The sequence below is a fragment of the Macrobrachium rosenbergii genome, chromosome 12, assembly GCF_040412425.1.
Source record: "Macrobrachium rosenbergii isolate ZJJX-2024 chromosome 12, ASM4041242v1, whole genome shotgun sequence".
NCBI lineage: Eukaryota > Metazoa > Arthropoda > Malacostraca > Decapoda > Palaemonidae > Macrobrachium > Macrobrachium rosenbergii.
The window spans coordinates 41,838,175-41,910,263 of NC_089752.1; positions in this window are offsets into that span (position 1 = coordinate 41,838,175).

Genomic DNA, 72,089 nt, shown 5'->3' on the forward strand with positions numbered 1-72,089 from the left:
GGAAAAGTTCATTAATAAATTTGATGGCAAAGGGAATAAATGCATGTGGCCGTCTAGACCTAGAACCACAATGAAATAACTGACATAGGATTCAGTGTAGAGAACGTATGGTACAGCCAAGGTCCACATATATTAATCTTTGGTTTAACATGAAATTCGTCGCGATCTTTGAAGTTTCAATAATGAAGCTTAAGTATGTGTTAGGGTATGCAGACAAGTGAACGATTAGTAACGACGGCGAAACCGGATAAGTCTGGCAAAGTACGGATTCAGGCTGAAAGAGTGGGATAAATGATGTGGTCGAGAATGGTGTGGCTGATGTGTGCAGTGTTAAAGAAGAGACTCTTTAGAGACTGCTGGAAAAAACAAACCCTTAGCAAGATGACTGACTACTATCTGTAAACTGGTATTATGGTAGCTATAAGACACAGGAAATATGATATTGATAGTTTTAACAAGAATAAAATAGGTCAAATCATGCTGAAACTTTTTCGCAAGATAATGATAAAATCACTTATAGTTAACAACCTGTTTAAAAAAAACTAACTCCACAATCAACTAAAAAATATCATGAAATGGTGGAAGGGAATGCAATTAAGGTATGATTAAAAGTAAATGGAAACCATTAAAGTGAACGGAGCAAGGAACCCTACCACCGCTATTGTTATTATTTGTGAACGTCATATAACGAAAGTTCATAATCACCTTCATATATATGTGACCAGATATTTTCGATTCTTTAAAATCTTTTTCAGCAAGAGTAAAATCACCATTCATACTTATTTAAAAAAATACATTTACGAATAAGCCAGAAAAAAAAACTCTGAATAAAAATCAAAGCTCAGACAGACTAGAAGTTGCTACATTTAACTGCCACCTACGATCTCAAAACTTTTAACAATATCATCGTATAACAACGCGCCCATAGTACAAGTCTGAAGTATTTCAGACAAACTATTTCATATAATTACACGCTGATCATTCTTTATTTGTCACATTGAATTTCTCACACTGTCACTCTCACCACGGGTGAACTTGACAATTGCACCAGCAACTTTCAGACCAGGAAGCACAAGGCAGCATCTGCTTAAATGCTTTGCTGAGTTAATTAATAGACTGACAGAAGTTTCCTTAGATGGAAATGCCATACGATTGCAGCTAGCTGCTCCTACATTCAAAAGGAGGAGAGAAAAGCGATGGTCAAGTTGTTTACCCATCACTGTTTCAATCTTCTCCCAAATCTCAGAGAGAGAGAGAGAGAGAGAGAGAGAGAGAGAGAGAGTTAAGTATACCTTAGTTTAACCAGACCACTGAGCTGATTAACAGCTCTCCTAGGGCTGGCCCGAAGGATTAGACTTATTTTACGTGGCTAAGAACCAACTGGTTACCTAGCAACGGGACCTACAGCTTATTATGGGTTCCGAACCATATTATACCGAGAAATGAATTTCTATCACCAGAAACAAATTCCTCTAATTCTTCATTGGCCGGGCTTAGCAGAGTGCTATCCGAGAACTCTACCGACCCGTCCAACGAGGAACTTGAGAGAGAGAGAGAGAGAGAGAGAGAGAGAGAGAGAGAGAGAGAGAGAGAGAGAGAGAGAGAGAGAGAGAGAGAGAATAATGTAGACTCGAACTCCGCAACCCTGAGTAAAACAACTAGACCTGAAAAACCCACTCTGCATGTGTTAAAACCTTTTGAATCCGTGCATCAAGAAGTGCAACAAAACATAAGCGATACGGAATAAACAACAAACCGATAGACAAAACCCAATTCCTGCATTGTGGAAAAAGGTCCATCCAATCACGTGATGTGCTGTCAATAACAAGGGCTTCCTCCCTCATTTTTCAATCCATCGGCTCCAGTGGCGTCATGTGAAAGAACAAAATCCTGGATGGGTCAAGGTATTTGTGACAACTATTTTTAACTTCAAAAACCATTTCTCTTATATAACAGTCACTTTCGTACAGGTTCATTTTTCGATGGATTTAAAAGAATACCAGCCTCTAGTACCGTTTCAGCAATTTGTATATTTTTCCAATCCTATCGCAAAGCTAATACTTAACTGCTTCTGCCTTTCGAGTTAGCATATTTCATTTTCGATTCCAAATGAACAACTTTCAGTCGCTGATCTTCTCATAAATTTTGAGCTAAACGTCCAGAGAACAAAGCCGCCATGAAAACAATACCAAACTATTACGAATAACGACCGTAAATAACAAAGGATAACTTTTTGTTTGAGTAGTAGTATTAAAGTAGTTTAACCAGACCATTGAGCTGACTTTCAGCTCTTATAGGGCTGGCCAGAAGGATTAGGATAAAATACTACATAGGCTCACGTTCTCATGCTGTAACACATACACACAATAAATACATTTACTCATGCTTCCACACTAAAAAGGTAAATTAAAATTCATAATAAGTTAAGTAATATTTTTAAAAAATGTAAATTTAAATTCGACAAATGCTGTTTTCGGGCTTTTAAAATTCTATTTATTTTTATATTATATCTATCAAACCACAGTTCCTCATGAACAACAAAATCGGAACGACTGAAAATGTAAAAGATTCTGATAAAATTTCATTTATTGATTTATTCCCAAAAGTTGACAGTCGCTGTTGGTCATACTTTGGACACTTGCATAACATGTCTGATCGTTATTATCACCCTGCACTCTGAGCACTCGGGAGCCGGGCCACGTGGGCTGCTCATTAAGTGCCCATGTGTCCAGACGAGTATGGCCTATTCTGAGACATGTTAGAATTACTTGTGCGTGTCTCTCTCTCTGATATAATGAACTCCATTTTTTAACATTAGGTTTTATTTGTTTCAATTTATTACTTTCAGGTTCTTCATCCCACATATATTGCCATTTATTTATGATACCCATTTTTATGTGTGTTACATAATCAGTAACAGGGATATCCACATTTGATCTTGTCATGTGGGTTGCTTCTTTGGCTCCTTTGTCTGCATCTTCATTTCCTTTGGTCTCTACATGGACAGGGATCCAACATATTTCTACATTTTTTACATTATTATATAAGTTATGGAGATATAATTTAATTTGTTGTACTATATTATTTTTTTTATTTGTAATTCTGAATAGCTTCTATAGCACTTCTCGAGTCACTAAAAATCACAAAATTATTGAATGATGTTTCTTTAATTATTATTTTTATAGATGATGCAATTCCATACAATTCTGCTGTAAATACCGAAGCATTATTAGGAAGAGAAAACTGATAAGTTTAGTCTAGGGGCACTGCAGCATATCCCACTCCGTGTTCTGATTTAGATCCATCTGCATATATTCCATAATGTGGACCTTTTCGGCTTATGTGCTCTATTGTATGTTGTCTATGGTGTTATGGTATATATGACTTACTTTTTGATAAATACTTGAGGTGTGTGGAAATTCTCATTTTATTCATTGTCCAGGGAGGAGGTGATTTTACTATTAAAGGGACTTGTATATTTATATTCAGCGACTTAAACAATCTTCTAGCTCTAATTGGGAAAGGTGGTGGATGGTTATTTATAAATACATCTCTTAATTTAAATAATTTTTTTGTTGGAGAACCACTTGCCAGAATTCTTAGAGCACTTTTCATTGTTACTAAGAGAGGTAATTTGATTTTGGTGATGATCTAAAGACTCCTGAGCATATTCTAAGGCAGGGGTTCCCAAACTGGGGGCCATGGAGGGTCTAACAACTGTATGCACTACATTCAGCTTGCTGGAACAGGGTTAAACTTTTCAGTCTCGGGGCTGGGTCGAGTGCATGCCAGACCGGTAGTGCATTGTAGGTACACAGCTACCAGATTTATCTTTATTATGCCAATTTATTTGTTTTATTTTTTTGTCTGTTTGGCATCAGAAATTTCGACTAATATGACAAGCCGTATCTGGCATAATTTTGGTATATTTCAATATTATCTTATAATACGATTTTAGAAGGCTTATAAATGTGGGGGTCATGACAGGTTTGGTACTGCTGTAAGGGGTCATGTGCTAAAAAAGTTTGGGAAACACTGTTCTAAGGCCTTCATTGTGAACAGGGTCTAACATTTTCAGCGCTGCGTCCGATGCTGAGCCATATACTTCGCTTCCATAATCAATGATGGACAGAACCGTTGCTTTATGCAGTACAGTAAAGGTGTGTCTATCGGCTCCCCAAGTAGTGTTCGATAGTTTTCTAATTAGATTTAATGCTCTTTTACATTTTGGTTTTACATGTTATGTGGGCTTTCCAGTTTAAGTGAGTATCGAATACTAATCCCAAAAATTTTGCTGTTTGGCCAACTGGTATACTGTGGTTTCTGATTTTTAAGTCTATTGCTTCCCCTTTTTTTCCACTTTATTTTTATAAAAAACATGATTGATTGAGTTTTATCTATCGAAAATTTAAAGCCTACAGATGAGGTCCATTCATCTATTTTTACTATGCTTTTATTAATGATTGGTTCTGCATGTTTTATTTGAGATGCTGAATAATATATGGCAAAATCATCCATATACAGGTTACTTTTAATATGAATAGGTATTACTGATATCATTAATTGCTAAAGTAAACAGTGTGCCACTAAGGACGCTTCCCTGTGGAACACCATTTTCAAGAGGAAACTTTCTAGACAGAACATCATCAATTCTCACCTGAAAACTGCGATTTGTCAAAAATTTTTGTATAAACCTAGGTAAATGTCCACGGATGTTGTTGTTTTGTAAAGTTTTTAATGTAACATGCCTCCATGTAGTATCGTATGCTTTTTCAATGTCAAAAAAGACAGCTACAGTAATTTGTTTTCATTCAAAACCTCTACGTATATGGTCTTCTAAGTTACAGAATCTAATGTAGATCTGCTACGCTGTGACCCAAACTGAGAGGGAGTCAAAATTTTATTTTCTCGAATGTGTCATGTTAGTCGAGCATTTATCATTTTCTCAAACAGTTTGAATAGGCAGCTTGTTAAAGAAATTGGTCTGTAATTATTTACATTACTGGGATCCTTTCCAGGTTTGGGGATAGGAATGATTATAGCTTTATGCCATTCATCTGGAAATAAATTTCGAAGCCATAAATGATTATAAAACTCTAATAAGTATGACTTTGCCAAAGGTGCTAAGTGGCAGATCATCTCAAAACAAATATTGTCACCTCCAGGAGCAGATTTATTGCTGTTCGAGAGAGCATATTCCAAATCTGACATATTAAATTTTCCATTATTATATATATTTTCTATTGTTTCAAAATTTATTGCTATTAATTCTATCTTATTTTTCTTTGTGCAGAAGTGATCATCTAAATTTTTATCACTACTTACATTTGCTAAATTTTCTCCCATTATATTACCTATTTCTTTTGGATCAAGTGTTCTTTTCACATCTTTTAATATGGCATGTCTAGGTGGTTTAACATGGGCACCATCTATTTTCCCGAATTTTTCCCATATTTTTGGTATGGGAGTATTATTAGAGAGATCTGATACGTATTTCCTCCACGAAATGATTCTTCCTTGAATGACTTCTTTTTTAAATTTTGCAGATATTTTGTTGTATAGAGGTTTTAGTGTATCAATTCTAGTAATAATATAGTCATTTTTTGTAAAGTTCCTTCTCATATCGGTAATGTTTTATTTATTTTACTGAACTTTTTACTCAAATTATCTAATCGCCTCCCAATTTGAGTGTTTTATATTCATTAATTCTGTTAACTTATCGGACCACCATGGAACTTTCTGTTTTGTTGGATGGGGTTTTGACTTTGGTATAGCTTTATCAGCAGCATTTTTAATGAAATCAACAAGAAATTTATTAGTTACATTATGGTCTTTTAAATATTCAAATGGTGGGATATTTCTGGTGTGCATTTCATATCACTACCAATCTGCTTTATAAATGTTATTGTGAGGAACGTTTTGCAGGATTATTTTGTAATAAGGAAATTAATATTGGGAAATGATCACTGGTGTGCAAGTCATCAACTGTATTCCAACCTAATCTGTCAACTATACTTGTTGTACATAAAGTTAAGCCTACTGAGGAAAATGTTCCATGTGCTTTTGAAAAATTTGATAATTTCGTCATCATTTATGCAGCACATGTCGTTTGAATCCATGAACTCTTCTATTTTCCTACCTCTTCTGTTTGAGTTTGTACAATTACAGTCCCATATTGAGTTGTGAACATTAAAATCACCTACTATTAATGTAGGTTCCTTGGTATTGCTAAGTAAATCTTTAAGTTTATGAATGTAGTAATTTTTATTAGGTTGGTTGTATAAATTATAAATTATGTAATTATCCTTTTTTATTCGTATTTAATACTTGATATTTGCAAGTCAGTAAAATCTACTGGTACTCTGTCATAACATACTTTGTTATGTACATATATAGCAGTACCTAAATTTCCTTCTTCTTCTCTAGATGTAGATACTAATGTATATTTACCTATTGTTGATACTGTTTTGTTGACATGTTGTAAACATAGTATCATTGGTTCATATTCCCTTATTAATCGTTGTATTTCTCCCAAATGTAATCTGGTCTGAAGACCATTTACGTTCCATTGTACTTCATAAGAATAATTGAAAGTATAACGTTAGTGTGTTCAAATCCGTTATTTTCTTTTTGTCAGGATCATCAATTTGCTATCCGTTTCTAAACATCCCGGGATTATGTACAATCATTTATTTGTTTTTCTTTATAAGACAAATGGGTGTTACCCAATGCACAAACAAACAAAGCCACTCCAACATCTTCTAAAAAGTATAACAGACGCCTGTATCTTCTAAAACTGTCGGCCTTCTTAAACTTTTTGGTTTGTTCGCTTTCTACGGAAAAGGGAGCTGGGGCCTTGGCATGATTTTATGGATGTGTCTACTCTAGTATGTCAGGTTTTTCAGCCGATCTTGGCTGGCCTAGTTCTCGCCAAATCAAAGTCCTTCAAAAGAAGGCATCGTTTAGTTTCCATTTGAAAATGGGAAAAATCACATTAAACGAAGAAGTAAGTATAATATAATTATTGAAAGTATAATGTTAGTGTTTCAATTTATTTTCTTTTTATCATCAATTTGCATTTTTCTAAATACTATTTACAATATTTATTTGTTTTTCTTTATAAGACATTATGTTTCCAATGCACATACAGCCCTTTTCATGAGTGTCTAAACTAGTAGTTTCTTTATTTCTGTATCTTGTAAAATTTCGTCTAGTTTTGATAAACTTGTTGTTATGCTTTTCTTTTGTTGCACAGTTCAAGAAACATTCATTACATCCACATGTGTTTTCATGTGTCGTTTCTTCGTTTACTCTTGCTGCACCTATTATTGGTGATGGAGCAATCTCTTCTCCCATCACATAATCATTCTTGTCAATGGTTTGTTCCTCTACCTTTGGTGTTCTGGGTATCTGTTTCCATTGGTTTTATTATTACTTTAGGAGACAAAGGAATATTCTTATCATTTTTTTGGTTTAGGTTCTTTCTTCAGGCCTCCTGCCTTTATTTTGATGGATATATCTCTAATAATACTTGGTTTTTTGTTGTTCTTGGGTGGAGTTCTCTCTAAAAGCCTCTTTTCTTTATCTTCTAATTCATCATAACTATCTTCTAATATGTCTGCGGTGCTTGTATTATCGTCTAGTATTTCTGTTTCTCTTAATATCTCAAATGAATTTGAACAAGTGTTTGTATATTTTTCTTGGCTCTTTGCTATATTAGTTTCTTCTTGCAAAGTGGTTATTTTTCTTTGAGACTGATCCATCAGGGTTTTGTTACTCTTATCTATTTCCATTTTGTTTCATTGCTTGATCTTGTTACTTTGTTGAAAACATTCGTTTCCTAAGCAGGATCATGCAATCCTCTAACTTTTTCAATTGGTAATTTGGCCTCTTTATCAGCATTACTGTCCTTTCCTGACACTAATTTTATTCTGTATGTTTTTAATACATACACTCTTTAGATCTTGCATGGTGATTTTGTCTACAGTTAACGTAGTTTTCTGTTCACGACCTTTTTTTTTTTTTTTTGTGGTTGTTTATCAATCCACAATATGATCTATAGATGTCTGAATGAATTTTTCTTTGTATGTCCATAAATAATACAATTTTGGAACTGTTGGTTTTGGAAAATTCAGTCTCAGTTCTCTGCTCTGGCCCATGGTTTTAATTTTCAAGGGTAATCATGGCCTTCAAACTTTTATCTTTGCTATTCTCACTGTTTTTCCATTACTCCGTCTAAGCTATTTGTATATTTCGCAGTCTTGTACTTTTGTTGTACCTTTTTTAAGGGATTCCAGCAATATATTTTTTTCTATTTTCTTCATCATTATTTCCAGGTACCCTGTTGTTCATATTGTCATGTTTTTTTTTACATGTACCTTTATATTGTCAATATTTTTATAGTTAAGCAGTTTTCTGATAGATTTTTTGTTGTGGTTTCTTTCAACCAGCATCTTTTATTTGTCTGAATGACATTTCAGTAGCTGAATGTCGATTCAACAGAAAACCTTTCTAATTTCAATGCCGATATTTTCTTCTCTGTTCCTAAGGTCAGGAATCGTGACCAACTCCCACTTCCAAAGAGGGAGTCGAAATGAGTCAAGGTTGGGTCAAGATATTTGTTTTTTTTGGGGGGGTTTGCTTTTTATTGGAGCATAGGACTCCAGTGTAATTACATCAGTATTTTTTTCTGATTTTTTCCAGGAGAGGTTGTCAGAGGAGGTTCCAGCGGTTGTCAACTGTGCCGAGTCGCTACCATTAAAGGGCCCACGGGTACTTAAATCTTTAACAGCACTTAGCATAAAGATTGAGGTAAAGAAAAATAAATTAAATAAACCTGAAAACCTTAAAAAGATATCATCAGCCTTTCATGAGGTTTATTCTTCCACCAATGGCACAAGTGTGAACTGACTCCCAGATGTCCACTCCCTACCCTACCCTACAGGGGATTGCACAACACGACCAGAGTGGCCCAAGTGTAAGCCAAACTCATTTGCTAGGACTGACAATATTACTGGAATACAATCATCCCCTCCCTAATCATGTTATGGGTAAGCCGGATAGAATGCCGAGTCCTATCCCCAGAACCAGACCCCCCTGGAATCCGTGGTCCAGCCCTAAAGAATAGTTCCGCCTGATATCTCTCAGGTCTGAACATTATCGGCCAGTTGATGGTCTTACCAAAGTTCCCACTATTTAGCTTCAGATATAAACCCAATGCCAGTTATGATATCTTTTCCTATTGATCAGGAGCAATAAATTTTAGCAAAAGCGGAAAATTCCGCCAAAAATTAATTCAAAAGAATACAGAATGGTACATGGGACTCTTGGGCTCAAACCCGGGAACAGATTCCTGAGGTTCAAGAGCCCCCTCACCACATCAAGGTGCTCCCAAATCGAGGGGGAATAGCATACCTTCAGTGAGGCGTGCAACTTTGTGTTCTATTTAGCCGAGGCAAAAGAAAGCATTAAAGGAACGAACGAGAGAGAGAGAGAGAGAGAGAGAGAGAGAGAGAGAGAGAGAGAGAGAGAGAGAGAGAGAGAGCGATGGTACTAGATGTCCTGTACACTATTCAACGTCACAGCCTACAACAGTAAACCGAAAATTTATATCGTAAGCAGTATTATTAGTATTATTTTCGTTATTATACAAAATGAGCTAAAGTTCTTTTGCAGTAGACCGGAATACCATCAACTTTCAAAGCGAGCTTATACTGAATAGAACGCTCATGTATGAAAAAAGAGGGAATGTATTATATAACTTCAGCCATTATTTAACTCCCAATCAATATATACAATCAATGCCTCTTTTTCCGCAATATGTTGTCTTCTCAGAAAATCTATTTATATTATTCTTACTGCTGACGTGCCTACTGGATTTTTTCTAGTGCTCCTTACTTTTAGAACAATACAAAATCATCCCATCCAAAAGGTAAATGGCTGATTAAAATGCATTTAGTTCGCAATCATATAACAACTGCTTCGCTTCCTTCTTCTTACTGCCGACATTCACAGCATACTTATACAACGGTCACCACCACATTTATGCTTTGACTGGTGAATTGTGGACGGACCCCTTTTTCCGCTTCACACCAAATACCATTCCCTTGTCTTGTACTCTCGTTTTCTGGATATCAAGGATCTCTGACATGCTATCTACTCGGTAGGCCTTCGTCTGCATCTCCTCCGTCCTGAGAATGTCGATTTTATTTGCTCTTTTCATCAACCTGCCGTCCTTCCTTTCCAGAATGACCAAACTACCTCAGAACTATCTGGTCCATCCTTTTGCCTGAGCTTACCTGTTCACCTTTTCATCTAAATATCTCCACATTTCTCAGTCACCCTTTCAGTTCCTTTAAAACCACACACAGCATGTATCAATTATATACATTCACATACATTAACATCTTACTTCTATAAATAATAACTGCTTAACGATCCCTTTATACATCACCAACACCTTGGCTTCCACAGACACTCCAATTCTCTTCCTAATCTTTCTCTGCTTCAGCTATTATGTGACTTATCTTTCCCGCCATTCTACCATCATCTGTCATATTGAAATCCCTTATCTGACCTTTCGCATCTTTCAGCTCATAAGAGAAATAGACAGCCATACAAACACGCCCCACCCCCTCACACCCACTCTCATATAAAATCAGTCACTCTCCTCCACAAATTCTCACATAATGCTCTTCGGCTGTTCCCCCTTCTGTTATTTCTTACCTCATCCAGCAAAATCCATTCATAGACATTCCAAGGTATATTAGGTAGTATTAACTCCCTATATTTCTTACGGTTTTCTATCCCTTTATGTCTACGCAATGAAACATCCCCCTCACACATTACTTCGGAACCTTTTCCCCATCAAATTCCAAAATTTTTTGTTTATCTTTTATTTAACAATGTTCAATGTACAATATACTAGTCTCCAACTGCAATGTTACATGAAATTTCCTGTAACAATGTTCCTCAGTACATCACTTTATAGTGACGATTTTCACTACTTCTACTACCTACTGGATGCTTCCACCTTCAATCATTTGTTGCCAGTCTTTGAAAGTATTCCCATATTCACGATTACTGTCGAAGGAGCTTGAAAAAAAATTAATCATTTCTCTGATTTGGCATGATCTAGCGATCTGTTAAAATTATCAAAACCCAAAGGGGGTTGCTGCTGTTTCACATACTCTTGATTATGAAGTGTTCAACAGATTCTGTTGGTTTATAGGAAATAGCCAGATCATTATAGAGCGCAGCTTTCAAGAGAAAAGATTGCAGGGAATGTCGCAATATCCATGGAGAGAAAAAGATGCCTATGAAACACCTGAGCATCAGTAATTAAGGTTTTCCTCTTTTCCTTTTAGGTTTTCCTTCATCACTTAGTTCCAAGCTTGGAAAAATCAGCAGCGTTTCCAAAGCAATCATATCTCTCAGAACACTGTAATGACTTCCTCATAAGTCAAAGAGAGATGTGTTTCTCAATAACTAGCACAGTAGCATCACATATTAACCACCTTAGTCTTAGGAAAGTATTAACATTTTTCCCTTATTAAGTTCAAAGGGGAAGTTAGACAATTAGTTTCGAATTTGCAATTTTTCAATCCTCCAAGAGAGATATTCCCTTTTCATACCCCAGTGTTGTACAGAAGTGTTATAATGTAATCCTCTTATTCATTAATGAACGCAACATTTAGAACACTCGTAAAAAAAACACCACAATGATCTAACGAGCACATTCGGTTACTCACCGATAAAAAGTTAAATTCTTCAACATATGAACCAGCAGATGTAAATTACAGTTAATTAAGACATTAATTATTACTGCGTACCATTTCATCGGAATAATCCAGAACGACATTTTCCTAAAGGAATTGAAAGAAATCCGGAAGACTAAATAAATTAATACGCAAACACAGAATAATTGGCGTAAATATTTCTACAACAATTAGAAACACACCCTCGAAATACTCTACGAGAAAAATGATTATCAAGTGAATACATGAATAATCTTTGGCCCAGTTATACATCAAAATATACGAATAAAAAGGATTCCATTAACAATAAGGAGACGTCAATTACATGTATTACAGGAAACGCATTTAAATTGTAATCTGACTGAGCCTGAATAGTTTGGAGAGAAAGCCTTCAGTTAAGGAATCTAACCAAAACAAATGGAAAAATCGAGCGCGTATTGTTAATAGACGTGCCTATTGTTCTCTAATTGCACACTCTGCATATCCCTATTCATTCTGTCGCATGTTAGAAGTACCATACCCCTTCTTGTATTTCAGTACTTTATTTTACATACTTATTTTTTCCGTAATTTTCCATGCACGTTCTGGGAAGAGATGTGAGGATGGAAATGCAAAAGAGGAAAAAAGGAGGACATAGAAGCAAAGGTCAATGGATTGAGGAAGATGACATTAAAATGAGAGGTGCCGCAGAGGCACGAGGAGGAGGAAAATGGTCAAATATATCGACTCCACCAAAGAGCTGAGAATCCAAAGAGAAACACGATAACGCGACTACACACCTTGAACTCGGGAGAGGCACAAAGACAAAGAAAAGCCTCTTATCGGAAATTTATAATTCGAAAAGCGGAGATTACGGGGAAATTAGCGGCCACCAGAATCACACTCGTATGTAGGATGGTGAGAGGGAGAGAGAGAGAGAGAGAGAGAGAGAGAGAGAGAGAGAGAGAGAGAGAGAGAGAGAGAGAGATAAGAAGCAAATACAGGTAGTTGGGCATTTCCAATTGAAAGTCGCTCGGGCTAATTGGTTCCTGTTTCGTAAAAGCCATCCCAAAACAAAACACTCAATTTCACAAAGGAAAGCAAATTACTGACTAAAGCTTTTGACGTCGACGGAGATCAACAATACCGAATGAAAGTAGAATATGTCTCCCATCGAGACTTTCTCATTCGACCTTTTCATTTGTTTACTAAATTATCTCTTTTCTTTACGCGTCAAACTTACACTGCATCAGAACTTACACAAGTCAACATATAAAAAACTATGATCTAATAGGCTGATGAGGATTTTTACTCTTCCAAAAGTCAAGTTCAGCCTACAAAATCATTATAACCCAGTCAATAGGGAGATATCATCTATACTGCGTCCTCGAAATGCACTAGACAACAACAACAACAACAATAAAGGTACAAGAAAAACATTAAGTTGAACAGCTCCATTTTTTATAGACTGGAACTCTAGTGCACAAGAAACTGCATAGATCAAAGGAGGTCTTATGCAGTCTTTATAATCTACGTAACTTTGCATGTGTTTACCCATGGTGGAAGAACAGGTGGAGTCACGCACAGCTCGAGACGAGTCAGTGACGACAAACGGAACCCAGAACTACTCACGGTCAAATAGTACTGCAATGCATTTCTAGCCATAGGGCACTATTGCATTGCTTTATAGTTCAACTAGTTCATTATTAGGTAGTTATAATATGATAAAATGATATTTCCCTTTACAGAAGAAAATATATTATCCTATAGCCTACTGTAAATGACATACGACCAAGATAAAGTAATATATTACTTGAGTAAGAATAAGAAGAGAGAGAGAGAGAGAGAGAGAATTCTGTCGTGAGTTTTACTTAACCTAATAAAGACCTAGGCCTATATCGATATATAATTTTATATATGCCTACTGAAAATTCACTTTAGCTAGATATATCTGCCTGAAGGGCACCCCTAAAAGGGCTCCTATTATTGTCTACAAAACAAAAAAAAAGTTTTCTTTAGCAGCCAAGTTCATGGAGGCCTTTTAAGCAAGCTCTTCAGGAGGAGGAATCTAGCTTAAGTAATTTATTGACAAAAATACACAGAGAGAAGAGAGAGAGAGAGAGAGAGAGAGAGAATTAAAAAAATCTAGGTTAGACCTTTATATGCTGAAAGCCTAGGTATTTTAGTTTATAGCAATGGGCCTAATAGCAACAAAGAGTTAACAAACAATATGAGAGACTTCATAATAGGCTTAAGCAAAATCTCTTTCATGAATATTATATCAATCATCAAGCAAAAGTGTTGCATAGATATAGGCTAATAAAATGAAATAATTATACAAAAAGAAGGCATACAAAGATCTGAATTGTAAACTTTATAAACATGCCTTATAAATAGATTAATCAAAATTTTTGTATTCAAAATCAGCTGGTAATACACCAAACCACTTTCATTTGAGAAACATTGAATTGGGTCTCTCTCTCTCTCTCTCTCTCTCTCTCTCTCTCTCTCTCTCTCTCTCTCTCTCTCTCTCTCTCTCAATTTCAATTTCAAAATAGCATAAGCCAGCTAAAATACTCTTCTGCTGATATAGCAAATAAACAATATTCACCTGGAGTTACATCCTTAGTATACATGTGTTGAGTAGGCACAGCAGTATCTTTCAATTTGCGTGCATTTTTAGGATGATAATCTAAAAGTATATGTCTAAGGCTTTCTCCAAAATCACCGGGGATAAAATGAATGGAGCATATTCTTGCATTCTTCACGTTGAAATCATCTTTCCTTTTGCACAGATTAATCCAAGTTTTGCAAAGAGATGGATCCTTTGGAAATCTGTAAAATGAAATGGCTTTTTCTTGGCGATGGCGATCATGATTATTGCAACCAAACACAGCACATAACACCATCTTTGTTGTCTTATCAACTGACTGAAATGCTAAAGACTGGCGAATTCCCTCCAAAACAGTATGAGTTAATGAACCTCTTGCCACTTACTCAGCTGGGTTCCAAGTGACGTCACTGCGCCGGAAAACGCAAAACTCGTTCTCTCACGAAATCACCTTACTCTTCTTCCACCTTGTGTTTACCATTTATAACAGTTCAACGAATATATTATACGTATTCAAATCAAAATTAATTTCATTCACACCAGCAGCAGCAAAATACAGCTTTTAGCTCTTAAACATCTCACAGCCTTACACCCAATCAGAAATTATCATTCTAAAATACTAATAATTCTTTTATGCACAAATCAACTAGAATATTTCAGTTTATCTTTATACTTTTGTATGACTCAATATTCATCTTCATCTCTCTTTATTAGTCGACCAACCATAGATTCATTTTTTTTTTACCTAATTTTCATCAACTTCCCAATTGGCACACTTTTATGACAATCAGAATCTAATTTAATCTAATATTTATTTAAAGTGTCATTGCATCTTTGATATTTCTATGGATATTATTATCAAACCTTCCATAAGTTACACTTCACTGTTAATCATCATGGCTTTTTTATAGGAAACTAGCTAACCAACCTGGTGCTGCTCGGGAAAACTCTGAATTACAACCAATAAACTCTCTCTCTCTCTCTCTCTCTCTCTCTCTCTCTCTCTCTCTCTCTCTCTCCCTCCCAACACCCACTCTACCCTCTCTCACTTCCTCTCCCTCTCACTTTCTCCCTCTCTCTCTCTCTCTTATCTCACTTTCTCCCTTTCCTGTTAAGATAGTTGCTTCAATTACATTGCCCAGCATTTTTGACATTTTATATTTCACCCCTCCTCACCCCAACTTCCTACTGGGGCTGAACTTGGACTTAAAGGGCACTGGAAGTGTCACTATTCATCTCAGCGAGCTCGAAAACTATGGACTAGATACTAATATCTGTCGTTTTCGGTTATTTTTGCGTCACTCCCTTCCCACCCTTCTCATGCTCCCTTCCTATCGGGGCTGAACTTGGACTTAAAGGGCATTGGGAGTGCCACTGTTCATCTCAGCGAGCTCGAAAACTATGGGTTAGACACTAATAGCTGTTGTTTTCAGTTATTTTTACATGTCACCCACTTCTCACACCCAGGCAGTGTTCTTTTCGAGATAGTAAATCATATGTATACCAAGTTTGGTTGAAATGGCTCAATGCGTTTCAGAGTGTATGTGAAACATACACACACACACACACATACATACATACATCCATTTTTATGCATATAGATAATAATGCCACTGGGTTCTCTAATATTCCAAGCTTTATGCTTTTAAATTAAAGAAAATAATATAATAACACTAAATTACTTTGTGATATTCTAAAGCAAAATTAAATTGGTTGTCCGAAACAAACGAATCTCAAAAAGAATCGCAAACGCACAAAAAGAAAAACATAACTGGCAACGGCTATGGAAGCAAGTTACTTCCATGCATACTAAATCTACATGCGACTATCGACTGACAATGGCATACTCGGTTGCAGTCGGCAGTTAAAATAATTCGTTAAAATGCAAATCAAGGGAACATAATCGAATTTTTCTACCGAAGGCAGAAGGAAAATGTTCCAGTTTTGCCGTTAATGAAATCCTATGGTGTATCCCAACAAAATGTCGAATATCCTCAGTAGACGGTACAGCATCTTATTACTCAGTCAGTAAAAACTCAATTTTCGACCTATTCCCTTCGTCTGATAGACTTGAAATTTTGCCTGGTTACTCAATCCCGGTGACAATACAACCTTACATGATCAATAGGTCAGCAGTGACCTCTAGTGACCCTACAGCAACCTCTCCCAGTATCTCAGGATTTTTAAGAAACTCTTCGGATCTTTCATACCTTCTTTGACTCGGATTTTTCAAACCTTCTTGGCTCGAGAGGAGATTATAGAATATCACGTTCGGTTTCGTTAGCAACACTCATAAATCGGTTGCAATTTCTGTCAAGACTAAAAAGTATAAAACAAAAAAATATTTTCCTAAAACACGCTTTTATCAAAATGCACACTAAAAAGTAAAACGTTTTTTTTTTTTTTGACACCAGGTTTTTCATACAATTAATCATGCCTACAAAAATAAAAGTGTGGGCGCCAAACATGGAAGGAAATGCTACAAGAAGAGGAACATTTCTTTGGCATTTCCTTCCATGTTTGGCGCCCACGCTTTTATTTTTGTAGGCATGATTAATTGTCAGAAAATTCTGGTGTTTCTCCAAAAATTACTTTTTATTTTTAGTGGATTTTAATAAAAGCGTGTTTTAAGATCTTTTTTTTTTTTTACATAGAATGGAGACTGTTCATTGACAGAACACGAACAAACGTGGAGCAACCAATCAAATAATATCCGAAAGAAAGTGACCGAAATCTGTCTTCACAAACAAAATGTTCAACAATGCAGTCAAAAGACGTTTACGAAAGGCCAGGAGCAAACAACAGAATCCATGACACCAACAACGCAGGGAGAATAACTATCATTCTAGAGAGAGAGAGAGAGAGAGAGAGAGAGAGAGAGAGAGAGAGAGAGAGAGAGAGAGAGAGAGAAGAAGTATCCACCACCATCTCCGGATTCAGGTGAAGGAATTGAGATTTACGCTTTATGAAGGTCTGGCTGAGGGAAATGAGAGCGAAGTCATTCTAGAAAATGAAACGAAAATAATTTTTTTTTCATTCATCCTCATGACTTCTCGTGTAAGTTCCGTAGAAATGAGTATACACTGCAAATAAGGTGAAGTCGAAATGGATATTTGCAAGTGTTTAAATATTTATTTTGTTTTCTTATTAAGTTGGTAATATACATTCTAAAATGTTCAGGTTCATTCCTCGAAAGTATAAGCGATTTCCTGAGAACATGTGATGTTTAATTTTTTATATCACTATTAGTACATTGTTCTGGAAGTCATCAAACTAATAAGAAAATGAAATGATTCCACATAAAAGGAATGTAAATTTGCCTAAAAAAAATTATGAAATCTTAGAAAAGAACACAAAATAGCGTTAAAAATACTGACAAATTACGGTTACTGAAGAACAAATTTTGAAAGTAACACGGACCACTAGCTGTTGCGGTTTCTCCAAAACGCTAGCCCTCCAATAATTCCAATACACCACAAAAAAGCAAAACGAAATAAACAAAATGAATGAAATGCTAAAAGCATCGTATCATTAGAGGAAAACGAACAAAAAATAGCAAAGGAGATGATGATCTGCCCTTGGAAGAGGTTTTTCGAAGTAAATCTGTTGGATAATGAAACACTTCTTGGAATTTCGATCACCGGCAATAAAAGAGTAACAAAATGGAATGAGTTTGGAGTTCTGTTTGGGAAATCCTTTGGTCTTGAAGTAAAGAAAGTTCGGAGGGCGATACGAACGATAGACCAACTGATTTTATGGCTGAAAAATATATTCAGCTATTCAGAATCATACACAATCAAACGCATATAAATAAAAAATCTGCAGATTACAAACACAAAAGGGAGAATTTTATTATGGTATTATGGTAAAGGTTGAGTAAAATCCCCTCAAGTTTAGAAACGACCGATTAAAATATAATTAAAATGTAATGGTTGAAAGTTTAAATCTTCATTGCGTGTCACTACACAGTTGTTAAAGTTTGTCAACCAGAATACTACTTATAAAAACTTAACAGGCCAATCGTTAAAGTCATATAATAAACTGACGCTCACAGTTGCAATATCTGTACATAATTCACGAAAAAAAGAACAACGACCGCGGGTCACGAGTCCAGTTTATTAATATCCCGCACTCTGATTCCAGGCTAATGCCCGATTCACACATTGGCGATTCAAAACTACACACGTCGTAATGGCTGGTTTTGGCGATCATCGCCATCAGTCGCGGTCCTTGTGCCGCAGAAAAAAAAAAAAAAGCAATTGTTAGCTGATTACAACACCATGGCGTCAAACGCAATTAACCATAGCGACAGCACTGCGCACGTCGAGATGAGATCAAATTCGTATGTAGTCGTACTCGCATGTCGCCAATGATTTAGGCCACGCCCACATTTGGCGGTTGCGACAGGATGGCGCAGTGCATAAAGGCATGGCGGTGCATGGTGATTCAATTGTGTTGTAGTTACGTCACATGGCGACTTGTGCAATGGCATTGTAACTGTGTTGTGAACTGGATGCCACCATATATAAAGTGCCAGGTGAACTTGTCAATAATCATCATCGTTGCAGCAGCAGACAAAGCAAGAACATGGAGGAGAAGGATTTGCTACACCTCATACCTGAGAACCAACATGACCCTGAACTAGTAAAATGCATTTTGGATTTTCATGATGCCATGTTGCAGTTAAGAATCCTAAGATGCCTGAAGAAAAGAAAATGCAAGAAGCATTGAAAACCTAGATGTTGCTGGGTCTGGCCCTACTTACAATGTAGACAGGGGAAAGGATACTATGACAACTTGATGCAAGAATTGGCAACTGAAAATCCAGGACTGTACAGGAATTTTGACCAGGATAACGGAGGAGCTTTTCGATGAAACTGTGGAACGTGTCACACCATACATGAAGAAGACCCTCACATTCTGGAAGAGACCCATTTAGCCAGACCTGCGTGTTGCAGTTACCTTATGTCACCATGCAACTGGAGAATCCTACAAGAGCCTGTCTTACCAATTCCGTGTAGCTTCCAACACGAACTGCAGTATTGTGCCTGTGAATTGTAGGGCCATTGTGGCTGCCGATGACAGACAAAAAGGCAACGATAATTAATTTGCTTTTTATGAGACAAAATAAAGCTTAAAATAGTACGTGCATGTAGTGAATAAATTATATGTTAAATGTTCATCATCCTGATATGTTACTCGCATATGATTTGGCTATACCACAGTGGGTTATAGGTTCGTTTCCGAGAGGGTTAATAATGGATGGACAACTCTCCAATAATTATCTTAATTATGCTCCAATTAAGAAAGACACAGTCATAATTTATTGTGGGAGATACGCGGTAAACAGCTCAAACTTAAGAGCTTGAAGGATGCAGCCACTAAATTAGAGCATCTTTAGTGATGTGGATTTCGTGCGAAGATGGACATCCAAATAGCGGTAAACTTTTGAGTGATGGTGACGCTTTCTGAAATAACGATTCATTAAAGAAAAATCCAAGAGGTAACTCTATCAGTCTCATCATCTTGCAGTATCTACGAACACGTTAATCTTTTCTTTTTTAATAATAATGGATGAACTAAGGTCCATTAAAACTCCACATTAATTCTAGTGCAACATTTTGTGTTTTGTAAGGAAAATATAAGAGCTGAAATAATGAGCAATTTTTTTTTACTGACGACAATTTAATCACAGCAGTGAAACTCATTCAGCATTGGTAAATGTTATGACAACACGTCATCATTAGGGCAGTTCATTCAAAGCTAATTACTAGTTTAAATGGATGAATAATTAAATATATTTTCATTCCTTTAAATGGATTCATTAACTGTCAGATTTTTCAGCCATGAAATGAGACAAGGGTTAATTTAGATTAATTTAGATCTAGATTTTTCGACTACTTGCAGTTATTATCATTTTTGTTTACTGTTCCTTAGGTAGATCGTTTACCTTGATTTAAGAGACTGTTTAGAATATCCCTGAAGCCAGGCCTATCGAGAACAGATTTTCTATAAATAGAATGTTATTGAAAATTTGTATTGTAACATCAAACTAAATCGTTATATTCCAAATATATTAACAAATGAGCTTGTTGGTGGACGCATACTGCTGTCTCCCCTACCCTCCTGATCCCCTCCCTACCCTGCTCCCACCCGGGGCGGACTAACAGCTTTGCAGGAGGAGGGTGGATGTCTCCCCTACCCTCCCATTCCCGTACCTACCCCGCCCCTACCCGGGCCGGACAAACCGGTTTGCAGGGAGTGGGTGACTGTGTCATGTCTCCCCTACTGTCACCCGGGGGAGGACAAACAAGATCCACTAGGATTTTATTATTATAGATGCTGGACCTTTATAAATGAAGCTGAACATTTAAGAACTTGCATAAAGGCAAATACAACTCAGTCAGCGAGAGATTTCTCTTTACATTTTTTAGTAACTGACTGCGAGACGACGACGGCGATAATGGCTCTGACAATTCCTGGGACGAGTTCCGGAAAAGAATGACGCCAAACTATGGAAGTCTCGAGATTGTTTGCAATCGGAGTGAATTAACGTCATCAAGTTGCAAAAATCAGCTTGATTGCTTTACCCTTACCCTTCCCCACACAGAATGCAACTGCATATCTTGAAACTGCTGACTGTAGAGCCCGGGTCTTTAATACTAAAGGCTATTTGAAAAATGAATATGCTACGTTATTCAAAATAAATTAGTCTTTATGTTGGACATGGAGTTTTCCCTATTGAAACAGTTAAAAAGCACTTAGTAAAGCATAAACAACGCTCATGAGGGTGAAAAGCTATCACAGAGTAAATGCTTCGTCTCCAAGACCATAGCTTTTAAACTCCACTGATCTAAGAACAGGTCTTGTAAAACGATTAATTACCGGTGAATCTTTCGACTGATTAGACTGCTCTAAAACAATAACATAATCCGCTGATCTCAACGAAAGTTACCGACTGATGACTTCGCAGAGTAGTTCTTCACTCAAGCATTGCCTGCATTATCATAAAAAGTCATTGCTACTTTCTCAATGCAGTGATAATTTTAACTGAACGCCCTTGCACAAAAAATATCAAACCTTACAGATATTTTCGAGGAAATATTGCTATACAAAGATTTTATTTCCGCAGAGATAGTATGTATCAATGGGTAATGATATGAGAAAGAAATGATAACATCGGTAATTGATTTAAACATGCTTACAAGCCTTCGATACCAAATACAAATCCATATTTTTCAGTAACAATCTCACTGAGATCATTAGAGTTACTAGTAAAGGAAAATGCACAATTTAAACACACACACACACACACACACACACACACACACACACACACATATATATATATATATATATATATATATATATATATATATATATAACATTGCTCATTTAGTCTACAGTCTAGATAAAACAATTTCCGTGAGCATCACTGAGTGGCCCCCTACATACCCAAAGATTAGGGGTATCTCGTTAACTATTCCCGGGTAAAGGTAAGTATGGAATGTCACTCTGAATGTCATCGTTATTGCACTGAATTATCCGTTTAACCTTTTACTCGATGAGAGAATTCAAATCGTACTTTTCGAAGAATGAACAGACTGATACTCACAGACAGAAGTTATTATTTTTATTCACATGAAATGGCTAGAAAAGACCCAGATATTGAACATTCCTCCAAAAGCGATTATTCAGCATGGGCCTCAAACTCGATCAATGAAGGTAATTAACAAAACCAACTGCTGTAAAACTATAAAACGCGTGCTGGAAATTCCACATATTCAGAGCTCTGTGGCTCCTGGCTGAAATAATGAATGGCTATACTATAAGGAAATTGCTCTGCCAGAGAGAGAGAGAGAGAGAGAGAGAGAGAGAGAGAGAGAGAGAGAGAGAGAGAGAGAAAAGGCAGTATTTTAGGAAATGCATGAACTAGTCCTAATCATAGACGAAAAGGTTCTCAGCTTACTCCGTGATTATTATTATTATTATTATTATTATTATTATTATTATTATTATTATTATTATTATTATTATTACATCAACTACATTTCTAAGTCAAATACAGGTGACAAAAGTGTAGCAGGTTTTCATCAGGAAACAACAGCAAAACTGATTAAGACTTCCCTTAAGGAAACGAATACGCGCGAAACCCAGTCGTTATTTTCTTAATTCAAACTTTTCTGTTAAACTTCATGAAGACAGTCGTCTGGTGTTGCTGTGTCAAACGTCGCTTGCAATTTCTCGCAGCAACTTGTATTGCATTCGTTTAACAAATGGGAGGAGGAGGCACGGCTTTTGTTCATTCTAATTTCAGTCTAAAACTGGAATTACTGTCATTTCTGGCTTCATGTTTATTCTCTTTAGTCCTAATGGTCTCTCGAGTGATTAACAAAAAAAAATCCGAAAAAATTATTATCACACATAGTAAAGTACATATATTAACATGGAATATATTAGTAGTAATCCTAACAAACAAGTGAATAATGATTAATGATGAAGATGACGATGGTTAACGCATGATAATAATCATTAATGGATGATGAGGAATGAAAAAAGTTGGCAAAAGATAATTTTACTCACCATAATTTGAGTTCTTGCCTTGTTTATTATTTTTGTAGAGTAGTCAGTTGCACTAATCCACAGATAGGAAGGGGCCATAAACGAGGAGTGGAGGGAGGCCGGCAATGTGGAAAAGACTACGCCGCAATTTGAATTTACAGTACGCCGGGTAACAGAAAAAATTACGACATGCCATGTTCTGCTGCAAGTCCATGGCGTCACATGTAAGGTGGCCATCACAGGCTTTGGCAGTCTTTGTGCTTTTTTGTTCTTGTTCAACAAGACCTATCGTGAGCCCCTCACAGGTATTGCGCATCATCCTTTACAGGGCTAAATCTGATATTATATTGGTGACTGAAAATCTTGTGGGTACATTGCCCTGGTGATGAGTGAGAATCAAAGCAATGTTCGAATACGTTTATGAGTGTAGTGATTAGGACAAGCTGGCAGAAGTTGTATGCGTTCATGAACACTCTAAAACATGTCCTGATATTTGACTGGCGTTGGATTTCGTACCCCTCCAGCCCTTAATTGTTGTTCCTCCCTAAGACATCATTTCCATAGCAAGCTGGGTCCTCACAGAGGTTACTGAATGAATGGAGACGAAGGAAGCCTTGCAAATTCTTATATCCTTGCTCTTGAAGGTAACAAAGGAGCTCAGTGTACATCTCTTCCTGTTTTCTTCAGCCTTAGTTCGCTTCCTCTTGATAGGCTCTCAGTGAATATTTCTTTGGAGGTTGGGTGTCCCAATTCTGCGCTCGCCGTTGACCAGTATGTCTTTAATGTCACATTTATCTCCTCATCCCCACTTTGGAAAAACATTCTTCCTGTAGTTGCAAGGGGGACCGTCCTTCTTGGATGGAACAGGAATCTTAGTACCAGACTTCCATACAAAGTTTTAGTAGGGCAGGACACGGTTTTCTCTCTCTCTCTCTCTCTCTCTCTCTCTCTCTCTCTCTCTCTCTCTCTCTCTCACACACAGCAACATTAGCCGCCCATGTTTCTGGTCTACTAAACCCCTTTCATTCTTTTTTCTGCTGTAACGGCTATTCAGCCTCATACCAGAAGGTTCCACAGGTCGGGAAGCACTGTTGGCGGTGGCACTTGGCTTCAAAACTGATAGGGGTGAAACATTTGCTCACACGTACCGGGCTGCTGGTGACACATGGGGATGGATCATCAAATTCCACATCACTACCGCTGTGATATGATTGCACATAGTCGTCATCTGAGGTGTTGTTTCGCTATAATCGTTATAATAATAATAAGACATATTTCTCTTTCTTTTCACATTGCTTGCCTTCCTTTACTTTTAACCTTTCATTTCTCATTATTATCACTGCTTCCCTCTTCACTGCCTTGCTCAATAACGACACTATCACCAAGGTCTATTATCGGAAAGACTCATAACCATCAGAATCACTATCATCTGAACACGAAACATAGCCAGAATAGCTTTACCTTTACCACAGAGGCCACCGAGTCGGCACCGACAGATATTAACCGTGCTGGCACATCCGGGGACGGCCATGCTAAAACGCACACTTCCATGGAACCCACATTGTCTAACCTTATTATCGCGGGAATATTGTCACTCTATGACTAATAATAACATCACTAATACTGATAAAGTGATTTTTAACGCAGCACTCCGAGTCAGCACTCGCGAAACAAAAACAAAAGCACTGATTGGTTGGCCCGCCGACAAACAGGATCCAAATTAATTAAAAATCTCTATAACGGCCCTCCAGAAAAATTGGTGCATAGACTACTTGGCCTGCCACAAGAAGTATAGCATTGTTTTCGATGATAGAAATTTATCATAAAGTCTCTCCCGTAACATGATGAGCTTTTAGGCGAAAACCACTGCATTAAAAGCGATTTTATACCATAATGTCGGCGGTGCTTAGCATTATTCTTATTGCCACATTTCACTCGAATTTTAGATGATATTAAAGGCAAGAGGCTATATCAGCAAAATAAACAAAGCACATCAACTTTCATAAACTGATAAAGACAGTTTTAATCACTGTAAATAAGAATATAAATGAAACAAGAATGTGTGTTAGGTCTACTTTGGGCGTTGCTATATTTGGATTTAACCTCGACTTTTTGCGCGCTGCACCAGTCAAATGAAAGTAGAGTATAAAACCGGAGTTACTTTTTCAACACGTATATCTTTTCACATTACGAATTCTATATTTAATTTTCTAAATCTGTGGTCGACAAATTTTCTTTAGTTCTCCGTAGCACAAGAGAAAACGTCTGGCATCTCCCATAATGCCCTGCGACGCAGCCGCTCAGCCGTATAGGCGTCAACGTTTTACCTAACAGTGTGTGTGTGTGGTGTATGTTTACTCCGTTCGGTTACTCCAGTTTTGGTACTACGTATGTAGTTGCGTTGGTGAGTTTGTATATCGATTACAGTAAGGTCAAAGACTAAGCAGAGGGGAATTAGGTAGGGGTAATGGACAAAATATGGTGAGAAAGTCATAAAGTACTCAAAGTTTCAGCCCCAGCTTAGGCTTATGTAGCCTTTAGTTTCCACTGAAGTGTATAAGGGTAAATATTTAACTTGATTTAATGCCTGTTGATTTCGATGTTGTATTTTTCTCCGTCTTGAATATTACTTGGACATTGCATGCATATGAATTGTCGTGAAAAGAATTGGATCAGCTTTTTCTCGACAGTCCTTCACGACGTTCAGGAGAAGCGAGTAGTGGTAAGCAGGCGGCAGTGTTTTTGGTTCTCATTTTTCTGTAAATATGTTCGAGTGGTATTTGTGTCCGGCGAATTGACTGTATTATCTGTATCATGAATGTCGGAGGGACTCTCTTTTAAATGATTCGAATACATTCTTTGATAAAATAACCTACGTAGAAATTTTGAAAGGGAACAGAGGTGACGACCGGATATGTGGAGGGGCCAAATTAACCTGTTAAGCGTCCACCCCGGATGAGCTCGCCGCTAACGTACCGTCACGCTTTTTCTTGCAATTAGCGGTCATATCACTGATGATAGTTTTTCAAAGTTAATATTGATTTTTATGCTTATAATTCGTACTGTAGTTAAGTAGGAATTTTATTAAATGATAGGATAAAAACTATTACTACTACTATTATTTTATTTCATAAGACTACAAAATACTGAATGAAAAGTGTTGTACATACATGCACTATTATTCTTTCGTATGCCAATCTCTAAAGCAGGGGCTACACACAATCCATCTATGTACTCGTGATTGTGGAGACAAATGTTCTACATTCTCATCTAGAAACTGATTTGCAAATCTGTTTGTTTCTTTCACGAGGTAATCAATGATTTCATCATCAAATTATTTCTCAAAAATTCTAATGGATTCTCTTTATCCTCAACTGAAAATTTCACGCCGGGATCAGCAACGAAAGTAAAGGGATATCTCTCTCTCTCTCTCTCTCTCGGAGTCCAGTCACTCGGCAATGAGAAGTCATCTTCACTTCCACTATTGGAAGAAAAGTTTGTTTCTTCAATATCCTCATCATGGAGGATTCAGAACTAGAGCTCTCATCATCAAATATGTCTTCAGTATCAGACACCTCGTCTAGGATTTGATTTATCTCAACTGAAGACATACGCCTCCTCTTTGTGACATTCATTGAGAACGACGTAAAAAAACGTGTTGCCTCTGAAAACGCCCGAAGCGTACTGAAAAAAAAATAGTCATCTAGGCATCAAGCGACCAACTGAAAAGAGTTGCCAGGGAGGAAATAAGTCATCAATTACAGCTTACGTGTGCTGAGAGTGTTACCAAATGATGTTCCAACATTTTCCATACAAGTAATCGTATTATTACGGGGCTGACAGCTTGAAAAGCAGAGTTAAAGTCTTGAACGTAATATCCCGTTGAAGGCGCTACCGAGTGGATCGCAGTAAACGTATTATTACGTGGGTGACGCTTAACAGGTTAAAGTAAACCCGGGCGATATGCATCTTTCTCTAAGGCATATCATTGAGGTAAGCTGAGCATTGTCCATGTTGTCACTTCCCGAGCCAAGTTGTTCATTTTGTAGTCAAGAGCAGATTCATTTAGTTTGCTAAGTTAATCCCTTTACATTTTTGCCATCCGAGGCTTGATATAGTTGATATTCGCTTAAGTATAGCCTGATTATTCAGAAATGAGTTTTGTATAAAATTGTAACTTTCAGAAGCCTATATTTTTGAGGTTTATGGATTTTGTATAGCTTTCAGAGTTGTGTCTTGTACTCGACCGCGTGGCCCTTAAGGATGTGCGTTAAGTTTCATGTATGTTAAATTTAAGTAGTCTATTTTTTTTTTAAATGAAATTTTAAAACCCTACCAGATCTTGATGGACCTTCGCTTCGATGTTTGCCCTTCAGGCCTGGTCATCCTAGTCCCATACCATCCGGGACTTAGAACCCTCCCAGTCATGGGGAAAAATTCGCGAATGAATCATTATAAATGTGCATTATCAGTTGTAGAATATAGTGGACAAAGTTATGGATATCCGTAGAATACTTGTAAGTTCGAGTTATAAGTAGACTTATTGCTGTGGGTGCATAAATTTTAATTACATTTTAGGAACATTAAGGTGAAAATATTGAAATGCCCCCTCGCTGGATTATTATTTTCAATTTCAAATTGTTGGGCAGAAAGATCTCATTTTATGATATAAGCATAGGCATATGCTTTTATACCCGTTAGGTTAGCCTATGTGTGTAGGCAGATGTTCTGGAACTGGGCGTACTATTCCGCCATTCGTGTCTCGAAGTCGTTTGTGGAACTTGATTGACACCTTAGAATTTTTGTGTTACACCTTACTTTCATCATTTTCGTTTCCCGTATTTTAAGCTTGTTTGTGGATCCTCCATTTTGAATTAGTTTTTGATTTAATTCTCTTCAGGAAAGTAAGGTTGAATTTATTTCGGCGTAGACCGATAAATGTGATATCTGTTTTTATGTTTCAGGATCCCATTTAATATGTTATAATATCCCCAATTTCCGTACCGAAGGAACCCATAGATATCTTACGCAACGCATGTAAAACTGTTCTTTAAATTTTCGTTCGTGTAGCTATTTACCAATGAGAAATAATAGTTTAAGAATATTGGTCAGGGCATCGCCAGCGTTGCAGGAACATCTTGTAAATTAAGCCAGACCTTAAGCAGGCACGCCCACTTACCCAGTATATGGTAGGACATTGTAGGGAATAAGTCACTATTACAGTCACGAAGAGTCTTGTTGCACGAATCACGGAATGCACATGCCGGCCGCTAAAAATTTGAGGGGTTGGTGTGCTGCACTTAATTGTAAAGTTGGATATGAACTTATTTGGTCTACTGTTTCTTGGGTACGTAAATACTGACGGATTTGTACTCTTATAGATTTTTTTTTTTTTTGCGCAAATTGACAGCAAGCAAAATAATAAGTGAAATTAACCTAGATTGTCAGGATATTGTGCTCCTGGTTTCGATAGGTCTAGTTAGGTTTCGGGTCTCATGCCTGCACTATCTTAATCTGTTGATCTCAGAATCTGAGCAGCATTGGTTCTGGTCTCTGCTTGCACAAATGACCACCATTCGAAAAACCAAGTCAGTGAGACATGGTGAACCCATGACACGCAATGGCAGTTATAGCCTGGAGCGATGCTTTCATCCACCTTTTCTTACCGTCTCTTGTCTCCCCACCCTCTACCCAACCACGTTAGCACAAACACTGCCCTCCCAGTTGTACGATATGGGGCTCTGCGTTGGTGAAAAAATAGTAATGATGCTGAAAAGTGTATTCTGTTGGAAACGCGTATTTTTTTGTCATTCCCAGGTCCCTTCCCGTTTTGGCTTTCCAGATCCCTTACCAGTGTAATTGTTGTTACCCTCCCATTCTTTTCGTAAATTTTTTTTTTCCCCGGTGGCTGTTCCATTCGTCGAAGTTTCCTTTCTTCCTCCTTTGCTTTGTATGACCAACGCCATAGTTTATTAAGGATTCGTTAGGTCTCAAATTAATGCGAGATTTTTGGGTTACCCTCACATTTACCTATCAGATTTATGTAGATACGTATCAGATTTATGTAGTTGACTGCAGACATTTTGGTTACAGTTAAGTTTTGCAAATGAATATCACTGCCGAGAGTAAACAACACTGGTTTGAAATCACGCTTCATGGGAATGGGAATGCAATCAGGTGTGGCTTTGTTAACCAAAAGAAATTTTTGGTGACAAAGGTAGGCGAAGTTTTGTCACAAACGGTCGGTAGGGATGTTGCTTCATCTTCAATATATGAACAACAATTTTTTCATGGTCGTTTTCAGTATTACGTGCACACACACACACGCACACACACACACACACGCACACACACACACACACACACACACAGCTCATTTCCACTGCAAAGAAGGAATTATGCTTTGCTACGATGCTGCTGGAGTGAAAGGGACAATGTTTCGAATACAAAAACACATACCTTTGGAAGAGGTTTTGTTTCCAATAGTACCTGGACAGTAATTAAATGTACGTTTTAGGAAGTAAGAAAAATAATGTAAAGCATCGTAGGATGTAAAAAAATAAATAAATAAATAAAAAGCGTAGGATAGTATAAATTTATGACAGAAAAAGAATGTTTTCTGTTGGCCTGTCAGGTGTTAGCATCCGACCCAGGAGCAATTTGGAAGCCTCCGGGATAACAAAAAGAAAAGGAGGCTTTGGGAAAAGAGGAAGATCAAGAGATGCGAGGGAAGTGAAAAGTTTTTCAAGGGCCTTTGTAAGGAAGGTAGTTTTTAGGTTAGGAGAGGCAATTTTTCAAAAGTTTTAATTTTTTACGATTTCCCCCCGTCTGCAAAATTGTTTCATCGTCTTAATCTAACTGATTGTTATTACATTACTTGGCATTTGTCATGAAGTGTTCCAAGTACCTGGTTATTACACTACAAATCACGGAATTAAAAAATTTACTTCACTTCAACCAGATACCTGAACTCTCATAACAATAAAATTGCTACTGAGTGCTATATAGGCAACAGTGATTCCTTAAAAAAACTTACTAATCAATGTGAGAAATCAGACTAAGTTTATCAAAACTAGCTTAAAGTATCAACATTTGAACAAGAACTGTACTAAAGTAAAATTAATTCTTGAATTATATCATTAAACAAAATTAAATCACAAAAACTTTAATTTATCAAGAAATTAAATTAGTCAAAATTTAAACTATTAAGAAATGTTTAAGATTCTAAAAGAAAATCTTAGTAAATTAAAATTAAATCAAGTATGCAATGTTAAACTATTAAGAATACTGAAGATGCTAAGTAAATAAATGTTAAAATCATTACTATATAAAGTGTGAAAAACTAAGAGATTGCAAATATATGAAATATGATAAAGTGTTAAATTCACAAAGAACTAAAATAATTAAAAAAGAATCAAACAATTCAAGTGGTATTAAGTACATTCTATTACACAAGACATAAAATGAAAATTCAAAATGTAAGCTCACTTGAAACGTATAAATGTAAATTCCCTAATCTCTTTAAGCCATGACTTAAACTTGTAAAAATATTACAGTACCTGTAAAATGTAGTTATGGCCGTTACCAAAAATTACCTCAACTGTTGTGGCGCCACGAAACACTCAGAATTTCACACTTCTTACAGGAACGCAGTTTCTAGATTTCACAAGAAAACTTTAACAAACACTAAAGAGTGACCAATACAAAATCTGTACTTTGACGTTACGAGTTTAAAACCACGTGATACACAGAGGGAGGGAGATATTACAATTAATGTAACAAGCACCGTATCCGGTCTTGTAAAGAATTGAATCCTATAATTGAATCCTATCTCTAGTTAAAGAGCAAAACTTTCATGGAGCATTCTAGAAAAGAAATATGACGCCACTTCCTGTCACAGGAGACCCAGTCAGAACAATGCAGTCTTAAACATGACACAATTGTCATGTGCCATGGTGCAATAAACTCGTTCGTATTTCTCAAAAACTCGTACGTAACTTTTAACAGTAAATCGTATGGGACAAAGCTTTTAACAAAATCTCGACATGATCGATACAATAGGCCTACACACGTGGCAGTGATGATTGGCATGTTCATAAAAAGTCGAAGACCCAAAGTTGGCTTTCAGAACTGCGCAGCCTACTGTTATCTTGACCTGTTAACACGTTATCTTTTGCGATGACACTTGAAGCAAAACAAAGCATTCGCTATCACAAGTACAGAACACATGTTTCTGGGAGACCAAATGCATGATTATATACTACGTTATTATCAAAAGTATATTATTAATTCTTGTGAAATCTTACACACACTACCTACGATATTTCAACAATTATTATTATTATTATTACGCAGAATACATGACATATAAAGAAAAATGATAATTTATATAGATTTTACAAGGCAATATCATGAAACATTTCACTATTTGCATTCGGGTTTTCAAGATTATTTTTTTATAGTAGAACAAACCCAATACATGAAATATAAAATTCAAGCTCCTTTTTTGTGATCCTTGTGTAAAACGTTTTTCAGTTATGTAGGCCATGTGAGAGAAAAGAATCTGTATATCTGTTAATGAAACCCATGAGACATGTCCCAGGAGCCGTAGGACGTTGAAATACAGGTTAAATTTACCACTCACTTTTTATAGGCTTGTGAAAAAGTGTCGGTAATCTTCTCGCTATTTTTTTAAACCCAGACATAGGTACAATCCCAAGGCCAACCTCCCACCTGGGGTAACTACGTAGCGATGACGTATCTTAGAGGTACCTGCTCATTACGGCAATTCATCTGCTGATGCAATAAGGAGGTAGACAAAGCTCCTCCTACATGGGGGATTTGGTTGGAAGTGAGCAGACCTTCACTTTCTCTTGGCCTTGCCATACCCTATTGCCATCGGTCATTATTAATCCAGCCAGAGCACAAAAACATGTTGCAAATTCTATTAATTGGATGATATTACCTTCATTTGGACAGAATTTCAATATATCATTTTTTATGACCTGCTCATTTCAGTGATGGATGTTTATTTTATGGACGAGAACAGTATTTTAAAGTATTCGTTATCGTAAGTTCAGATCAGCAATGACGTAACAAAAACCCACCTTTACATAGTTACCCTACGTATATTCTAAGAGAAGAATTGCATTCTCCATTAAAGGTCTTGAAACATTTACTCAGCACGAATCAACTTCCTGTTGTCATTCGAGATCACAAACGGATCTTGATTTGTTGCCCGCTGGGTGACTCAGTTCCTTTTAGAAACTTCTTTCTCTCTTTGATGGATTTCTTTCCTGGGAAATGGAATAAACTTTGTCTCCTTCGCAGCTGCCATAGACGTCAGGTTTCCTAACTAAGTAACTTGCTGCCTTTTATTTTTCTGTCAGCAGTCTCAGACATGAATGCCAGGGAAACGGCAAAACCAAGTTCTTTAAGGAAGCCGGGAAGTAAGTTTAATAGTTGATGTTTTGATATTCTTATTCTCCGATTTTGTTTCCGGTTTGATTTTAGATTATTATTATTATTATTATTATTATTATTATTATTATTATTATTATTATTATTATTATTATTATTTATTTATAGAAGATGAAACCTATTCATATGGAACAAGCCCACAGGGGCCACTGACTTGAAATTCAAGATTCCAAATACAGTAATATGGTGTTCATCAGGAAGAAATAACAGGAGGTAAAGGGTAGTACATAAAGGAGAGATCCCACTTATTGAAAACAAAAAATAAATTGACGAATTAATAAACAGATAAAAATGTATTGAAATGCAAGGAGAATAGTATTAGGATAGTAATGCGTTGCATCGGTCCAACGGTGTGAGGAATAAAGAACCTCTGGAAATGAAAAGTTCGACAGCGAGGCACATTTACTGTATATTGGTCCTGCTGATCAGCGAATCAGGTTGCTCACGGCAGGCAAAGGTGATCAGGGATCAATTGTGAATGTGAAAGATCTCTGTTGAAATACAACCTTTGAAAAGCCATAATTGCTAATAATTCGTACCGTCCTCAGTTTATTATCAGTTTACATGCAGTTATAGTCTAATAGTTTACAGCAATTAGACCTTGAATTAGATTAGCTGTAAAAGAAATTATGTTCGTCAGAAAGTTGCAAAAATTAATTTGTACGAACATAAAGTTCATGCTTTTAATCCTATTCATACCTCCAAGTCATGATGATACCGTTGCTGACGCATGTTTGAGACCTAGCATTCCACCTGTGTTAATGTTTTGGTTAAGCGCCTTGAAATTGTCATATGATATCAGTTCATATATATTACGGGTTAAGCTGACTAATTGCTGGCCTTTGAAAACGTGTGTCCGGTGCAGGTGGCCTTTAAGTTGACGTTGGTATTTTCCGCGGTTAGAGACGGCGGGTATCCAATGCCGCTCAGTTATGGCTTCTGGTCATGAGCAAGATGCATGGGGAAAACGTGACAGATTGATGGAAGCTTTGTGATATCTGTGGGTGCAGAAGTCGGGGTCCTTCGAACATTGAACCGGACGGTGACGTCACGCATCAAGGGCGGGGTTATTAAGTGAATGTGTGCATATGTGCACTCTCTAATGTGTATATTATAGAGGAACCATAGAATGGGTATTCACTTCGATTTGCGGCTGGTGTGATCGCTCTTTTGAGCTGTGTTTGTGAATAAGACAGCCACTGTGAGGGTCGGCTTCCCGATGGCCATAGAATGTGAGTAAGATGACTCATTAACACTTGTACCTTTTTCAGACATTATGTGGAATGCGCATTTTACGTTGCAGTGAAACCCCTCTGTTCTTTATTATGCATTTTTTCGTTTCAAGTGTTTATATTTTATACACCATTTCACGTATTATTATAAGTTATGTTTCTTTTTACAGGAATTCTGGTTGAGTCCTGTGAGGACGTATATATTGGAAGTGGTGCTCTTTTTATCATACTATTTGGTCTAGGGTAATCATGACCTTTTTTTTTGTTTTGTTTGGTGACCAGGGTGTTAGTCACTAGTATTGGTTGGTTTAGAATCACTAATTCGATTGATTTGAATAGTTACCGCTTTAATTGTGAGTCTGGGTTTTCTCTAGTTATGACTTCCATGCTTGTGGGGTGTGAGACTCCATTTCATGACCGTAGCTTTTGCTGAAATGCTTTCGTTAATTTTAAAAATAAAGTCTAGTTTTGTATCTCGGTGTTTTGATCCAGTGAGCTTTTGTTTGATAAATAGAGTGAGTGAGGAGTTGACGAGAGACAGAATGTGCTGACCCAATGCCGGCCATTGCTACCGTAGAATCTTAGAGATACAAGATGATATGACCCTCTCTCTGGCCTTGTTTTAGGGGCATAATATATATATATATATATATATATATATATATATATATATATATATATATATATATATATATATATATATATATATATACGATAATTATTGTTACATTACTGGTTTTTACAGACGTAGTACGTGCAAGAGCTCATTGTTAATTTTAAAAATTTACATAGAGTATTAAAACGTCAGGAAGGTATAAATAAATGTGACGTAAACAAACTAAAAATAAGTTCATATTAGTTGCTAACATTTTATGTGGGCTATGTTATTTTGACATCAAGTAATTCAGATCTCGCATTTTCCACCATCTTGACTCTTTTGCAACACGAAAACTAGTATGCAGTGTGCTTACGGGACTCAGGTGGGAATGTAACCTTGACTGTAACTGTTAAACTATACTAAACCTATGTGCGCAGTGAAGTCGAGACTATACTTACAGGAATTCTTATTCCTACAGGCTTCGGTGCTGTATTTCTGAAACCTTTTTTTTATTTATTTGTATCTTTTACAATGCGTTCAAGGATTCTTATGTACCTTATGAAGAAAGTATTTGTTAAGCAAACCGTAAAAGAGTTTAACAATCACGATGGTATTCGTCCTGTTTCATTTTGCACATGGTACCAGTAGGTGTGCGAATTTCGTGTGTGGTACCCACCTTCGAAGTCCTTCGACTGTTGGGTTGATGTGGAAGCTGTTGCCATAAAGGGCATTCTCTTTAACGACTTTCTGGGCCTTGAGGGTGTCGTAATGTCTATATACTTTGATAGTGTACGAAAGAAAATAAAAGGGAATTGCAAACTGTTGGAACTGAGTAATCATTAGTAGAATCGAATATTTCCGAATGAAGTCACTGATATTCTCATTTTAGCAAATAGATAAAATTGTCCAATGCCATTGGCCTTTCCAGTTTAAAGTAACTTTAAGATTTAAGTTTTCCCCGGCTGGGATAATCAGTCATTTGCCAGATTTCCTTCTTAGAACGTTTTTGCTTTTAGGCAAGACATGGAAAGTAAATCTTCTTATATATATTTTTCTCACCTAGGGTGCTAATCCTGGAAGTGTTAATTGGAAAACTTCTGAAGACTTTCCTGGATTTTTTCCGTCCAAATAGTTAAGCATATTTGACGAAACTTGGGTGCCACTTTTATTTTCAGTCGTCGTAACGTTCTTCGAACTCTCTCTCTCTCTCTCTCTCTCTCTCACAATGTTTGATTCCGCAAATATACCTTTCAACATACAGATGTGCAGGTGTGTTTCCCGTTCTCCATTAATGCTGAGAGTAAGGCGCGGTCGAACGACTGTAATTTTAACCATATAAGTATATATATTATGTAGACCGTAGTGCTAACAATACACACACATATATATATACATATGTATATATATATATATTGTATATATATATATATATATGTATATATATATACATATATATGTATGTATGTATATATACATATATATAATTATGTATATATATGTATGTATATATATATATACATACATATAATTTATATATATATGTATATATATATATACTTACATATATATATATATATATATATATATATATATATATATATATGTATATATATTATATATATACTTATACATACATATATATACATATGTATGTATATATATACATATGTATATATATGTGTGTATTGTTAACACTACGGTCTACATAATATATATACTTATATGGTTAAAATTACAGTCGTTCGACCGCGCCTTACTCTCAGCTTTAATGGAGAACGGGAAGCACACCTGCACATATGTATGTCGAAAGGTATATTTGCGGAATCAAAATGAGAACGAACATGCCTCTCTCCTACTAGTACTGGTAATAAGAGGAATATTATACGGATAAGCGTATATAAATTCAATGGAAAATTATATTTTGCATATTAATGGAAAACATAATCCTAGTGAGACCTAAGCATTCATATTTGAATTCTACACGCAAAGACAGTTAATGAAACACAGACTAATATCATTCTATTTCAGCGGATTCAAAGCGCAGCTGGCTGAAACTGTAAGCATAAATATATAAAAATTCTTTAAAAACAATCGTTCCATATATATATAATGTATGTATATATATATATATATAATATATATATATATATATATATATATACACACTCTAAAAAATTAAGGGTATAAAAGGGGTAGAAAAAGGTATTTCTAGTGGTTAAAATAGCATACCCTATCGGGGTATATAAGAACTATAATATACCCTTTACAATGTACCCTTATCAAGGGTATAACATATACTTGAGATACCCTTACTTAGGGTGTGTATTGCAGGTAAAGAATACCCTTTTGCAGGGTATTCTATACGATGTATATACCCGTGTATATTAATTATATGATTAATATATTAATCCATTACACCATTATGTGTAGTTATAGCATACATAAAATCTGGAATTGAGATTAGTTGACGATTTATTTTGAGTTAGGAAAATTGTTTATATCAAAATATCTACTTTCCTAGAAGATGTTGGATTTCGAATTACGCTATAATATGATGGCTGTTATTTTTAAATCACTGTGCAAGATGAAAAGATTAATTTGAAATCGAGTAGTATCCATAAGACGGAAGTAATACAATATGAATATTAAAAGTACAGTTTTACTATGTTTTTAGGTATACAGTCTCTCTCTCTCTCTCTCTCTCTCTCTCTCTCTCTCTCTCTCTCTCTCTCTCTCTCTCTCTCTCTCTCTCGTTGTTCGAAAATTACATTTTAATTTTGATATTTTGCTGAACTTGAATGTTTGATGACATTTTAACGAGATTCGTATGAAACATTTATCGATTCATGGTTTTTAATCGAAATTATCTTTTTATAAAATTATATTTCCTTTGGATTTCGGTTTTTGAGAGATTTCATATCGAACAGGAGGTAAGAGGCCATAACTGAAAAGAGGTTAAATCTTTGTAATGGTATTATACTGCGGGGTTCGCATGTTTCTATTCACCATATTCATTTCCATCATTTAAAAAAACATATTTTACTAATTTTTGGTTTTATTTAGAAATTTGTCTTTCGGCCTTCTATCATCTCTATCGATACTTTCCACCATTGCTTCCACGCTTCATCCTTTCTTTTTCTTCTCGAATTTTGTTCTGTCAGGCAGAAGAGAGAGAGAGAGAGAGAGAGAGAGAGAGAGAGAGAGTGAGATGGAGAGAGAGAGAGAGATAATGTATGCCTAAAAGCAAAGGACAATTGTATTTTTATTTACAAAGTGTTACTTTCGTCTTAAAGTCACGACTCGATTTGTAAGAGCTACTAAGAATGACGTCCATGTTAAAAGCAACGCGCCTTATTATTGATGCCCATTTACGAAGCGAAGGAATCTTGCGGTCCTCTTGGCGTTAGGTTTTGATAGTGTCATATTAAAAAGGCTTTATGCCAACACGGGCCTTTGCTTTAGGGCGGCCTTGAGTATGGTATTATGTTAAAGGGTAAAAAGGGAGGCCTTGTTGTTGTCTGGTTAGATGGCAACCCTAGAGGAAAATGAGGACATTTTAATAAATGTCGTTATTGTTGACAACTTTATGCAACAAATGAAACATTTATCTAGGAACATTAATTACGTTTTCAATAAAGTATGACAACCGTTTTCTTCGGGTTGGGGCAGTTTTATTTTATGTATTTTTCATAAAAATCTTAGAAGTTATTCTTATATTTTCTCTTTTCGGAATTGTTTTTGGAACTCTTTTCTTTGTTTGTGTAAGGAAGGCCTTCCTTGCTACCTGTGTTACGTGATTTTACGTGATTCCTCTCTTCACTGTTGATTTTCCACCGTTTGGAAAATAATGATGACCATTCTGTATGCCAGCAGACTCCACCCCACGCATTTCAATATTTGCCAATCGTTTCAGGTTCCTCGAATGGACTCTCTTAACAGAAAATAAACTCTGTTACTAAGAGCTGATGTTTGACTTGGGGTTTGTTGCTTTTAGGGAAAAGTATGACGGAGAGAGAGAGAGAGAGAGAGAGAGAGAGAGAGAGAGAGAGAGAGAGAGAGGACTTCATTTATTTGTTTAGTTTCCTTTTAATTCTTCTCCATTACTGATTTCAGAATGCCTTTCCCGTCGTTTCCTCTCACGAGATGCTAATGTTAGAATGTTTGGTCCGCTCAAATGAGCAGCATTTCTCCCTCTACTGGTTAGTTGTTGCGATATTTAATTACTGCTTCAAGTTACTCAGTCATCTTACAATACTAGTGTATTTTATCTGCTTAACTTTCCATTTCAAAAAGCAGTCATTCATCAGTAACTCGCTCGCTCTCTCTGTTTTATTTTTTTTTATTTTATCTGGATATCATCCAGTAACATATTTATTGTGACGACCTTCGGTGTTCATGAATAAATCCCAGATCAGTAGTGGATGTCAATATTTATGACTTCCTTATGATTTCCTGATTCAAGGAAATATGTAGCATATAAATTTAAGATAACTTATTAGTGACAATTCCAAGTCCTCTCTCTCTCTCTCTCTCTCTCTTTCTCTCTCTCTCTCTCTCTCTCTCTCTCTCTCTCTCTCTCTCTCTCTCTCTCTATATATATATATATATATATATATATATATATATATATATATATATATATATATATATATATATATATATACGGGTGTGTGTTGTAGCTATATTTACTCCTCATAAAGCCATTCAGCTGGTGAAACTCTCTTACACATACTGTACCAGTACGCTATCTTCCGCTTTCCTGCTGTTCCTGAATGTGGGCCATTCCTTCCATTGCCTCCTCACCGTCTGTCCATCCTGACTAGGCGCCTCTTCTTCATGTAGTGGCATCAGTTGCGTAATATATTTTCGCCAACCGTTCTTCGTCCATACTTTCACATGTTCGAGCCATCTCAGAACACTCCTATATATCCCTGCACCTATTCAACCCTTTTTATGACTTATTATTCATAAGTCTCATATACCAACCAAATATTTCATCTGATTACCGAGAATTAAAAAAAAAACAGTTTCTTTCATTATACGATATTTGCTCATGCTGTTGTAATGATAGTTCAGAACATGAATATTCAGAAGGGCTGTATGCTTCAAGATTCAAACATGGACAAATAAGAAAGGAAAAATAGAAAACAACCCATACAAGTGTCAGCAAAATTTTGTCTTCCTAGCTATTGAAGATTTGGAATTACAGACATTGCTCTTGTTATAAGAACGGATTAAAATTCCCCTTTAGCAGTTATGAAATTAAGGTTAAACCTTAGCCCACATTCACTCTTCGATATGGGTTAGGATAATTTACCATAACATTTTGAAATTCATTTAAGAAAATATAATTTTTTTTATTCACAGAAAACGGAAGCACTTTGTTTCAACGCCAGATTATTCTTGGTTAAGGAATTAAAGAATCCTTTCCAGATTTAGACCACAAACCGATCATGATGTCACTCGTGGAGTGACGGAACACTAAGATTTTTCAGCCGCATTAATGGAGCACCTCTGAAACGCAACAAATGTTTTCCCTTGTAGCGGCCAGGATGTCGTTTCACTAACAACGACCCACTCACTCTGCTTTCATTCTGGTTGCTGGACGTTTAGGGACATAGAATTTCAGACTGATATCTACACCCGTCCCTCCCACCTCCCTTCCTCCTGTCCCCAGCTCGTAACTGTGGGAATTCTCTTTATGGTTTTATCTTACCAGCATAAACATTTGAGAAATTGGTACCAACTTTGTTCACGTCCCTCTCACCGTGAAAAGTTTGGGTAACGCATAACAGACTTCGTTTATCGAGTGTAAATGGCAGCACATTTGATAGTCTTTTTTTATGTCATATCAATAACAGTGTCATTATAAGGTTTCTTAATGGGTAAGTTAGCGCACTTCTTGATTTTTATCCTAACATAGAGCATAGATTATAGCAGTAACAGTGTGATTCCTGCTTATAGTCTAGTTTTCAGTCCCTAAAATTTTTTATAGAAAATTCGATATACAAATATGAAATATACACAGATATGTAAAGTGATTTTTAAATAAGAATCATAGGAAAAAATTCAAAGATTAGAAATATCCATACTTTGATGTAATAGCACAACCTGCAACTTGAATTAATATAACATTGCTCTAATTGCCGTTTTAGTTTCCTGTAAAAGAAAACTATTATGCCGGCTTTGTCTGTCCGTCCTCACTTTTTCTGTCCCCACTTTTTCTGTCCACCCTCAGATCTTAGAAACTACTGAGGCTAGAGAGCTGCAAATTGGTATGTTGATCATCCACACTCCAATCATCAAACAACCCACATTGCAGCCCTCTAGCCTCAGTAGTTTTTATTTGATTAAAGTTTAAAGTTAGCCATAATCATGCATCCGGCAACAATATAGGACAGGCTACCACCGGACCGTGGTCAAAGATTCATGGACCGCGGCTCATACAGCATTATGTCGAGACCACCGAAAGATAGATGTATTTTCCATGGCCTTGATTATACGCTGTACAGAAAACTCGATTGCGCTGAAGGAACTTCGGCGCATTTTTTACTTGTTTACTCACGAGCTTACTGGCCATATTTCTTTATTCCTTCAGCATTGTTCTGTTAAGTCATTAAATTGATTTTGCATTTATGGATTATCTCCTAAAAATCTGTCCATTCTGGCATTTTTTTATGAATAGAAAAGCTGAATATCTCATCGGACCTGGTGCCCCTGTTAGCGGCATGGAACCAGAACGGCCGTATATATATGAAACGCAGGAAAACGACAAAACAGTAATACTTGAGAAAATCAAGAACCTAAAAGGTTTATAATTAGATGTTCCTATGCTTTGTGATATACAGTATGTTTACAGTTATTTTCCCTGACTCACAACGTCTAATGCTTATTCCCCGTAGGGGGTTAGTGCCATCAGTGCACCTCATGGCATTACTTAAGTTTCTTTGCAGCGTGCCTTCGGCACCTAGCTGCAACCCCTTTCGTTCCTTTTACAGTACCCCCTTTTATATTCTCTTTCTTCCATCTTAACTTTCCACCATCTCCTAACAAGTGTTTCAAAGTGCTACTGCAAGGTTTTCCTCCTGTTAAACCTTTCAAACCTTTTACTGTTAATTTCCGTTTCAGCGCTGAATGACCTCATAGGTCCCAGTGCTCGGCCTTTGGCCTAAATTCTATTCAGTTAAATTCTGTTACTTATCTTAGAGTTGTATATATCTTGTAAATATGGATTATTTCATATTTTGATATTGCGGTACATTAAAGTGTCTTGAGTCATCTAAGATATGATGAAATTTAGGCATGAAATTAGAGCGAACAATTTCCTCTAAGGCCTTGTCTGGTGGACAGTCTCAGCTTGTTCTCTTCATGAGAAGCAAAACAACATTTGTTAATGCTTCTCCCTGTAGTCCTCGCTTCGCAAAGAAACGCGGGTGCAGATGCAAACAAGCAGAAAAAAGAAAAGAACATCTCGGTTGTCCGCTGGACAGAAGACCAACACTCGTGAATCACCTCGCCCGAAACCTGAGAAGAGATGTCACGTTGTGATTCACAATTTACGCTCATCGGTGAAGGTAGACGCCATAGTAGAAAGAGTAAAGTTTCTCACGTGCTCCGACTCTCTTGTCTCTGACCCATGCAAAATAAACGTAAAGTGGCCTACAGGATTACCTGCCTATTTTCAACACCTCGATGTTCGTAAAGGCGGGTTTCCCGGTCCTAATATAAAGTGTCAAGATACAACCTAATCCGGGACCAACCGCCCCGAGAAGACGTACCGACACCTAAGGAGGGTCGGCGTGGCTCCCCCCTCTACAAATTCAGTCAATCTCCCACGCTGAGTGAATACTCACCGCCATGGCCAACCTCCCATCACCAAATGATGGCACTCATTCATTTCCATCTTCGTGAGTTACCATGGATACATTAGATATAATCTCTTGGAATATTTTTGACCTCAAGGAGAACATTCCTCCCCTACACATGTTCTGTTAAAACTTCAAAGGCATTGCATTACAAGAAACGCTCCTCTGGCCTCATGACCTAGCCATCTGCGATTCAGTGCATGAAGACTTCAGAGCTTTCTCGACCTCATCGATGCAAGTTACAAGTCACATCATGGCTAGTTTGCCCAAAGAGGGCCTCTGTCCTGTGGCAAAAATCGTTAGACAATAGGCCAGAATGTTGACCTGTAGATGATGGATCGCTGGGGCTTCAGTGGCAGTAGGGGACTCTAAGATCTTAATAATTAATGTTTATGTGCCCTGGGAAAATAACAATTTTAATCAGTACTGCATGATCCTAGGTGAGTTACACAGCATTATTCACGATTCTACTACTGATCATATTTGTATAATTGGGGACCTCAATTCTCACCCGACAAAAGAGTTTTATAACCAGGCTTCTCCTTCTGTCAAATCACGCCCTCCAAATCAGTGATGCAATTCTCTCCTCCCTTCTCCTCCTATGCCTATGTACCAAAACAGAGCAGATTTAGTTACAACCTCCTGGCTGGACCATTGCATCACGTTCCCACAACCTCGCGATTCTATTGCCGTTCCTGCAACATTCACTACGATCTTGCGGCGGGCTGTGATCCATTCGCCACAGGTGTCATTCGGCTAACCCATCCCTCCTACCGTAAACCTCCTAACTGAACACCCACCTGCTGTTAACTGGGATTTCAAAAACCACCAGAAAACCAGATCCTTTAGGGAAACCACAGAAACCAGGCTGCGGTCAATAGTTCAACCGGTAGACACCTCACTGTACTGCCCAAGATGTAAATGACCATCACAGGAGATCTGAAAGAATTCTATTCAGATACTTAATTTCCCTTCTTAGCACCTCCAGCAGAAGTACGCTAGATCTCATCAAGGCAACTCTCACATGTGCTACCATGGAATAACTTGGTTAAGGATCTATATACACATTGCCACGATAAATGTTTTGCTGTGGAGAGCCAAATGGTAGCCCGAGGGATGGACACTTTGCATTCCTAATGAGGCAGGCGAGAGCGCAGTTCAAACTTGCCCTTAAGTACTGCAGACTGAATGAAAACCAAGTATGAGCTGATGCGATGTCCAAAAAATTAGACTCTGGCAATTACCCTCGTGTTTGGAAAGACATTCAATCCCTAAATCCCAAAACTAAAAAGCTATCACAGAGTGGGAGATGCCGTCGGTGACGAGGCTACTGCAAAAATGTGGGGCGATCACTTCAGCACTATCCTGAAGTGCATAAACAATCAAGACTCCCGAAGGGATATAGAAACCTCCTTACTGATAACATTCAGTTTCATTTCGCCGATTGTATAACGCCAGTAACGTCAGCGATGCCAAACAACCACCTAATAATAAAATCCTTGTGCGATGGTCTAACTGCTGAAACTTTCAAATTCTGCCATCCGATAATTTGCATTTTGCTGGCTGCTCTGTTCAGTAGTGCATGATTCACCAGTTTCTCCCAGACTCCCTACTCTTAGTTCACTTAATACCATTAAAAAAAAAACAAGCTAAAGTGTACTGCTGGGTCTGGCAGTTATCTCCCGACTGCAATTACTACAACTGTGTCGAAGATACTCGAGTCCGTTCTTCTAGCGAGACTTCTCCCCTTTCTACACACTACTGACAACCAGTTCGGATTTAAAACAAACCACTCTACTGACACCTGCATCTATATCCTGAAAATATTGCTGAACCATTGCCTATCATCAGCCTTTCCTGCTGTCATATGTTTTGCGGAAGTAGAAAAGCATTGAACCATAGAAATAGCTTCCTGACTCTTGAAGCTGCTGGAAGCAGGGGCACACCTCTATATCTAATTGGCATTTTATGAAGTTGGTTCTCCCACAGCATTCTGTGTCAAATGGGGTAACGTGTTGCCCACCTTCGGCTCCTAAGCAGGCTCCGGCAAGGCATCTCTCCCCATTCTATTTAACACGTATACAAATGCCCAGAATGTCAAGCCAGACTCCTCCCAATCGAATGCATTACCAACGGAATAACAATAAACAACCTCTGTTACACCGACGATATGGTTCTGATTATACCCATCAGTTGAAGATCTCAGCGGCTCATCGACACCTGCCGCCAATATACCGGAATTTGATATCTGGCCACAACAGAGCCAAGATCCAGTGTATGCCGCTGCTCCCGAGATCGCTTAAGCATATTGCAGAACCGCAAAATTTCCTCGGAAATCATCGTCTGGAATTCGTGCATGAATATCCGTATTTGGGCCACATTATCACGGACGATCTAAAAGATACGACAGACGTAGAACAGAGGCGTCGTAAACTATGTGCAACTGGCAAATAATTGCAAGGAGGTTTGCCTTCTGTCACCAAGACGAGAAACTGCTGCTCTTCCGCTCTTACTGCTACAGTACATATGGTTGTTCCCTTTGGGCGAACTATACCCGAGAGACCATTAGACGTATCACTGTTGTTCACAATGACATTCAGAGACGCCTCACAAACGCTCCTCGCTATCACTCCGCCACGCAGATGTTCATAGAAAACAGTCTGGGTAATTTGAAAATCACTGATAGGCGAACAATGTCCAGTCTTATCACCTGACTGAGAAACAGCAGCAATTCGCAGTGAGGCAAGAAGGAAATCTAAATTGTAGAAAAGATGGGATACAGAAGCGTCTGTTCCTTAAATAACTTATTCATCTCCAGACCTTGTCATTAATTATTATTATTATTATTATTATTATTATTATTATTATTATTATTACTACTACGCTTCTTGTTATTATTGGTATTTTTCCTTTTTTTATTACTATGTGAATAATATTGTAGAGTTTTGCAATTTTCAATTCCCGTATTTAGCCTTCTGAACCTGACTCACGTAACCACCTGATCTATGGAAATTTGACTGTTAAGCGCTTAAGACAGTGAAATGAGGGAACTGGAATGGTTGAACAGCACCATAAAGGGATACAGAAAATAAATGAGAGCAGTATATGGATCTAAACGTGGAACCGTAACCACCTAACGTCCCTAGCTGGAAGTTAATCGTCTACAATCTGTATTTTTAATTGTTATCAATTTAATATATTTTTTTACTATTATTCTCCATATAATTACTGCCATTACCATTATTATGAATTCTATTTTTTCTACTTCTTCGGCAACTCTGTGGGTATTTTTGTCATGTTATCTCATGTCTCTATATTGTGTGTATTGTATTTATATATTCCATGTATATGGGCCCTGAGCTGCAATAAAGGATATTATTATTATTATTATTATTATTATTGCAAATCTTCTTCACAATCCCGTGAATATGTTTATAAAATACAAAATCCACATTTATGTAAAGTACTGTATTTACAAATAATAAAATGAATTCCAGGAGCTTTCGAGAGCCTGCTCAGCTCCCTTCTTCAGCAAGACTGTCATTTCTAGCTGAAGAAGGGAGCTGAGCAGGCTCTCGAAAGCTCCTGGAATTCATTTTATTAAATACAATGCTACATAAATATTAGTTTTGTATTTTTATTTTATTATTATTATTATTATTATTATTATTATTATTATTGTATTATTATTGTATTATTATACTAACACAAATCCCAGTTTTTCGTCTTTGATTTTCGTAGGAATCTTTGTTATTATTGTTATTGTCAAATGAAATTATACAGATGTAATTCATTGACAAACTATGGTGACATTGTACTGTACATACAAAGGTCAAGCAGCCTATTTCCATAAGGATTACATGAGTGTAGATCAAGTGTTTTTTGGCAAATTATTTGCATATCTGTCTTGTATCTCGCCTAATCTGTAGGTGTTATGATGTTGTATGGTTTTCGTGAGAAAACGTATATAACATCACTTAAAAACTCAGATGGCGCCACCGCAGATGTCAATTCTACTCATTCCGTTTCCTTGCCACCCGTTCCATTCATCCTCTTAAGAGCCAAAGACAGAGTTCAAGAATGCCCATGTTTTGTGGCCTTAATCCTACGGAGAGCGACCAGATTTGCTGAACAGCAGCACCAATATGCAGTAAATGTGCCTCTCTGTAGAACTTCTTAGTTCCAGAAGTCCTTCATTCCTCACACCGTTGGTCTGTGGAACAATCTCCCTGAGGATGTCGTGCAATCGGAACTTCAAAAGTTCAAGCGAAGATGCAGTGCATTTCTACCCTAATACTACAGTATTTTCCATTTGTTTATTAATTTACTAATTTATTTTTTCTTTTTTTAATATTCTTTGGAAGCTTGAATTTCAAGTTAATGGGCTTGTTCCATATGAATAGGGTTCATCTTCTGATTAATAATTAATAATTATTTGCACAATTCCTCCTTCTCTCTCTCTCTCTCTCTCTCTCTCTCTCTCTCTCTCTCTCTCTCTCTCTCTCTCTCTCTCTCTCTCTCTCTCTGTACGAAATATGGCACACAGATCTTGCAATCCCAACGTTTTGGAGATCCGTTTTGTTTCTGTTTGGTAAGTTGATCTGGGGTCATTTTGTCAATTAGCGAGCTGTTCGATGAACTGTCGATATTCATGAGACTTAATTGGGCCATTAAACGCAGAGCGGTCGTTCTGGATTCATTAGCGTCCCCCTTTTTGTTTAACGAATGATATCCTTCATTATCCTTATTAATAATCAAATATCCTTAATGTTCTCCTAAGTCATTATGTGGAAAATTCTTTTTGGTTCTCCTGTAGAGCTGATTCTGTTAAATTACGTATGCTTTGTTGTGCTTTGATGATGATGATAATGTTGGTATGGATGATGATGATGGAATAGGAGTATCACGTTTGATTGTAGTGGTGATGATGTTTCCTTAATATTTTGGGGCTATAACATCTGTGTAAGTTGTCCTATGCACTTAGATTATTATTGAATTATTTAAGTGATTGTGTATTTACGTAATTATGAAGCTTATGTAAAAAGCTGATGAAACGAAGGTGTAAGAAAATTTCCTTGTGAACATTTTCCAGTTCTATTTCCTGGCATCTCTTAGGCAAAAAAAAAAAGTTTATCAAAAACCAGGGAATTTGATTTAATCCAGTTAGTTATTTTTAACGTTAAAAATTTTGTAAACAATTTTCTTCCATGTTGCTGATTGACTATATTTGTGCACCTTTTCAGTTTCATTGCCCATTTCCTTTATTTTCTTTTCAGAAGTTCAGTTTCGTACCCATTTCCTTTATTTTTCTTTTCCAATAGCAGTGTGAGTACCATTCAACAAATTCATTATGTCTATACAATAGACTTTTCTGCCTCCTACCCAGTATTGTTTTATGTATTTGAACATTTCATTTTCCATTAATATTCAAGAATAATTTGTAAGTGACTACCAATATATCTTTCATAACAATGGGAAATTTTCTTTCAGGCCAACTAGATGTGAGAACATGTTTTTTTTTTTTATTTAGGAAGGTTTCATGATTTTGCTCAAGTTTTATATCACAAAATGCTGCCTGCAAGAACTTTCACAACGTTCGTCAAACGATCGCTCATAATTCACCGCAGTTCATTGATATTTCTCTGCGCTTTCCTCTAGTTGTTTTCCCACTTTTCATGGATGCTGACATATTGCAAAAGCAAGGTGTTCTTTGCATTGGTTCAGAACATTGTTGCCAAGTGTTGGAAAACATTAGCATATTCGCAATGGTACCCCATATGGAGAATTATTAAGATAGGACGTGGAGGAATACAAAGGAGACGCCTAAGGTATTTGAAAGAGATTGTTAGAACAGGTACAGGAAGGCCTGAGTGTGAACCTCGCGATCAGGCAGCTAACAAGGACGTGATGGTCGTACCCGGTTTTGTTTACTGTACTTTTTCTTTCCTAAAACCTGAGAACAGCTGGCATCGATAGGCGATGGTGTTTGTTAAAGACGCTCTTCAATATTCCTCCTTGCCGAATGACGTACGAATTCTGATCCCTTATAAACAGATTCTTTAGAGTCGCATTTACCTTTGGAAAGTGATTGTTGAATAAACTTATTTAGCACTGGCAAATTTGACGTGTTGAAAATTTGACATAAAAAAATCAGTAATAGTTTGCGTGTATTAATTAATGCTCATCGTGAGTACTATTCCAATTTGAAGTTTGGGTGTTCCCATCACCCCTGGTAGCTAGATACCCATTCATGCCCCTTAGAAATAGGTGGGGTGACATTTCCGCTGGATTTTCAACAAATTCCATGATTAAACAAAATCTGCCTTTCCAGTTTCTGGCCTTTTTAATCAGTGTTTAGAATGTTCCAAGAAGGTTTAAAAGTTGCTATTTTGTGCTATCATCATCATCATCATCATCCACCATCTTCATCTTTTGTCACCATCCATCCCCATACTTTATTGTGTTGGGTTGGGCAAGGATTACAATAAGAAATAAAAGATAGACTATAACTTTTTACACACACACACACACACACATATATATATATATATATATATATATATATATATATATATATATATATATATATATATATATACATATATATATACATATATATATATATATATATATATATATATATATATATATATATATATATATATATATATATATATATAAAGACAAAATCCACGAAGGAAAGAGAAACACTGGAGTGCTGCAGGGCCTTTCGACTGCTAAGTGCAGGACTGACAGTCAGAGGAGGCCGCGGCACTCCGGTGTTTCTTCTTTATCGTGGATTTTGTCTTATATATTCATCACGCTCCATATTTCGTGATTCTGTATACACACACGCACACACGCATGTATAAACAGTATAAATATATATATATATATATATATATATATATATATATATATATATATATATATATATATATATATAGTTATTCTGATTTTTCATTAACACCTCGCGCGTACCATCAACCTTTAAGTAGGCAATTGCTGAAGTGTTGGCGCCTTCAGGGTCCAAAATATATTTTCTTAAAAAAGCTTCGCTTCTGCACCATGTCTCAGAGATGTGATGCAGTAAAGTCTTTTTCTAACCGACAATCTATACTGTATAACCAGTGGTATTTTATTCCCCTTCGACTTTTCATTTTTTAAGGGTTTCTTTTTTCATTGTAGTTGATCCCTCTAGTGACACTCAAATGAGGCAGTGTTTGGAACGATCATTTTGATTGACTCTTATTTCATTTTAGTTTTCTGTGAAAGCTATTGAGACAGCTATCTGTCTGTCCATCCGCACTTTTTCTGTCTGCCCTCAGAACTTAAAAACTATAAGGCTAGAGGGCTGCAAATTGGTATGTTGATCATCCAACCTCCAATCATCAAACACATCAAATTGCAATCCTCTAGCCTCAGTAGTTTTTTTTTTATGTTATTTAAGGTTAAAGTTAACCATGATCGCGCATCTGCCACGCTATAGGTTCCAACAACACAAGCCACCACCGGGCCGTGGCTGAAAGTTTTATGGGCCGCGGCTGAGAGTTCATACAGCATTATACGCTCGATTGCTCCGAAGAAACTTCGGCGCATTTTTTCTTGTTTTCATTAAGTTTTGCCTTTCGGAGGAATGAAGTTTTGGGTGTTTGGTTTCAGATGCAAAGTAAAAAGCGTTTCTTAAGAAAACGACGCTGATCTTTTATGTAGTAGTATGACGCAAGAGCGAAATTTGTTCCCTAATGCCACTTAAATACAGTCCAGAAGCATGTATGTATGCAATTTATAGTGCCAAATTTCCCAGCCTTCCTCTGGTATACGTATAAATCTGTGTATACATTAAAAAGTTTGAAATATTGGTAATTGATATAATTTCCATTTCAAGTCATATTAGTTTACATTACTTGTAATGGCAGTGTGCAATGCATTAATGCACCATTCACTTCCTTTGAACCTTCGCAGAGTTTGAATTCTCGCTGTGTCCTACCGGGAGGTTCCTTAATTTTCTCCTTGATTAGGGAGCGGTTTTAAAACTGATCTCAGTGTACTTTTAGGCTAGACAGCTCCTTCGAAACTTTTATCATTTTATTTTCAGACTCTCTCTCTCTCGATCGATCGATCCCGATCGATCAATTTCGACTTAAGAGAATTCTCTTGCAAACCTGGCATTTTTCAGATTTTACTCGCAGACATACTCACTAGACACCCCGCCTTCCGGCCTCTCTCTCTCTCTCTCTCTCTCTCTCTCTCTCTCTCTCTCTCTCTCTCTCTCTCTCTCTGCCCTAGAGGCAATGTTATTCTCGAGTTGTCTTAGTTGTATGTAGATAAGTTTGTAGAGGTCCTTTCATACTTGATAATTTAGATTAACTCAGCATATTCCTCATTAATATTCATCTCAGACTAGTTATGGAATATTAATGCAAGAGGGCCGTTTAGGGTTCATCAGATTCCTCCCATATGTTTGATCATAGAAGCCCTCTTCATCTATATATTTAATCATATATCCTCCCAGTTCTTGTTATTGGTCTTCTTTGTTTCCCTTTCTTAACTACTTTGTTAGTTTTCTTTGATCGCATTTAGGGCGGATGGAGGAATAGAACTCTTTTTTTTTACGAAGATGAGTTGAGAAAGGTGATGCAGGATTAACGGATTTGATTATGTAATCTAGCGTTGCAAAGGCTATGGTCATCGACGTCGCTCCAGTATTCAGGTTCATTATGAGTAATGTGGTGGCAGAGTTAAGTTAAAATAAAAGGTCATGTTATGAATCCGCAAATGATTTATCGATGGAGAACTTGAGTCAACTAATTAGTTCCGGAATTATGGAGGCTGTACAACAGACAGAAGGTTGTGTTCCCGTCTTTATCCTCATCTTTTTCGTATCCTGAGTTCTTACTTCTTATCTTCCCTAGTGTCCTCCTATACTCTTGAAGCACTCTCTCTCTCTCTCTCTCTCTCTCTCTCTCTCTCTCTCTCTCTCTCTCTCTCTCTCTCTTTAATATGATATCAGAGAGGCCTTTTAACCTTCCTATATGAGTAATACTATCCTTAATTTTTTCGAGCCATCTGGATACCAGTAATGCTTCTTCAGCCAATAACAGGGGCAAATATCCCAGAATTGCACCCACATGCATATAATTTTTATTTACAAAGGCTCTTTATATTTGTATGCATGCCTGTATGAATGTACGTATGTATGTATATTTTTGTCTTCGGTAGTAAAGAGCGTCTTATTATATATACTGTATTTCAACAGCAAACCCCTAACCGGGACTGGCTCCCGAGAAATGACAAGTCTTATTAGCGGCGTGTCAACCTCCCCATATACACTGAAAGTGTTTATTTCTGCTAAACATAAATTAGTTTACAGTAAGCTTTGTACATTAGGCATTAGTAACCATTATTGTTTTGACCCCTGTCAACAACATATGTATTTGAGTTTTGGGACATGGCGTTTGTATGCCTGCTGGAGAGAAGAAATGTCGTTTTCATAAAATGCATTTTTAAAACTAAGCAGATTAACGCTTATGTTTAATTCTATTTCTGACTCACAAAGAGCATGGCTACCAATGTAAAATTTCAAAACACCATCAGGAGATAGAACTGCTTCGGCACTGCTCCCTGAATTTATAAAGCGTACACAAAGCCCCGCTACTCGGCTGCCTTATCTTTTCTGACTTACTTTGCCTGATTACGTGTAGAGTTCGGAAATAAACATTTATGGTAATGAAGACAAAATAAATTTGGAATGCAATAAATGAGTAATAAAAATAAGGTTCTATTAGGGCTGTGATCCACCACTTCCGCCGGAGGAGGAAGTCCTTTAACTAATTAAATATGTGTCAGAAGTTAGAAGAAATTTGTATATAGTAATGAGGTTAAGTTGAAATCTCATGTGGGTTGACCAAAGCTTGCTCGGCGCTTGTCTTGTATGTTTTTATATTGTTAGGACCTAGTTCTACCTTGGATGTAAATGCATATGCATGTAAGTAAATATGTATGTATGAATGTTATACATCAACTTTTTCATCCTTGGATTAATTTCATTAAAAAAAAATTTTTTTCGGCAAAGTAGCATTTGGTAAGGGGGGGGGGCGGGATAGTTAACGAACAATGAAAAAAGGGTGGGATCATTTAAAAATCTCACGTAGAACTTATGGGGGCAAGATGGGGTCACAATGGAAGATCATAATTATGTACTTCCAAGTTGCGTTCATCTTTCTTTATCTTTTCACAGAGTTTCAATACATTAATTAATGTAAACATGTTATATGCAGGCTTGAATTTTTCTTTTCAAGGAAGTTAGTATTTAGTTTTCATGTTAATTTTAATGTTAGCTGTGCAAATGGTTTCACGTTGATATAATTAATTCATAAACTGCTTACATTATTTTTGCTTTCTTAAATAAATAATTTAGCCTTTCAGAGAGTTAATTTTTGATTATTAATCTTTTGCTAAATTTGATGTTAATAAAAACCGAATTCTTTTAGCATCTTCGGAGTTTTCCATGTCAAGAGGAAATACAATTTAGGCCCCATCAAGAAGGACCACTATTGGTTTTTTACCACTATTGTTTTTTTTTTTAGTTTTCTGTAAAAGAAAATTATTGTGACGGCTTTTGTTTTTTTTTTTTGTTTTTTGTTATTGTGACAGCTTTTACTGTCAATCCCACATTTGTCCTCCCTCAGATCTTGAAAAATGGTAGAGGCTGAGGCTACAAATTGGTATATTTGGTTATCCACCTTCCAATCATCAAACATAACAAATGCAGCCCTCTAGCATGCATGGTTGTATTAATTTTCTGTAGAAGAAAACTATTGTTCCAGCATCTGCATAAAATGCACTTTGCTGTATCCGCACTTTTTCTGTCATCCCTCAGATCTTAAACTACTGAGGCTAGAGGGCTGGAAATTGGTGTGTTGATCATCCACCCCCAATCATTAAACATCGGCATCTGGCTTCATATTTTGATTGGATAGTTTTGTTGGGGTTTTGCGAAGGACCGAAGTTTCTGTCTTTATATTTTTTCCGGAAATGTGTTCGTGAATTAGGTCTGTGTCTTTGGATGGATGCTTGAAACGAAAACAGTATTTCGTAAAAGATGTCGGTCGTTTCGTGGCATTTGTATATTGTGATTTTGAAGAACGAAATTGGAACTTCAAATTGAAACATTTGAAATACTTTTTACGTCAGTCGCGTTTCCCATGTTCTGTATGTAAGCGACGGGCTTAGTCCGTGAAATGATTAATTTCAATCAATACAAGCAAATATTGACACAATATTCATTTGGACTCTTTCTTTGGTCTTTTATTGCCAGTCCAGAATGATTCATTAGTTCATTCCCAGGAGAGAGAGAGAGAGAGAGAGAGAGAGAGAGAGAGAGAATGATAAATGGCGAATCATTAACATTGGTGCGACGTATTCCGAAATGAATGTATTCGCAGGGTGGTCAGTGCGTGAGACTCTGATAGCCTATTTGTGTCCGAGTAAATGGGGGCCTTTAACAGGTAATCCGGTTGGTACTGACTTTTATCATGTCTCTCTCTCTCTCTCTCTCCCTTGACACTCTAGAGTCTTAGGCGGTGTGCTTCGTTAATGCTGTATCAGTGTTTTTGGTTTGCTGGGTTTTCAAGAAGCGCAGAAGTGATAAAGCACAATCACTTCAGAGATTGTTTATAGTATATTTATTATTTTCTCCGCCAGCGAAGCTGAAAGGTTATTATGTTTTCACCCGTCCATGTATGTGTGTGTTTGTATGGGCGGGGGTTGGGGGAAGCGTTAGCAAGTTTTCTGAGGAATGCATTCATTTGAGGACCATTTTCGAGATGCATTGCCACCGTAATCCAGAAATTAAGGATCTCGAGGAGGTTGCCTAATGAATGTGCCTATCAAGTATCTTGACTAGAAAGATGATCTCCCGAGTTGCACTGGTGACACGTGTGAAAGTAAACATTTCTGATGATACAAATGCTTATTTTCATATATTTTCGAATTTTATTCATTTAAAGATCAAGTTTGAAATGTAAAGTGTCTGTAAAGCGTGCAATGCCATGTTATGAAGCTTTGTACGCAGGTGATTACTTGACCAAATACCTGATATAACTGATCATATAAACTCGCGCTTGCTATCTTGATTCCTGATAGTAATAGGAGCGAAATGTGTTTATCTACAAATATTAGACGGACGAATGACGTTGAGCTATAAGAATTAAGATAATGTTGGTGATGATGACGTGGAATGACGTATATAATACTAAAATTCCTTAATAAGGTTGTGTTGACGGCACCGGTGACGTGGAATGTGAATAGTGATCATTCGTGGAAGCATAACGTGTTCTCGAATTAATTACTTCAGGGCTGAGAGTTTGATCTCGAATTAATTACTTCAGGGCTGAGAGTTTCCCAAGTTTATATATGACGATTTGACGTCATTATCTCCCACCTATTTTACTTGCCTTTGATCACGTAGCCTTCTCAGCTATCAGTTGCGTAATCCTTCTGATGTAATCCATTGTCTGAGAAGAAAATGCTCATATCTCTCTCTCTATATCTCTCTCTCTCTCTCTCTCTAATATATATATATATATATATATATATATATATATATATATATATATATATATATATATATATATATTCCGATAATGACTAAGCCAACTCGTAATTTCTTGAATAAGAGAAATTGTTGGAGAATTTAGTATCAGTGAAGGTAATCTAGATTCTAAAAGCAACGGAGGAAATGGAACCAGATGAAATCGTCTTTGCTCTGGCAAATTCGTTTTCTTGTTTTCTTTTTGTCTTTTATATTTTCGTTCATGTGGATCCGTTCTGCATCGGGAAAGTGGTTCTGAAAGTCCACGAACTTGAATGACCATCAGTCCATCAGGCCTTTTTGCGCAGAGTTTTTTCACCTTGGTATTCCGCAGGGTCTCGTATTTTCACGACTAAATTTTCGGTGATCGTTTATGCGTTTATTTATTTTCATTTTATGGACCAGAAGAAACGCGAACGCAGACACTTAGACAAAGTTCGGAAAATGCTGGTCTCGAAAATTGCTTCGTTGTCGAAGGCAACTTTTATTTTGTCTTTTTTCGCATTTACGGATATTACAATTGTTTCTCAGTTTCGTGTAGTGGGAATATTTCCTATCCGTTTTTAGGCTAAGAATTCTCGTTTCTGTCAAGTTTTTCTAAACTTTCTTGCATTTTATATGATACTGCTAGAGTAAGAAAAATAAATCAAGCCTAACTAAAACTTTTCTAGGAACTTTACCATTACTAAAAGACTTTTTTAGTTTTCTGTAAAGAAAACTATTGAGATGGCTATTTGTCTGTCAGCCCTCAGATCTCAAAAGCTGCTGAGGCTAGAGGGCTGCAAGTTGCTACGTTGATCATCCACCCACTAACCATCAAACATAGCAAATTGCAGCCCTCTAGCCTCAGTAGTGTATATTTTATTTAAGGTTAAAGTTAATCATGATCGTACGTCTGGCACTGATATAGGTTCCAAGAACATAGGCCACCGACGGGCCGTGGCTGAAAGTTTCATGGGCCGCGGCTGAGAGTTTGATGGGCCTTGGCTGAGAGTTTCGCCTGGCATTATACGCTGTACAAACTGATCGCGCCGAAGAAATTTCTGGCGTTTTTACTTTTAAGTGTTGCCAGTGGACGTCCTCGACTCTTCGAGAGAATCAGGTGAAGGCTTGCATTATAACGAATACTTCAGGAACATAAGAGATGCGCTCCTTACTGGGTACACTAACCAGGAAAATGATCGTTGCCTCGTCATGGCTACATTTTCACTTAATCATGATATTGCACTTTATTTACTAGTTTTTTTTTTTCCTCTATCCCTCTCAGAGGTCTCTATTCCAGTCTCCAGTTTCTACTCATCCCATTATTCCGCGCCCCGCTACATCTCTAATCAAGTACCCATGCCCTTAATTGCTTCCCATACACGTCAAACCTTCATCATCCTATTGGCAAGAGAGACATCGTTTGGACGCCTGTTTCCCGCTCTAGTTTGACCCTGGGACGTATTTGATTGTTTTCTGCAACATTTGGGAAATATTTCAATAACACTCATTCTCCCATTTCCCATTAGCCCTTCCTTCTTCATACCTTGCTACTGTACCTCCCGAATATACCTGACCCTTTATATTCCAAGCATCTCTTGTAACAATATTGCAAAAGAGCTGTAAAGCACAGAGGCAAAGTTAACGAACAGTTAAATTCCAGTAGATATCCCGCAATTCCATTTATGTATGACGATACATCTTTGGCAGTGGTCCAAGTCAAACATCGTACGCTAGTGTGACTAATGGCATTCACGAAATTCATCAGCATTACAAACTGTTGTAATGATTTAATTTTTATCACATTCCTTGTATTTGCCTATACTTGGAGGCACAATTAGTAGACAGTTCTGCTTTGTGTTAGTCAGTGATTAGATGTAGTTGATCGCTTCCGTTTCTTGCGGTATGATAACAAACATCACAAACCGGAAACACTCGCAGGCTATGCTGTTGGTGGTGGTGCCGCCAGTGCACCTCATAAGGTGCTGGCAAATTCCGCAAGGTTCTTTGCAGCGTCCCTTCGGCCCCAAGCTGCAACCTCTTTCATTCCTTGTACTGCACCTCCGTTCATATCCCCTTTCTTCCATCTGCCTTTCCATTCTCTCTAACAATTTCTTCATAGTGCAACTGCGAGGTTTTCCTCCTGTTATAGCTTTCAGATCTTCTTACTGTTAATTTCTCTTTCAGCGCTGTATTACCTCATAGGTCTCAGCTCTTGACCTTTGGCCTAAATTCTATATTCCATATCAACTATAGATATCCAGTTCTTTTGATGATAACTAGAATCCCTATCAGTCTGGTGTCGCCCCTTAAAAATGAGGAAAAGAAGTATGGAGGAAAAATTCACTGCAAGTCCATAATTCAAGCAGTAAAAACAATACAAAATTCAGTAAATACAGTCTCTGATAAACAAGTGTCTGTCCATAACTCTTTAGATCTGTTATATGTTTTACAGTTTCTGTTATTTTCCAAAATGTAGACTTTATTGTTTCTTCAAAGTATTAGAAAATGTGAATTCCTATTACATATTTCCTATATCAAAATATTCTTCGACCTTCTTAACAGATATGTGGCTAATCAATATTTTTAGCCTCTATGTCAGATTGCTTTCGGAGGTTTTACAGTGGATTTCATGAAATGTTTCGTTTTTGATACGTGTAGTCATAGTTATATGGACGTGTATTTACTAACGTATTATAAACACATGTATTTCTGCTTCTCTTTCGGTGCCCGCGTTCGGTACTGCTCTCCTAGCATTGTCTCGTTTGCCTCCCATTTCAGTCATTGGCCATTCCGGAAGAGGTAAACCATCGTACAACATTTATATGCTATTGCCTTCAATACGTGCTTCTTTTCGACACTTACCTTTTCTTCATTATTATACAGTATTGATAATCATACATTATCCTGTACAGCACACTCTCACATTTGCACATGTACACACTATATCTATATATATAAAAATGGATATATGTAATAACATTAATATATATATATATATATATATATATATATATATATATATATATATATATATATATATATATATATATATATATGTTCCAACATAACTCTGAAACACATTGAGCAATTTCAACTGACATTGTGTACATATGACCATATCTCGAAAGAATAATGTGGGAGTAGGAGAGATATCACTGCACCAAGAGAGGTTTGTGGCGAGAAGGGGAGTGACATGAAATAACTGGCAATGACGATTCGTGAGTCTAATCCATAGTTTTCGAGGTCACTGAGATGAATAGTGACAATCCTGATGCCATTTAAGTCTGTGTTCAGCCCCAATGGGAAGCGGGGTGAGAAGGGGTGGGAAAGGGGTGACGTGAAAATAACCGAAAAATACAGATGATAGTGTCACACCTGACCTTTTAAGTCCAAGTTCAGCTCCGATAGGCAGGGGTGGGAATGGGGTGGCATGTAAGAATAACCAAAAACAACAGATATTAGAGTCAAATCTATAGTTTTTGAGGTTGCTGAGATGAATACTGACACTTCCAATGCCCTTTAAGTCCAAGTTCAGTTCCAGTAGGAAGGCGGGGCTGGGTGTGAGAAGGGGTGGGAAGGGAGTGACATGTAAAAATAACAGAAAATAACAGATGTGAAATTAATAATCCGCAGTTTTCAGGGTGTGAAATGAATAGTGACACTTCGATGCCTCAAGTCAGTTCAGCCCAGGAAGGGCGGGGAGTGAAAGGTGGGAAGGGGGTGACTTGTAAAAATAACCGAAAATGACAGATATTAGTGCGTAATCCATAGTTTCCGAGGTGGCTGAGATGGATACTGACACTCCTGATGCCCTTTAAGCCCAAGTTCAGCCCTAGGAAGAGGGGTGAGGAGGGGTGGGAAGGGGATGACATGTAAAGTAACCGAAAATGACAGATATTAGTGTCTAATCCATAGTTTTCGAGGTCGCTGAGATGAATAGGGACACTCCCGATGGCCTTTAATTTCAAGTTCAACCCTGATAGAAAGGGGGGATGAGAGAAGGGGTGCAAAGGGGGTGACATGTAAAAATAACCAAAAACAACAGATGTTAGCATCTAATCCATACTTTTAAGGTTGCTGAGATGAATAGTGATGCTCCTGATGCCCATTTAGTCCAAGTTCAGCCCCAGTAGGAATGGGGGTTGAGAAGGGGTGAAATATAAAATGTCAAAAATGCTCGGCGTTGTAATGTAACTGAAGCAGCTATCTTAACAGGAAAGGGAGAGAGTTAGAGAGAGAGAGAGAGAGAGTAGAGGGGCTTTGGGAGGAGAGAGAGAGAGAGAGAGAGAGAGAGAGAGAGAGAGAGAGGGTTATGATTGTCATTCAGAGGATTTTCAGGCAAATAATTTAGTCAATAATATATATATATATATATATATATATATATATATATATATATATATATATATATATATATATATATATATATACATATATATATATATATATATATATATATATATATATATATCTATATATATATACTCTCTCACATATATCTATGTATGTATGTATGTATGTAAAATCATAATCATCATCGCATACAGTGCTCCATGATGTAAAAAGGCTTCCGTGAAATTCCGCCATGCATGTCTTAAACTTTATCTTCCACAGATTTTCAGTCTCTTCTCATCGTTCTGAGCCAATTAGTTCTTATTCTTTCAACTTTTGTGGTGCCCACAGGAACCCAGTTGACGTTATCACTTACTATTCTCCTTGTAGTTTATGCAACAGATATTCAAAGCCATCTTCCTTTAAAAATCAATTACTCACATTACCCCTCAATCTATATTATCATATATATATATATATATATATATATATATATATATATATATATATATATATATATATATATATATACATATATATATATATATATATATATATATATATATATATATATATATATATATATATATATATGCTATCTCTACATCACGAAGGCTTGATAGGGAAAGGCATCCTCATCATCTCAGTTTATTTTCAATGCCGACGTTTCATGACGATTTCAAGTCGCATTTTCAAGGCTATAAATATAATATAATTTAGAACATCAATAACAAATTGTCTGTGTAGCAGCTCTTTATGTAGTAAAAATATTTAAAAACAAAACACCTCATTCCAAGACAGGTCAATAATAAGTAAAAGTTCACTAAAATCTTAAAACCACCTACCTATATGAAAGAAAGAACAAGACTAACATAGATAAGTAAAAACAGAGTGAGGAAAACCAGTTGCCCAAACTAGGCTATAAACAATTTCACTGAGGACGATTGAGTATTTAACGACAGTACAGTCTTCTTGATAATTATGGATTCTAGGATGGTTAGTAGTTGTTATTCTGCGCCTTCAGATGGAAAAATCCTTGCTGTCAAGAAAGTATAAGTTTTACATAATTTTGAATGATTTTAATCTGTTGAGTGCTCAAGATTAGATAACCTGCTACCTGTTCTATGACTTATGCCCCTGTGGGAATCTATGCGGACCTTCAACAGCCTCCTCGTGCATCCCACGTATATCCCGTGATCACATCCCGGGCAAGTATATATAAAAACAACGCTAGTTTGGGCAACTGGTTCACTCCTCTGTTTTACTTATTTTATATTTAGTCTTGTTCTTTCTTTCATATAGGTAAATTGGTTTTAAGATTTTTAGTGAACTCCTTTTTACTTATTATTGACTTGTCTTGGAATGAGGTGTTTTGTTTTTAAAATATTTTTACTACATAAAGAGCTGTTGCCATTGCATTAATTTGTTATTGATGTTCTCAAATTATATTATATTTTATAGCCTTGAAAATGCGACTTGGAATTCGTCGCGAAACGTCGGCATTGAAAATAAACAGTAGATGATGAGGATGCTTTTCCCTACTGCTTCCTTCGTGATGTATACTTCGAGCCTCAGCTCCGCCCCTTATATATATATATGGAACTTCTGTAATTTCCTTTGTGGTATCATTTCCAGCTATGTTCAGCCCATCTGACTCATAATAATCTTCTTAGAACTTTTTTCTAAAACCGGAAAAAATCCTGTTGATATATTCTCAATGTAATAGGATCATTCATGCCCGTATAGCAATACGGATCGTACTAGCCTTATTTATAATTTTATTATGTATCCATTAATCAGTCTGTTTTAGTTTCATATATTCAGTTTGGTTTTTGTTTGATTTCCCTTTTCTTTTCCAATGTTTGGCGCCCACGGTTTTATTTTGTAGACAAGATTAATTGTAAGAAAATCCTGATGTGTCAAAAAATTATTTTTCACTTTTTTAGTGCATTTTAATAAAAGCGTGTTTAAATAAAAATTATTTTTTTATTTAAATTTGTTGTTCCCATACCTGAAAAGAAATTTGGTGTTGGATTAGAATATTTTTGTTTTGAATGATCTTCATTACGGTATATAGTTGAATAGCAAAACGCATTTAAATTTGTCACTTCCCCTTTATCAGCATCAGTTGAGGGAAATGTGGAATTTTTGGCCCAACCTTCGTATTTTACCCCTTCAAAGATACATCATTAGGATAAGCGCAGTGGTAGAACATTTGGCTTGCATTTGCAAGGTCCATGTTCGACCTTACCCTGCCGCTAATCAGTCGATCAAAATATGAAGCGGTATCAGCGTCAGTTAGGGTCAAAAATAGGACGTGGGATTACCACTCTCATTCCTGAACGCTAGCTGTGCTGTGTTTTCCTTGGATTACTGCTTCTGGAGGGGAAGAGAGCATGATATGTATATATATATATATATATATATATATATATATATATATATATATATATATATATATATATATATATATATATAGATTTACTGGTAACTTTTCACCAGATACATACGTAATTGTAATCATACAATGCCCTCCTTAGCTTTCTCCGGATTCTTCGCGCTTTTTGGTACTGCACATGGGAATTGGCTCATATTTCTTGCGCATGGTTCTTAGGCTTTGTAGCGACAGAGCGTATCATAAACAGAAATTCCAGGAAGTTAAGAGGGCATTGTGGCTATTATAATTACACACACACACACACACACATATATATATATATATATATATATATATATATATATATATATGTATATATATATATATATGCTCTCTCCCATATAATAATGTGTGTGTGTGTGTGTAATGTTCCTGTGTTTGTAAACGTTCTAACTTGTGCGCAGACACAGTACTGCAGTACTGGTTAATATGGATTGGATTCTTATTTGTCTTATTATGAGAATGCATGCTTTTATTTTTAATGCTTAATGTAATCATCCACAGTCCTCTGTTCTGCCCGACGGGTAGCGTCCTTGCCATGAATACAAAATGTGGTCATTATTTAGCCAGGGAAATCGGAGGCTATTCACATTTCCCGAGATCATTGCCATAAGATTATTCAGTCCTGTTAACGCACCGCCTCAGCTAACTTACATAGACGGGACCAGGCAGTTGTACGGCGTCAGTAAAGAGTAAAATAAAAAATCTAATGTAGTAAACTATTTTTGGGGGGTCACGAGATACATTAATAATTTATTGCTAATCCACAGCGAAATATCTACAATAACAACATCGTTTTATGAGGATCCAAATAATGCAAGCATGACGGACGATCGTCAAAATGCATCAATTACAAGTGTTTTAATGACGTCAAAAGGATTACGCTAGGGAAGGGAAACTGGGATTAAGATGTCATTTATCATATTTAACAGCGATTCGCAGAGAGACTGCCGAGAAACAAAATTTATTTTCAGTGATACTGAGGGTGATCAGCCTGTGGTAAATATAGAGCAAGGAAAATATTAACTAAGAGATAAGAATAGACGTCCGCTTTATCTGTCCTATATTTATATATATATATATATATATATATATATATATATATATATATATATATATATATATATATATATATATATATATATATATATATACTCATATTCTTACTCCCATACGCCATTTTTTCCATCTGTAAAGGTTGGCGCTAGAAGGCAAGCGCTTTTCCTCTATGGATGAGGTTACTAGCCCCATGCACTCTTCTTGATTCTAGCTGACGCTGATATCCATTGACAGGAAGGCTGGTATCAAACCAACGAGCTGCGCCTCATAATTCTGAAAGAGGAATGACTGATTTCCTGGTCTCAGGACCCAGAATTTTTATGAAACAACTTCATGTACAGTATAATATTATACATATATATACACATATGTATATGTGTGTATATATATACATATATATATATATATATATATATATATATATATATATATATATATATATATGTATATGTGTATATATATATATATATATATATATATATATATATATATATATATATATATATATATATATAAAGTACATATGTGAATGAAAAAACCTACAAATTCGATGATCAATATTTCAAGGAGGCCAGCCATTTCACCATTACATCACTTCTTCCACTTCTATCGATCCTATAAAGACTATGTTGAATATTTAACATTAAGCTGCTCTCCCTCACAAGCGGTGGGCCCTTAGAAAATAATATCGAAATTGAGCATCTGATGCCTCTGATAATTATTAATTTGACGGATTCTTATACTTTTGTTCTCACATATTTCATGCATTTCTGCAAATTATATATCGCACCGGTCATGCCACATCCATGCTATAATTTGTTGAATCGCGGATAAACCCCATATAAGTGTGTGCACGCTTTTGTGTACTTGTTTGTTAAGGACTTTTATAATGTCCTAATTTGAACCTGTGAAGTACGGAAGAAATTAATTGTCTGTGTTAATTAATCTCGTATGGTGATGCTCGCGTGTTCAGGAATCGATTAACTTAGTGGTTAAAACCACTCGAACAGTACATGCAGCGTTGGGGTTCGGGCCAGATGTGAAATCCGTGTATGTCGCTGTTGTTGTTTGAAAAGGCTGGTCTAGAGACAGGCCCGTAGAAATAGTATCGTGTTCCTTTCGTACTAAGGTCAGTGTAACAAACATGCCTGTAAGATAATTAAGTTTGAATTATGCGTGTTTGTTGTTTTCAGAGAGAGAGAGAGAGAGAGAGAGAGAGAGAGAGAGAGAGCGCAAAACTGGCAGTGTATAACTTTCGTAGCGTCATTTTAACTTCCCTACAAGTTAAACTTTAAGTTATTGAAGAAATCAAGGGATCAAGACCCAAAAGATCGCTTTGTCGAGGTTAATTATAATCCCATGATGAGAACTCATATATCTGTGGAGATTAGACCGTGCATATACCATATCCTTTATATACTGAGACTTTCATAGGAGTAATGCAAAACGTTTTGCGGATTTTCACGGCTTAACTAATGAATATCTCATGGTGGTAAAAAGTATTTTCATTGAGAAGGTGTAGTACCATTAGGAGAAGGCCCTTTTTTAGGACTGGATTGCCAATTTTTGTGTAACATGTTTCAAGCTTAAACAATCGAAAGTTACCGTAAATTGTGGCAACTTAATTTCATAATTACCGGTGCCCTGGTCTAAAAACTTATTGATTGTATAATTGTATTTTCCTAACATTAAGATTTGTTTTTGTTCCTGACATAACTAAATGATTTCGGTCGATAATCTGATATATATTCTTAGGGATTTCAGCGTTGCTGAAGGTATGCTCCTATATGTTTTCCTACTCTCTCTCTCTCTCTCTCTCTCTATATCTCTCTCTCTCTCTCTCTCTCTCTCTCTCTCTCGCTGATGCAACGACATGATGGTAGGCTAGTGGAAGCGGATATATAGTAGTTTCAACTGAGTTAGTTTCATACGTAGGTAGCAATATGATCCTTCTGTTCCTGCCTTTTCCTTTCCAAAACGCCTAGTTGGAAAATCGTTTGTAACAGTTGAATTGTTGATTTGTTTGATATTTTTTCAGATTTATTATCCTTAAGGTAACTGGAGTTTATGTTGATGTAATTGCTGTTTCTTTATTTTATCGTAAACACGGGTTTAGTACAACATCAATAGTAGCATTATTAAAAATTCATGGTCTTTTCATAATTTTTTTCATGTTATTTAATTTATTATTTGGAACTAGTGTCGAATCATAGGCAGTTGATCAGGTGGAATAGCTCTTATAATGATTACGCAGAAAGACCTGTTTATAAATTAAAAGCTTTCATTTTAGGTTTACTTAAATGCTCAGCACTAAGATTTTTGCCAGACATGCTGCGTTGGAAAGTAACAGTGCGATGTAATAATAATAATAATAATAATATGTAAATAATAATAATAATAATAATATGTAATAATTTATTGCAAATCATAGGTACATCTCAAGTAAATAGATATAATTGCCCCCGATATAGCGTTATGCAGATACATAGTGCCACTTCTATAAGATCTCTACGAGAGATGAAGATGAAAGACTCGTTCCATATGATACGGGTTGAACTAGAAGTGCGGATCCGTAAGAACGACGGGTGTGGCCCTCATATGGGTAGAGATAAAGTTTCAGTTATATGATCACACTATAATTTCCATAAGGTATCACGTCCGGAGCATTCATTTATTGCAAGGTTAAATGTTTCCAGTGAATATGGATTACCTAGGATCCGACAACTTTGTATTTCTTTCTTTAGTTTTGTGTGTATTTAGTAGTTTATTACTGTTTATTACTCAGGAAATTGGGCTTGGTCACCGGTAATTCATTTCGATAGGTCGTCGAAATTTGATATATAAAGGGTCGTGACGAATCATATTGGGTAGCAGAATAATAATGACAAATATCTGGGTCCCCGTTTAGCGAAGCGCACTGAATGGACATTTGGCAGTCGGTGGTATTAATAACTTATTTCAGACGTTCCTCTTCGTCTCCAGTGACTGGGTCATTGGTCTTATAACGAAGGTCTTTTATATGACCTAAGTCATCCATTAGTATTTCGTAGGCATAAATGTATTCTGTATATGCTTAATGGAAACAGAATAATGTTCTGTAAAGAGTCGCGTATAGACAGTGTTTGGATGCTCACCTGACCTATATAAAAGAGGATCGTAAAGTGTATTTATAAATCAAAATCTTTAGAAGGCCTACAGAGCAAGCAATATCATCACCTTCACTCTAAAATCTAATTCGTTCTTTGACCGTTGTGATAAAAAAAAAGTAAAAAATACACCGAATTTTCTTCGGCGCAATCGCGTTTTCTGTACAGTGTATAAAACTGTACGAAACTCAGCTACGTCCTGTTGTTCCCCAGATGCGGTCGAGTGAAGTTTCGTCGGCGACGCCTCCAGAAAGCGCTGCCAGACTCACGATCTTGGCTAACATTAACCTTAAATCAAATAAAAACTACTGAGGCTAGAGGGCTGCAATTTGGTATGCTTGATGATTGGACGGTGGATGATCAGCATATCAATTTGCAGCCTGCTTTCAATAGACACAAGATGAGCGGACAGAAAAAGTGCGGACGGACAGACAAAGCCATCTCAATAGTTTTCTTTTACAGAAAACTCAAATTATTACCATAAATTTTATGGTTTTTTTGTCGTGAATACTGTTGATCAGAAGCAAAAATACAAATCCCATTTTTTGTTTAAAACTGAACATTGTACCATTTTCTAGTACCCTTTGCTCTTGCACTTAAGAGCCCTTGTATCAGTATGAAAATAAGAGAGTCTTTGTAAACCATTATGAAACATTAAGACTACGACTTATATAAATAAATTAGGTATATTCTTAAATCACATTACATGAAAAAAGCAAATCGAATAACATTGAATATTCATGATATTGAAGAGTATATAATATCACATACCTTCTATTCGGTTTTTACGGCACAAAATTATATTTTAATGCGAACGTGTGGAATTAATAGAAATACTAGCTCTTTGTGATTCTGAAACGTGTAAAGGCTAATGGCTTATATTTATGACTAACCAAAATTTTTTTAAATTTCTAGCTGTAAGCACCGTTTTCCATAGTTTCCCCCTACAAATATAGACTCTCTCTCTCTCTCTCTCTCTCTCTCTCTCTCTCTCTCTCTCTCTCTCTCTCTCTCTCTCTCTCTCTCTCTCTCTCTCTCTCTCTCTCTCTCTCTCTCTCTCTCGCATAATATAGTTCGTATAAAAAAGTAACTGACGTTCATATGAATTGCCTGAGAAAGTAAAATCCATACAAATTGCCTTTTTATAAAATTCAGAAGCTGTTGTTTTGTTTTTCATTATTGTTTTCTTTTGACTGATATTGCTCATTATTTGGTTACAGATGAAGAAAGATTACTGGAATATGTTTTAAGGCATGCAGACTACAAGTTTCTGTGCTGTGAATGATGGTTATGTTTTGGAGCACTGTACTTTTGATTTGCTTTGTTTCACTAGCACGTGTCATGGTATTTTTTTTTTTTAAAGTACCATTGCTAAAAAAAGAAATTATATGTGAATGGAGAATGCAATGTTATTTCATTCTCGACCAGGAATACTTAACATTTTGTTATTTTCTTTTAAGCTTATTCATACGAAAGGCATGTCTTTACTTAATTCTATATACAAATTGCGGACAGAGTTTTGATAAATATATCTGGAAAGCTGACATTGTGTTGCCTCGCTTAGAATGATACATTTGACGTCACATTATTATGAAGGACAGACAGTATACATGAAAAGGATGTATGGTGTCGGATGTGTTTCTTATATGCGTGTGCTTGGCGCTTGTGTCAGGAGATGCTTGTTGTGAGGAGCGGATGCCCGTAGGGTATGATTTCGGACGGCCAGGTAAGATGGACGATTGTGTAGGTCCGTGTGGGACCCTACAATCTTATCTTTATGTATAAAGATAAAAATGTATTCCAGTCATTTCTCTTTAAAACAGATATGCAGAGAATTAGTAAGTCGACGGAAAACAATTCCATATATGTATTTAAAGGACACATATATGCATTTCATAGCTTCAATGCTTTAAGATGTGATGAAAGAATTTTTGGAGCGAGATGGTGTCAGTTACAAAATCTTTGTATTCAGCAAATAGTTTGATTCCTCAGCTATCTGCGTGAGAAGCTCAGCAACAGTGAGGGTCAGGTGATCTTCCAAGCGTTATGTATATTCGTGAGTACGTGCGTTACTTTGATCTCGATTATGCAAAATCTGCCCTAAAAGTAGAGTTTGATCGTTCATTAACGTGACAGAACTGCAATTGTCCCTCATAAGCTTGGAAGGATCCAGGCTTTGAAAATCGGCAGATAAAGGTAGAGTTTCAAATCTCTGTTTTATGGAGGAAATTGAACATGATTTTTACCACTTGATTTTCTAATCATTACAGACTTTGAACTGGTGTAGGAGATTTAATATGAATGTTCCTTACCTCTTTTATATTATTATTTTTGTTATGTTACGTTTGCCATATCTTGGCTATGCATTTACACTTTCCATTATTGTGTTTTGCATTTCATATGTTTTGGGAGTTTCTATCATGTTTAATTCTTTCCAAACTGAATGTCTGTGGACATGTTGAAATGACATGTGAGTGTAATCCAGACTGTTTTTTTTGGACATGACTTTTAGTTATCGATTTGTGAGGATATTGATTTTGGGGATTTCAGGCTATTAGCCATAATGGAACTTCTTTAATCAGAAGGGTTTTTGCAGTTTAGAGAGTTTAGTTATCTGACTCGATAATTCATTTATTATGCATTTTAATCTTTGCTTTGTTTTATTCATTTCTTGTTGGGTTATTCAAGATAATAAACCTATTTTTGAAACGATGTGTTTCATTAAATATCATTTGTTTGCTTTGAGAGAATGGTGAGGTCAGGTAGATGAGCTTTAGTGACGTGAGAGAGAGACAGAGAGTCGATACGGAGAGAGAGAGAGTTGAGAGAGGAAAAAAATGGGGTGTAATCACCAGGTCGAATCTTTATACGTCTTTTTCCTGAAGAAAGATCGCTAGGATTACGCTACGTACACTTTCAAAAAAAGTGTTGAATCTGTTCCCGTAACATATGTGTATGTGGCCACGCTCGTGTGTATGAAAGACAGCGAGAAAGAGAGAGAATAGGCTATTAAATATGTGAAGAATACAGATATTTAGGAACAATATCACTGAATTGTAAAGTAACAAATCACAGCTTTGTATTAAGATGTAAGCTACGTTGCTGAATTGCGCGATTGTGTAAATGGTCGAATAAACTGGTGGAGTACCCTAAAAAGTCCTTATCAAAAGACTGCGAGTGAAACTGACAATGAAAATTTTGAGGTCAACCAGCAAAGTTTTGCAGAAAATAAAAAAAACCTTTGTGCAAGGGAATTTTTCTTGGTATGATTAATGGCAATGTACATTGCTTGGCTCCTAAACATATGTTTTCTGTGCCTGAGTTAGGATTTTTTTTCCTTTTTGGCATGTTCACGTATTTGAGTGTAATTTTGTTTCGTTCCCATACACTTGGTGCGTCAGTGTGTGCGGTATGATGAGTAATTTCGCAGATATGACTGATTTTAAAGTCGAATGTAGGTTAGCTTCATTTTAAGTGCAATGAAATCAATAAACTTTTTCTACCTATGAGGAGACATATAATGTAGAAGTTTTGTAAAACTAATAAGTGATTTAATCGATTGAAATTTACATTTTTATAGTTATCAAGCATTTTTACATTTATTGTTAACAATTCAAGTTTAGATAACTTTCTGTACAGGAAATTTATCTGTTGATGACATAAATAACTCAGGTTTATTCTCCAGGATTATGTAGCGCAGCAGGAATTGAAGATTTAATGAAAGGTTATTGTGTTCGCATGTTATTTGTTATGAAATTAATGTGTAAAACTTTCAGCTTGAAACCTCCTCTGTTGTCATATTCGAGTGATGATATTTCATCAGGAAAAAAGTAAAATTCTTTGTGGTTGTTATTTTTCAGATAGTTTGGAAGATTGGCGGTAATTATTGTGTTGTGGACTTAGTTTCTTTTATTAGTCTTTTGAGTGAGAGATATTGGCTGTTGAAGATTGGATTATAAATGTTGCAGTTGATGAGAGACGCAGTTTTTTCAAGTCCTGGTAGAACCGAATGGTTCAGCGCTTTTAGAATGATATGAACCTCAAGGAAAGAGTATGAGTTGATATCTGGAGATCTCTGAGGAACACAACAATGTCTGTGATGTGAAGCGACTTGGGTCAGAATCAAGAAATCACTGGTTAATTAATTTCCACCAAATTCCCTTATATCTCGAGCTATCTGTCGTAACCACCGATATGATTAGGTCACTAACAGTCAGGTACTCGTCTCATGTCTTCAGTCTACATTGCTCGTGAACCTACGTACCTAGTTAATAACAGCACTTGAGCAGTATATATAGATTCCGTTAAATTAAGGCCGTTATTCTGTTTAATCTTTTAAACTTTGCTTCCAAAATGATTACCTTTCATACACCTACATCAAGCCTCATTGACACCTCCATCCTACTTCAGCAATGATTCTGTTTGATAGACCATTTGCAGTGTTAGTTAATTTCATCATCAATCCGTGTAATTGCTACTGGATGTGATGGAATGACTGGGTGTGTTACTGGTAATTTTATAACGCAATATCGCCTATCACTAGGGTGAAAAATACGATGCAATTAATCAGGGGTTACGGAGGAATGATTTTGGTGGGTTATTTAGTCGCTGCAGTTTTCAGTTGGCTTGATTCAATTTAATGTTGATCGAACGTGCCATTTTCGTCTGGGATTTGTTTCGCTGTGGCCGCTTTGATCGAGGGATTTTTGAAGAGGTGATCATGACCATCGGCTCCTTAGATTTGTTTGGGGTTAAACGAGATTGTGTTCATGTTAACTTGGTGAAAATGTTTCGAATGCCGTGAGGCAAATATTTGTTATTATATTGAGATGAGATAGTCCTTCTCCACCCTGGCTGCGACCCAATAGAGTCCCAGTAGGTTTTAATGGAACGTGCCAAATACGCTCCAATTTCTTTGGACATCAAAACTGAACTTTTGTTGGTGTGGCGAGCGTCTTAATCACTGTAATACAGGTGTCCATTCGGAGGTCTTCACAAAGTCAGTTGTTAACAGTCAGCAGTTGTCCTGTGTTACTTATCCTGCATTTGTATTCGCCAAGTATTTTTTTTTTTACAAAAATAAAGAAATGTATATTTTTCTGTTTTTTTCTTAGTATAGTTTTTTATTTGTCTCTTTTGTTAACTTTTTTGTCGCTGTTACTGAGAACATTTTGAAAGCCTCTTGAAAGCTCCCAGCATACCCGTCCATAAATCTACTAAAAAACTTTAAAAATAATTTTTATTGTCAATATCGTTACTGATGATGATATGACGAAGTTTGATTGATGTTGATAGCTTTAAAGTCCTTATTACTGTTAGTTACTATTTTTTAAGTAGTTATTATTTCTTTATATCATGAGCCTTTTTTCATCATTTTATCAGCTGTGTAATTTTAAGCGGTAGGATGTTTGATGGATTTTATTTTCGGTAATACATAGGGACGTTAAGAAAGCAGTTTATCGCTTGATGATTTTCGAGTGTCTCTGTATCTCGTTTTCAGTCGTTCAAAGATGCTAAATGAAACAAAGAGGTCATCCGGTGTAACGCGAGAATGAAAGTGGTGACTTCAGTCAACTGTGATGAGAATAAAACTGGGGACTTTCATAAATGTTTTGTCTGAAACATCCGGTCTTATTTCTTTTATTTATCTAGGTTCTTGTCTTATTTGAATCATTCGTTTATCTTATCCTTTCTTCTCCTTGTCCCCGTAGGGAAGTGGTGCCGTCATTGCACCTCATGCGGTGCGCTGTAGGTATTACTTTTGGTTTTTTGCAGCGTCCCTTCGGCCTCTAGCTGCCACCCGCTTTCAATCCTTTTACTCTACCTCTGTTCATACTCTCTTTCTTCCATCTTACTTTCCACCCTCTCCTAACAATAGAGTCCTAGTGCTACTGCGAGATTTTTCTCCTGTTACACCTTTCAAACGTATTTAATGTCAATTTCCGTTTCAGCGCTGAATGACCACACAGGTCCCAGCGCTTGGCCTAAATTCTATATTATCTTTCTTTTTGTCGTTGGGAGATGCTGTCATTTTAGTTGTCCGTATTAATGTCGAGTAAGAGAAATGGAACTAATACTTATTTTATATATATTTTAAAGCTGTGATTTATAAATACCGTTGATAGGTTTTTTTATGAGAGGTTAACGTTTAAACCCTTGTTAAGCACAAACCCTCTGAAACAGACTAATTCTCATCCTTTTATCAATATCTCTCTCTATTTGGAAGATCAGTGTTTATGTGATTTGAACTTCGGCGTATTTATTTTAAAAGAGGTGATTTCTGTCGTAGTTTTATGAAATATTGAAGGAAAATTTGATGTATAAATAACCTGAGGCATGAAGCACACAGATACTGTAGCATAACATTATTTTCTTGACCTTCCCCATGATGCTGAAGTTAGAAAGATCGTAATTCGGTTAACAGATTTTTTCAAGAATCGTCACTTTAAAAT